At 47.9% G+C, this 70,693-nt stretch overlaps 2 protein-coding genes and 1 long non-coding RNA gene across 4 annotated transcripts in view; 2 read left to right on the top strand and 1 right to left on the bottom strand.

Annotated features, from left to right (window-relative positions):
• Window positions 1-7,431: 7,431 nt before the first annotated feature.
• Window positions 7,432-28,280, bottom strand: EIF4EBP1 (eukaryotic translation initiation factor 4E binding protein 1). The gene is made up of 3 exons (XM_014851371.3): window positions 28,049-28,280; window positions 9,907-10,086; window positions 7,432-7,915 (listed from the first exon to the last, which is right to left on the bottom strand). The coding sequence occupies exons 1-3, from the start codon at window positions 28,191-28,193 to the stop codon at window positions 7,884-7,886; spliced, it is 357 nt and encodes a 118-aa protein (XP_014706857.1). The 5' UTR covers window positions 28,194-28,280; the 3' UTR covers window positions 7,432-7,883.
• A 30,054-nt stretch (window positions 28,281-58,334) lies between these two features.
• Window positions 58,335-68,200, top strand: ADRB3 (adrenoceptor beta 3). 2 transcript variants are annotated; one of them, XM_070499946.1, is made up of 3 exons: window positions 58,335-60,694; window positions 60,802-60,958; window positions 61,616-68,200. In XM_070499946.1, exons 1-3 carry the CDS (start codon window positions 59,765-59,767, stop codon window positions 61,642-61,644), a joined length of 1,116 nt encoding a protein of 371 aa, XP_070356047.1. In that variant the 5' UTR covers window positions 58,335-59,764; the 3' UTR covers window positions 61,645-68,200. The 2 variants fall into 2 exon arrangements, with proteins under 2 accessions (XP_070356047.1, XP_014706867.1); XM_014851381.3 differs by having other exon boundaries at window positions 58,340-60,958.
• Window positions 68,201-69,730: 1,530 nt separating this feature from the next.
• LOC139042283 (uncharacterized) overlaps window positions 69,731-70,693 on the top strand; it is a 5,884-nt gene continuing 4,921 nt past the window's right edge. The window contains exon 1 of the long non-coding RNA XR_011498841.1: window positions 69,731-70,693. This exon is cut by the window's right edge and continues 391 nt beyond it. This is a non-coding gene — a long non-coding RNA (uncharacterized lncRNA).

Genomic DNA, 70,693 nt, shown 5'->3' on the forward strand with positions numbered 1-70,693 from the left:
CTTGGATATACTGCCCCAAATAGAACAAAGTTCAAGAGAGCTTTATGTCAGATTATAAAAAGAAATGTAAAGAGAATAAAAAGAGAAATTATGTCAGTTTATAAATAGATAGCTATATTCCTTGTCAACTTGAGTTGTGGACCAAGATTCACATGCATTGTACTGGCAAAGATTAAAGTGTTAGCCTTTCAGAAATATTGTATTTATACTTTAAGTAGAGGATTCTTGACTACCAGGAGGACTTCGGTACCCTATGGAGAGGATTTGTATAGGAACAAGCATGTCCCATCCCTGTACCAGACCAAAGCCTTCTGGGCCCTTTCCTCGAAAAGAGCAGCAGGTCAGATGCCATGACTCTAGACTCCTAGGGCTCCCCCTGTTCCTCCCACCCCCACCACCAAATACCCCCATGTTTTTTTATCATCTATAAAGCAAAAACACCCCCACTTTGTCTTTGTTGTAACTGTCAAAAAGATGAAGATAATTATTGCGGTGGTTCATCTCAATGGAACATTCTAGTCTCTGCTGAAGCTCCTGGTCCTTAATCTCCAATACTTACAAACTGAGTCGATTAAACACGCTGATTACTTCCAGTAAGCAGATATCTAAACTAAACATATTGAAAAAGAGCTCTAGTCTTCTTTTTATTAGAAAAAGGTAAGCTCCATGTGGGTGGGGATTGTGTCCGTTGTGTTCACTGATGTATTCTTTTTTTTTTTTTTTTAAAGATTTTATTTTTTCCTTTTTCTCCCCAAAGCCCCCCAGTACATAGTTGTATATTCTTCGTTGTGGGTCCTTCTAGTTGTAGCATGTGGGATGCCGCCTCAGCGTGGCTTGATGAGCAGTGCCATGTCCGTGCCCAGGATTCGAACCAACGAAACACTGGGCCGCCTGCAGCGGAGCGTACAGACTTAACCACTCGGCCACGGGGCCAGCCCCCACTGATGTATTCTAAACACCTAGGATAGTGCCTGGCACAGAGAAGTCATTCAAGAAATATTTGTTGAATGAATAGAACTGCATATCTCTCCTGTAAATGAGGCTTGTCCCATTATAAGGCCAAAGGTGCCACCAACCCCACAGGGGAAAGCAACCCAGAGGGTTAGCAAGGGCTTGTCTGGAGCCTGAGGAGTTTGGAAACAAGTTGTCTTTGTCCGCTCAAGGGCACAAGGGCACCAACTGGCTGGTTCTCCCCTCTGGCCCTTGTAAGGGATGTAGCTTGCTGTGATAGGCGTGGAATAGTAGAGCTGATACCCTCAAGTTATGTAGCTCTGCAGTTCTCAAAGTGTGGTTCCAGGGCTAGATGCATCAGAATCATCTGGGAACTTAGAAATGCAAGTTCTCAGCCTCCATTCCAGACCTACTGAATCAGAAACTCTGGGGGGCCACCCAGCAATGTGTATTTTAACCAGCCCTTGGTGTTGCTGATGCTCCCTCAAGTTGAGACTCACTGATATAGCAGGATAATGAGCAGGAGGATGCACTAGAGGAGGGAGAAGTGTTGGAAGCTCAGGGCCCATTTTGAGTGCTAAGAAGTTAGGCATCCAAGCAACGAGCTGCATCCTGCCCTTCGGCGGTTCCTCAGCGAGCTGTGATGGAAGACTGTTTAGAATGCACTGGTTAGGCCATGGTGAGTTTCTCTGGTGAGAGCCCCGATGGAGTGTTAGAGGCTAGAAAGGTGGGCAGGGAGAGAGTGAGGTTATCAAGGTTGTCCAGTTCTGACCAGGATGTGGTAGATGGTTGTTCTGTTGGGATTGAAGGGGTGAGGCATGGTCAGGAGCTCAGAGCATAAACGAAGCTGTGTCATACAAGAAATTCAAATATCCAGGAAAGGTGAAGAGGACAGCAGTTATCAGAGGAGACTGGAAGTAGGGGAGATCTGAGAGTGAGCTTGCCTCATTTAGGGGTAGATGGACTCCCGGGAAGAGATAATGTCATGACCTTCTTTCTTTTCTTCCTTGACAAAAGGAAGGTTCTGACTGAACCATAAACTTTAACGCAGTTACTCACTCAGCGATGTAAGTTTTTGTGATGCAGACCCAAGGGCCAGGGCCCTGGTTACCCACTCCACACTGGATCCAAATACCCATCTGGTCATACACACTTTGTGTAGCACCTATGTGAGTGCTACAAGCGGCAGGCCAGTTGTCTAACAGGTCAGGATCAACAGCTTTGGGCTGCTAATGTCCCCTTGTTTGCGATGGTCCATACTCAACCCTGGAGGAACATGAAGGAAGATGCCAAGTCCAAACTAAGGAAGAAAGACTGGAGTCTCCAGGAGGGAGAGAAGAGGTAGTGGCTGAAGGTTCTGGTTGGAGTTGCTAAATAGGACATTCTGTCAATGGAGGGCCTATCCACTCAGGATTGAATGATATTTCCAATTATATCTTGACTACATCAAAGAATGGTGGTGCCATCTTATTCCTCTGTGGTTTGAGATTTCCCAAACCTAGGGCTGAATAGGTGGAGCTGATGAACCACAGGGCATGCACACTGCAGGGTGCCCACACAAAAAAGTCTTTTGCCTCTGGGCAGTATGATGACCCCTTGCACTGCAAAAGGCTGATCTGGTTTAGCTGCCATCCATGGAGGAAAGGAGAGGAAGTCAGGCTGCTTTTTCTCCAAATCCAACCAGCACCCGTAGCATAATTTGTCAGTGAACTGAGTAAGAGTATGGCAAAGTTCATCAGGCTTACAGATATTTAGGCATCAATGTACTATGAGGGACGTCAGAGCTTTCTAGTACACCGTAAATGTTGCTTGTCTGAGTTAAGAACTCGGGAGCGAGAAACACAGCTGTGGATGGACTTTGTGATGGTTCTTGAAAGGCTCAGAAACTGCAACTGTCCCAGGAGTTGGGGGATTATGTGAGTGACAACTACATTTACATCCATGATGCCAGTGCAAATCTGAACCTATCCTATAGAGGCTAAGCAAGGTGTTTTTAACAGTTCAGAGTCCTGGCTCTCCTTTTGGAAGGCAGTCTTGCTTCTCCCGTTAGGCCGGAGAGACTGGGAAAAAGTTTAAATGCAACCTAACGGCGGAAGCTTGAGTCGAGAAGCCATGCAAAAGGAACCTTTGTTCCTAGGCGGGCAGAGCCACCTGGCTATTGCTGGCGAGTGGGGTGCTGAGGGTCAGAGGGCAGTATGACCTCATGCTTGGCTGTTTGGCTTGAGGAGGGAGGCAGGTTTGTAACTAGCTTGTCCCAAACTGGGTCTGAGCAGCACGGGAGTGTCTACTCTATCACTGGTTCTGCCCCCAACACACCTCTAGTCACCCTGTCTGGAGAACTGCTCCCTCAGTATTCTTCTCAGAGAATGAGGGTCCAGTTGCATCATCTTGAAGGAGAAAACGTGGAGAAGTGTGCTTACGTCTAGAATATATGCGGCACCCATCACTTTTCTTCACTTACCCGACTAGGGTGAAACAGCTGTTTCTGAGATGTATGCTTCCTTCCTTGTTTTAACCAACTCTTCCAGCAGGAGGCAGCAGTAAGCTGAGTATTGTAACTGGAAGCTGAAAAAACTTGAGAACCTCCTGAGGACCTGAGTAAGGAACAAATGACACCTCAAAGGTCTTCCTTTAAAAACCGGCTTCCTGTGCTATGGCCCCTGGACAGCTGGGGGAGGAGGGATTCACCTCCACTTCAGCCACGGGGCCTCCTCGCTTCCACTCTCCCTGCAGGATATATTCAAGTCATACTCTTTGGAAGGTGTAAATTCAAGAAAACCTAATCTTTAGGGGTGGTACTTCTCCCCAGGTAATCTGCAGCTTCGTTACATTCGCCTGCTCATTCAACCTGCTGCAGATGAGGAGGCGGGCTTTGCTCTAGTTACTTCCAGAAACCGAGGTGTCTACTGCCTGTCACTGGGATGCTGGCTCTTCATGCAGGATTGATTGTCCCACAGCAAGGGGCACATGTCCTCTGCTAAGTGGGGGCAGGAAGGGCTGGCCATGCTAAATTCTGAAACTTATTGTGAAGAGGCCAGGTTTGTGATTTCAGCAATGAACGCTGAAAGCACAAAATAGGAATCACTCATGGCCTGAAATCCTTAAAGATATGTTACATATGTTAGGTCAGCTCTCGGAAGGTGGGGCTGTTTTGCCCACTGCTCTATCTCTAGTGCCTAAAACAGCACCTGCACATAGGCACACAGCAGGCACTCGATAAATAGACCTGCATAAATGAGAAAATGCCATCGATCTTCTTTTCCTCCTTTGTTTTTATCCCCTTCCTCCACCCCACTAATTCTAAGCAAACCATCGAGCATCTGATGACTTCCTGGGATTTATTTGAACATAGTCCGTCAACGCCTTGTTCTAATATCTCCAGCCAACATTCTAGTTGCCCAAGCTCAAGTCCGAACAGCTCAGACTTCAGTTCCAACCAATGTGGCATAAAGAACATGGGCTTTGGAGCTGGACAGAGAGAAGCTGGAATCCTAATTCTGACACGCACTTGCCATAGATATGTGTAAATGGGAATAAAAGCACCCACCTTATGTTAGTGGAACAATAAATTAGGTTGTCGTAAAGCTCCAGACATACATAGGGCATTCAACCAATGCTTTTTTCCCTTCCAATAATGGAATCCGATGCTATCTCAATTTACCTCGTGCAACCCAACACTTTAGCCTCACATATCCTTACACACAGTGTGTTCATTCCAGACACCACGCCTTTGCTTGTGCAGTTTCCCCTATAGCCTACATATCCTTCCCATTTTTCAACTGCCTGACCCACTGACCTGTCACCCTCTCACTCCACCTATTGGCACTTAATTATACCTCCCTTGGATTATTTTTTCCTTAGGTGTTTGTCTTGAAATTCTCTTGTATTGCCTCAAGGGCTAGCATCATGGTGGGTGTGGATAAGAGATTTAGCAAAGGCTTGTTAAATGAGAATGACGTTGGATTTAGCTGGAAAAGACCACTTGCTGGGTCTTTTGAGGAATCTCGCTCATCCTGAAGTACTGGTTTTCACGCCATGGAATTTCTGGGTTGGCCAAGTGTCCAAGGGTCTTTCCTTGTTTCAAAGGTGAATGTCACACTAGAGGGTGCCAGTACAAAGATGGCCTCCATTGGCACCTCAGGCTGGCTACCTGGGAGTTGCAGAGATGCCCACAGCTGTGTCAACAGCAATGTGGAGGGTGGAAAATCACAGGTAGCTCAGGTCCTTATACTCTACCTGTGTCACTGGGAACACTCCCTAAGGTTCCGTTTTTGGACTTCTGTATACTCTGTGCAATTTCTAAACCAGCATTCCTTTCTGACCTCTTCTTGGTCACCCAGACAGGAAATCTCCATGACACTTGTTCTTCCACTTCACACGTGCTGTCAAGCCTGTTCCCAGTGTAGCCCATTCTCATCTCCACTGCCCTGGTTCAGCCTCTTCATTCACATATGGAAAGCCCGACAGCTTCAACATTCCTCCTGCTAAATTGCTTTCCTGGCCCCTGTGTCTTAGGCCATTTATGACCCGGGAAGGCCCTCCCTGAACTAAATAAAATCCTACCGGTCCTATCAAGTCCCTTCTTGTCTGTGAAAGCTTCTGAAATTCCCTTAACTCGTGGCATGGACACTGTCTGCACGCATTGGACAGTAACATCAGTATTGCTTTAGGACACTTCTGAGCGTCCTTTTACTATTCATAGTACATCTCATCTCCAGATCAGGTTGCAAGCTCCTTGGGAACACACACCATAGCCTAAACACTTCCTCCTATTTCCTGGTTCATAGCATGTGGCATCTGTCCCACTGTTGTCACTGGGTTCCCCAACTGCAAAAACAGTGCTTTTGGTGATGTCAGAGGGTGGGCAGGTCAAACTGTGATGGTCTCCTCGTGAGTATCTCTACAAAAGTTTTGAGACCCAGTACACTGGGATGTTAAATTGCACCAGAGCAGCCTCAACTCCCTGAGATTTTAACTTCCTCAAGGACAAGGACTGTGCCATAGATCTTTGTTACTCCACAGCACCAGCCAGAATGATGCTCGAAAAATACCTGGGTTTAGCAGGACACTTTTGCTCAGTGGGAAAGGCATACAACTTGTGAACAATTTTCTTATTATGGTCCCCGAACTACCAGAGAAGCCATTTTTTTACTGTCTCTTGGACCCTGAGATGTAGGACCAAGAAGGGGAATGGATCTGCTCATGCAGACTTGTGAGCAAGGCCTCTGGTTGGATGTCAGGAGGGGAGAGAGTGAGAAGCTCTCACTGAAAAGCCAAGGAATTGGGAAGCCTGCTCCGATCTCTCATTTGATCCCAGTGAAAGCTTTAGTTGTCATCTTTGCTCTCGTGGTGGCCCCTCCATAGTCTCTTTCCATTCATACAAAAGGTTATGCTGTATGCCTGGAGTCAACATGCCACCGTGGCTGTGTCCTTCCACACACCATCACCAGGCACAAGGATTCCAGCTGCTGTCACAGTCCTTGTTAGGGGAGGGGACTCCAACTCAGCTATAGGAAAGGCCAAGCAAAGGACTTGGCCACTAAGGTCTGCTGCTCCCCAAATGGCAGATTGACAAGTGCTATGCATCCAGAGTTTGTAAGTCCAAGTCAGCCACCACCACTTGATCAAAAGCCATCCACCCCCCAGCATATCCTGTCAAGAGAAACACCTATTGCTTCTCAACAAAGACTTCTGTCTGACATTCAAGGCTTTTGGAAATCTGGCCCTTTTTTGGCTATTTATAAAAGCCATGGCCACCCACACAAATCGCCTGCTCTGGCCAAAGTGAGCAACTTGGTGTCAGGTCTTTGTACATCCTGGTTCCTCAAGACCACCTGACTTTGGCAACACTGGGCCCCTGCCTCCCCCTAGCCCACTCATTATCAGGACCCAGCTGTAGTGTCACCTCCATGAAGCATCCACTTGCATGGACCACCTGCTGGTAACCACCCTATACAATCTCTTTTTTGCTACCTTTTCTTATGGGCGAATCTTAACGTTTCAATGAAATCCTCAAGGCACAGAGCTTGTCTCATGTTTGTGTCCCCCATGACTGCCCACACAAAGGGATCACTCGACAAACATCAGGGGCCCATGGATTGAAGAGACTCTACATTGGCCAAGGCTCAGGTTCTTCCTTTTGACTCTCACAGGCAATGGGCCCCAGAGTGAAGGTGACTGGGTCACTTGACAGGCTTGGGGTGGGGTGGGGGACAAAGACCAGAAGAGAGGTAGCACACACCCTGAAAAATAAGAGATGGGAACAGCCCAGCTCAAACCCAGCCCCATTTGTCATTCACTAGTGTGCGATTTTAACTTCTCGGAGCCAGTCTTCTGAGCTGTACAATGAGGATAGCACTTGCTCTACTTACCTTGTAGGTTCAGTGTGAGACTCAAATGAGACAATGTATGAGAAAGTGCTTGCTAAGCACCAGAGAGATAGCAGCTGCTGTTAGTTATCCATATAGAGTTGAAAAGAGCTCAGACAGGGGCCAACTCTTGGCCCTAGGGCAAAGGTGGCTTTTATTTCCTCTCTTGGGGAAGGAGGGGGAGGGAGCTTTCCTATGCACATCAACCTAAGGAAGGGGTGGTTGCGCCCCCAGAGGATGGTGCTGGAAGAGCCAGATGATCATTCAGAAGGGCTCCTCCGTGTCCCCATCCTGGCCCTGGGCTGCAGGGTGTGCTCCTGAGAGTCACTCCCCTTGGAGTGGCAGCTTCTGCATGAATGGAGGCACATGGAGGTATCTGCTGGTGTTCACGAAGAGGAAGGGGGAGCAGGTGCCCTGAGTGAGGGAGCAGAGGGCTGGGGTGGCTGACCCCACACCCAGTGCCTGCCCAGGATGATAGATTTCACAAGGCTTGGCTGGTGTGACTCTTCTCCCGAGAAGGGCCAGAGTGGCCCAGAGGCATTGCTCAAACCGATGGCTGGTCCTCTAAATGTCCATCTCAAACTGTGACTCTTCACCTATGGAGAAGGAACAGAGGGCCAGGTGAGCAATGGGCAAATGGTAGGGCTGACATTTAGAGACCAGTGAGAGGCATTAGTTTTTCATTCTATTGTTCCTACAAAAAGAGCAGGGGCCAGGTTTATGCCAAAGAGAATGGAGGGAGGACTACACCAGAAATTCCTGGCAACACAGGCCTGAAGGTTCCATGTTGGCTGTGCTTTCTTCCCTAATCCCAAAGGAAGAGCAGAGACCAGGTCTCCCCATGGGAGAGGGGACAGTCCTGAATTTTGTATAATTTTTAATAAGAGTGAATGGTTGGCTACTTATGATTTGAAATAAATTCAACTTCATAGAAAAATATTCCTTAAACATAAAACTTCTTTGAGCACGTGGTCCAATGTTTGGTTTAGAAAATGGTACCATAACCTTACTAGGCATACATCCGATTGCTCACGGAATAGCCTGACCCTGCGGCAAAGCAGTTATCTGAGTAATTCAGCCACTCACTCCCGTCACCCAACTCTTTCCTCTAAAATTTCCAAGGAATTCATGCTACAGCAGGTGGTTTCTTTTTAATGGAACTGCCTCATTCACGATCTCCTGGACAAGGCTGCTCCAGGGGTCTATAGAAGAAGATGCCTACTCTGGCACCCACAGGGAAACTGCTGGTCCACAGATACGTGGGTTCCAGGGCAGGAGCCTTGGATTCTTATATCCAGATAAGCAAAATGAAAAATTACGTCCCTCCCTCCTCACCACACCCCATCACCACAACTGAGTGCAGCTCCTAGGCCGTTATTGTGGGGTAAGAGCTGTCTACCTGGGGCACCACTGGGCCAACCCTCCATTTGCTATGGGCCAGAGCAGCTCTAGGAACCAGGAGGGAAGAGGGCATGCAAATAGAGGCAAGGGACAGCCTTCAGGTAGTGGTGACTCAACAATTTTAGGTGTTGACTACCTCCATCTTCAACTTCCAGTCTTTGGTTTGAGGCAAAAAGTTAGGGTGGGAGGCACCCACTGTGCAACCAACCATGTGAATCTATCCATCCTTCTCTCCATCCTTTAACAAACAGCAGTTGACCACGCTGCCTATTGCCATCCTTCATATTGCTCTCTGTGTGTGCCTGGATCCAGCTCTCTCCCTCCCACTGCTCTCCAAGTCTGAAAGGCAAGGCAACAGTTGCCTGTCTTGGGCTGTGGGACTCCCCAGGTAATTACGAATCACTGCAGGCCCCAGATATATGGATTCTGCTGCTGTCAACAGAGCCAGGCCAGCCCGAGGTCCTGGTTGCTTCCTGTCTGGGCTTGGTGAACCGCCTTCCGGGTGAAGAGTCAGCAGATCCCAGGCTGACTCAAGTTGCCTGCAAGTGCTTACACTGCATTCTCCTGCAGTGGGAGAGCTCAGATGCTCTGCCCAGCCAGTCACGACGTCACAAAGAATGCATTTACACATCTCTGCTGGGTGGCTGCTCTGATGACTTGGGGGGGAACACACAACACCAGGAAGGACCTAGCTACCCCATGTCAAACATGCAGCAACAAGTGGTTGCATTGTTTCTACCTGTCTCCATCAAGAATCCACTAGTGGACCAACACCCTGACAGAAGGCATCCTGGATGCCTTTCTGATCCCATAGACGCGTAATTTCCTCGAGGGAGGTATACTGTGTCTTTCATAAGTCCTCTCCTGCACGTGAACATCGTAGATGTGTTCCAAGCATTGCAGATACATGGTAATGCTTCGGGACAATTATACAATCTATCACTAATTAGATTACCTGATGAGGCTAAATCACCTTTTCTGGGGTTCTTGGGCTCCTTTCATGGTGAAAGTTGGTACTGATAAAAGTTCCACCCCCATCCCCACCCCCACCCTCTGGACTCTGAGCTGCTCTACAGGGTGGGGCAGTCAGCATCATCCCCCTCCCTGGAACTCCCCTAGTGGATGGGACCCACAGCCTCATACACTCCCTTCCTAAGGGAGAGCCTGGCCAAGCCCGGCCACTCACCGCCCGCTGGCTTATCTTCTGGGCTGTTGCGCAGGTGGTTCTGGCTGGCTTCTGTCGGGGGCTCATCACTGGCAGGGCTGGTGACCCCAGGAATGGTGGGCAGGTCCCTTGGGGGTGTTTTGGTCACAGGTGAATTCCGACACTCCATCAGGAACTTCCGGTCGTAGATGATCCTGGTACCTGGAAGGGGACAGGGGCATTGGTAAAGCCACCCTGAACCCCTACCTCCTCGTTTTCCCGCTTCTTTGAGGTGTGGTTGCAGCAAAGGCAGCAAGTTTTCCTGCAAAAGCTGGACCAAGGAGGGGTGTGGCTTATTCAGGTGCCTGGCTGCAGCCCGGGACTCTGCCGTCTCCAAACTGCCCTGACTCCCCTTCACATCGGGCACTCAGATGGAAGAAGGGGCCTGCTGGCCACCAGACTGCACCCTTGCTCCCCTTAGAGTTCTGCGCATCCTGCTCTCTCTCCTTATGGTTCACCAGTTCACTCACTGACTCGGTGCTCGTGACAATCCTATCAGACAGTGGAGAAAGTGTATTTTTTATTCATTTTTCAATTCCCTTCTTAAAGTATCCTGGTGGGATATTCAGGATCTTTAACTCCATTTTATGAATGAGCAAACAGAAAATTAAGTGATCCCCCCACCTAGTAAAAATGAGATCTTTCCTGCCTGGGCTTTACGGAGAGGAGTCACACACGGACTCCACCTGCCCCGCAAAGGCTCTCCTGCTCAGCCCATCGCCTCTGTGAGCCCTGTGCCTCGGTCTGCCCATCTCCTCTGTGAGCCCTGTGGCCCGGTTTGCCCATCTGCTCTGTGAGCCCTGTGGCCCGGTCTGCCCATCTCCTCTGTGAGCCCTGTGCCCCGGTCTGCCCATCTGCTCTGTGAGCCCTGTGCCCCAGTCTGCCCATCTCCTCTGTGAGCCCTGTGCCCTGGTCTGCCCATCACCTCTGTGAGCCCTGTGCCCCGGTCTGCCCATCTGCTCTGACGTGTCACCGCCCGCCAGAGTTTGCACACGGTCTGCATTTCATTCATTTTCTTTCCCCTCTCCTTCCACAGCTGTCCCTAGAGGGTGAGGACCATGTCTTATGGAATTATTCACGACCTTTAAACCATACCCAGGACTCATCCCATGAGGGCGGTTACCTGAGTGACACCTTAAAAAGCAGTGTTCTCTAAAGTACAGGCCCCAAGATCCTTGCGGGAGACCCACCTGATCCATGACATAAAAGTGAACAGTGAGACGGTTATTTGCGTTGGGTCCGTTTAATCCCGATTACCTCTAAAGCACCGGCAAGGTACTAGTGATGGGTCTGTAACACCCCACAAACATTTCCTTATTGCTCCCTTTGCAACAAAGAGCAGGCCTCAGGCTCAAAGCCTTCAGCAGGCAAAGGACTCTAACTAGAATTTAAAAACTGTCTTGTTGCCATTATATTTCTTTTTATAGCTACCTTCTATTTATGGCAAGTGAATCTGGTTTTCCACATATAGTTGTCATATTGTTTCCTTTTAAAATATAACTTAATATGATAGTATATAATATATAAGTTACATATTATATATGCAATAAAATATAATAAAAACAAGATTTAAAAGGTAAGGTGATGTTAAATATATGTCAAGTAGACTGCAAAGTACAATAAAACTGCCAATGGAATATGAATGACCTGAGTTTAGAAACCATGATTTAAAGACCTCAGGAATGCCCCTCCTTATCAACAACCCTGAAATATCGCCCTCTTTCTTTTTTTTTAAGATTTTATTTTTTTCCTTTTTCTCCCCAAAGCCCCCCAGTACACAGTTGTATATTCTTCGTTGTGGGTCCTTCTAGTTGTGGCATGTGGGACGCTGCCTTAGCGTGGTTTGATGAGCAGTGCCATGTCTGCGCCCAGGATTCGAACCAACGAAACACTGGCCCTCCTGCAGCGGAGCGCGTGAACTTAACCACTCAGCCACGGGGCCAGCCCCTCTCCCTCTCTTAAAGGCTATGAGGAGTGACATTCCAACAGCTGAGATTCGTTTCTTGATGTTAAGCACTGGCCCCTCGGTTAACCCCAAGCGAAGAGAGGAACTCGTCTGCATCTCTGAGCTCTGAGTATGAGATAATGAGATTGGGCTCCTCGCACGGAGGAGCAACTGGGATGCTGAAGGAGAGAGCAATGTTGAGAGACACGTGAGGATGAACTTGGCCTGCTTGCACGTATGGTCGGTCCCAGCCTGAGTGGCCCGATCTGGGCACTCTCTCAGTCTTGCTCTCCTCATCCGAGAGGCAATAATGCTGAGGTTGACAGCCTGCTCCTCATCACTGGCTGGGCTAACGTTCAGGGCTTGCGTTCCCCAAGGGGAGGACATAAAGCAAAGAACACAGAACCGGGCCTGCACTTTGGGTTCTGCTACCAACCAGCTGTGCAATCCTGTGCACATTGCCCTCTGTGCCCACCCCTCCCCAACTTGGGCCTCAGTTTCCTCCTCTGTCACATGAAGGGCTGTGTTACAGCCTGAGCGCCTATGAGCCCAGTGGGTTACACATGGACAACAACTGTGCCCTCTCCTTGAGGGAGGATGTCCGCTTCAGAGATGGGACCACTTGTCTCTATTTCTTAATCCTCAAGGCTTGGCAAGAGACCCCTTCTCCTTGCTTCCCCGCAACTTTGATTTTTTGTTGGTTTGTTCACCAAAGAGTAGCGAACTGACCCCATCGGAGTGGAACTTAAGAGCTGGAGAGTCAATAGCCTCAAAAAGAACTTGGGGGTCAGTAGCTTCTGAGAAGGTTGTTTAAAGGTCACTAGCCTCCAGAGATTTTTAACTGTTATAAAAGAAACATAGCATAAAATTTGCCATCTTAACCATTTAATGTACAGCTCAGTAGTGTTAAGTACATTCATATCGTTGTGCAACCCATCTCCAGAAGTCTTTTCATCTTACAAAGCTGAAACTCTACACCCATTAAACAACTCCCACTCATCCTCCCCAGCCCCCCACAACCACCATTCTACTTTCCGTCTCTGTGAATTGGACTGCTACAGGCACCTCATATCCGTGGAATCATACAGTATTTGTCTTTTTGTGACTGGCTTGTTTCAGTTAGTATAACGTCCTCAAGGTTCATCTATGTTGTTGTACCACATGTCAGAATTTCCTTCCTTTTTAAGGCTGCATAATATTCCATTGCAGGGATAGACCACAATTTGTTTATCCATGGACATTTGGGTTGCTCCCATCTTTCAACTCTTGTGAATAATGCTGCTTTGAGCATGGGTGTGTAAATATCTCTTTGAGACCCTGTTTTCAATTCTTTAGGGTACAAACCCAGAAGTGGCCCCTGGTGATTTTTAAATCATTAATTATGCTTAAAAGAGAAAAAGAAACAGCCTCTGTGCCCTTTGTCCTATGGCTAGGGCACTTAAAAATAAAAATCCTCATTTGAGCTAAGAAAGTCCACAAACTAAATGTTGGCAGAGGCGGCACCTGAGACACCCACCATCAGCGCATTTCAGCTGGGAAGGGAGGCTGCAGGGGGTAGAGAGTGGTGTTCAGAAAGTCGGTTGACAAGGCGCCCTGCCCAGGAGGGGAGGGGACCACAGAGACACCTCCGACTCCTCTGGGGCCAGTGAGCAATAGGAGCTGGCGATCAACACGGTGGAAATGTTTCCTCCAGAAGCTGCTTTTAACGCTTTCTTCTTCTTTTTTTTTTTTAAAGATTTTTAAAAATTTTTCCTTCTCCTCTTCAAAGCCTCTCAGTACATGGTTGTATATTCTAGTTGTGACTGCCTCTGGTTGTGCTATGTGGGACGCCGCCTCAGCAGGACCTGACGAGCGGTGCCAGGTCCGCGACCAGGATTCGAACAGGTGAAACCCTGGGCCGCTGAAGCGGAGCGCGCGCACTTAACCACTCGGCCGCGGGGCCGGCCCTTTAACCCTTTCTTCTTCCATCCCTTCCTGGGATCCACCACTACACAGCTTCAGTTAACAGAGATCTTTGGGAAATTCCCTAAGCCTCCTACATATGACGCAAACAAAACACACGCAGTCCCATATTGTCAAAAATAGGAAGCCTTGGCTGAAAATGCTGCTACGGTTTCCTGGAGCTGGGGACTTGGCCTGCAAACTGGGACAGGAAATGGAAACCAGAGGTGGATGCCAAGGTCCCTGCAGGGTGTCAAATAGCGGCAGCTGGAGGTGCTGGTCAGGTGTGGTCTTCTGAGGTATGTGGATGTCATACCAGGCGGTCTCCACACGACACTCTAGCCGGGGGCCTACTTCCTCTCTCTATGTTAGGGAAGATGACCCACCTCCCCCAGGTTTCACAAACAAGAGCAAGAAGAGCTTTTGAAGATCTAGGCAGCTTCAAGATGGCAGAGCCAAGACATTTTTCCTGTTGCTTCTCTCAAAAGTCATACAAAACTCCAAGAACAGGAAACAGAAGCACCTACTCCAATTTGGATGCAAATGGGGCTCAAACTGTCCCCCAAATCACAATATATGAAGACAGAAAGTGAAGGGAGGAATGGAACCCCAGGAGGGAGAGGAGACAGGGAAATTGAGTTAGCCTTGACCTCTGAATGGTGGGTCTCAGACGCCCTCCCTGCCCTGCTTCGGAACAAGGAGTAAAGACAAAGACCTACATAAAATGATTTTGGAAGGGGGATCCCAATGAAAAAACCAGTTAGCCACCAGATAGAGCCCACCAGTTTCTGGACCTCACAGTTCCACTCAGTTCTTAAGTATCTCACTCTTACATACAGTCATGCGTCGCTTAACAAAAGGGATATGTTCTGAAAAATGTGTCATTATGCGATTTTGTGGTTGCGCAAACATCATACGGTGTACTGAAGGGGAACAAATTTGCCACCCCAAAATGTGTCTTTTTTTAAAGCTCCTGAGGTGATTTTTTTTTTTTTTAATGTATGCTTTTTGGTGAGGAAGAGTGGCCCTGAGCTCACATCTGTTGCCAATCTTCCTCCTTTTTTTTCTCCCCAAAGCCCCAGTACATAGTTGTATATCCTAGTTGTAGGTCATTCCAGTTCTTCCATGTGGGATGCTGTCTCAGCATGGCCTGACGAGTGGTGTGTAGGTCCACACCAGGGTCTGAACTGGCGAACCCTGGGCTGCTGAAGCAGAACGTGCAAACTTGACTACTCGGCCGTGGGGCCAGCCCCCAAAATGGGTCTCTTTAACATGAAGATTATTCTAAGCTGATTATTATTACTATTTTTTTAAGATTTTATTTTTGCTTTTCCTCTCCAAAGCCTCCCGGTATATAGTTGTATATTTGTAGTTGTGGGTCCTTCTAGTTGTGGCATGTGGGACGCCGCCTCAGCGTGGCCTGATGAACGGTGCCACGTCCACGCCCAGGATCCAAACCAGTGAAACCCTGGGCCGCTGAACTGGAGCGTGCGAACTTAACCACTTGGCCATGGGGCCAGCCCCTAGGCTGATTATTTTTAAGAAACGGAAGACTCAGAAAGTTTTTCTTGTTACCTCTCACTTAACTGCCTAAAAACATTCTTTTTTTTTTTCCCTGAGGAAGATTAACCCTGAGCTAAGATCTGCTGCCAATCCTCTTCTTTTTGCTGAGGAAGACGAGCCCTGAGCTAACATCCGTGCCCATCTTCCTCTACTTTATATGTGGCATGCCTGCTACAGCACGGTTTGCCAAGCAGTGCAATGTCCGCACCCGGGATCCAAACCGGTGAACCCCAGGCCACTGAAGCAGAATGGGGGAACTTTGCTGCGCCACCAGGCCGGCCCCCCCAAAAATTCTGATTAAAAAACCTGTCTCAGGAAGCGAGCTATCACCTTTGCATAACGTGAACTAGGTGGTAGACAGGGAGGGACCTAGAAAAGCCTGTTTGTTGGGCTTCCCTCTGTGTTCTTCTGTTTCTGCGTAGCCAAACCCCCATTTTCGAAATGTTTGCTCCTTTTCCCCTACCTGTGAATTGCCTTCCTTCTCTTTGAAGTCCCTGATTCTCGCCACCCCCCTATCTTTTGTCTTTAGCTGAGGAGGGTGTTTAAGGTGAGGGCTTCAGCCATTTTGGTGAGTTACTTGGTTTTCCTGGGTTTCTCCCATGTATACATGTTATTAAACTTTCTTTGGTTTTTCTCCTGTTAATCTGTCTCATGTCAATTTAATTCTTAGACTGGCCAGAAGAACCTAGAAGGGTAGAGGAAAATTTCTTCCTCCCCCACAGTACTTACATGAACCTAGATGGTCTAGCCTATGACACACCTAGGCTATACGGTACTAATCTTATGGGGCCACCATTGTACACGTGGTCTGTTGTCGACTGAAACATCACTATGCAGCACGTGACTGTATAAAAACCCAAATGTCTCCACACATTTCTGAGAAAATCTTACAACATTTAAGAAGAGATCCAAACAAGCCAACAAGAGGAAATATCATGAAGGGAGCAGAAGACTTTAAAGAACAGAAAGACAAAAAGATGGACAAGAGGTAAAAAGATAACAAATTAGATATCAATGTTGGATAATAGGAAGTCAAGAAAGAGAGAAAAGAGGGGCTGGCCTGGTGGTGCAGTGGTTAAGTGCATACATTCTGCTTGCGTGGCCCAGGGTTTGCCACCCGGATCCTGGGTGCGGACGTGGCACTGCTTGGCATGCCATGCTGTGGTAGGCATCCCACATATAAAGTAGAGGAAGATGGGCAGGGATGTTAGCTCAGGGCCAGCCTTCCTCAGCAAAAAGAGGAGGATTGGCAGCAGTTAGCTCAGGGCTAATCTTCCTAAAAAAAGAGAGAAAAAAGAGAAATTGGTAAAAAAAAATTTTGCTTAAATAGGAAAAAGTAAAGAACTTCACTAAATTGAAAGGGATGAGTCTTAAAACACCCTTTGCGCATCCAGTGCAATGAATTAAAACACCAACTCAACATTCATTGTGAAACTTCACAATACTGAAGATACAGAGAAAATCCTAAAATCTTCCAGAAAGGAGGAAAAAGCAACAGGTGCACACGAGGATTAGGAATAAGCATGGAATAAAAATTTTCAACAGCAACGTTGGAAGCCTGACGGCAGTGGGTCAGCACTTTCACAATCCTGAGGGAAAATTCATTTCAACCAAGTTTTATACCCAGCCAAATACTAATCACATAGAAGTAGAATAGAGACATTTTCAAAACCTACAGGAGGACGTATTCTACCAAAATTAGAGAAACACAAGGGGCTTCCGGGAATCCCGTGTTGACATCTGTGTGGTAGGTCTGGAGCAGCCGAACCACATTAGTCCAGGAGAAGGGGAAAAAATGGGCAGATAAATCCAGAAGTATGACTTTGTATGTAAAACCATACTAAGAGGCATTTTATTTTATTTCTTTATTTTTTTTGAGGAAGATTAGCCCTGAGCTAACTGCTGCCAATCCTCCTCTTTTTGCTGAGGAAGACTGGCCCTGAGCTAACATCCGTGCCCATCTTCCTCTACTTTATACATGGGATGCCTACCACAGCATAGCGTGCCAAGTGGTGCCATGTCTGCACCTGGGATCCGAACAGGTGAACCCTGGGCTGCCGAAGCGGAATGTGCACCCTTAACCACTGGCCACCCAGTGACCCTAAGAGGCATTTTAGAGGTGCTGGAGGGTGTGGGAAGACTTGAATGAAAACCAAGCATATTTTTAAATGAGGCTATTAACTCTTTTTTAAAAAAAAGTTGTAAAAAAATGGAAATGCTATTATTGTAAACTACTTGGCTCATCAAGAGTCACAGTAATAAAAATGACGAATTTTAAAAAAATTTGTGATATAATTATATTGGGAGAATGGGAGGAGAGGAAAGGCCATCTATCAAAAGGCCAGTGAATAGATAAAATCAAGAAAGTGAGAAATATGGAGACAAATCCCCAAAGAAAGAGCTGAAAGAAGTTATTAGTTGGTTCTGAAGGGTGAGATGAGGGTGGGAGAGGTGAGAGGTTGCTGTTTTGTTAGAAGACTTTCAGTACTTTTGAGTTTCAACTATTTACATATAATAACTTTTAAATACTTTTATTATGGAAAAATCAAGCATACACAAAAGTAGACAGAATAATAATATATATAAAAAACTTTGATTTTATTTAAATGGAGGGACAGGTTCAGTAAATCATGGATCAGCCCTACAATGCAATGCTCTGCAGCTACTGTACCATCTGAAGTAAGCAGTGTCCATTGTCCACTAAATATTGATGACGGAGTCACAGACTGTCTGCATCTTGTGTTTGGTTACCTCTGGGGGATGAGATAAGGAGCAAGGGGAAGAAAACATTTTTTACACTAAGTATATATACATGTTTTAATACAAAACTCTAATAGGGATATAGGGACATTAAGCAAACATAAATACATAGGATCAGAATCTCCTTTTCTCATAAGTTCAGTCAGAACTGCCTCGGCTGGAACTAGGTAGACCCCCCCCAAAAGCCCCAGGGGCTCTCTGCTGGGCTGGAGAAGCGGAGCGGGGAGCTGATCCCTCCAGCATCTCTCTGGGCTGGGTGTACTGGCCCCTGTCCATGCTAGACTTTCCCTCCCAGGAACGGTATTCAAGGACCCAGGGACAAGTGCTAACCCTCACTTACACACCTGCCAATCTTCCTCAATCCTACGCCCCAAAAGTAGGTGTGCTGGTCTGGCGTATTGCCTCACTGGACCCTTCCTACCAGGACCGGGCTAGGGGCAGGGATGGAAGGAACAGTTACATAGTAACAGATCCCTGACCTCAGACTCTCACAGTTCCGTGGGAGGAGGAAGATCTGTAAATAAACGATTACAGTCATGTGTGAGGTCTAAAAGCAGAGGCATATGTGGCGACCACAGAGGGACAGGGGAGAGATCTATGCTGCATGTACTGGTGGGGACAGACATCAAGCCCCCATCGGCCCTATCTTCCTGCTTCCAGGCAGCCTCACCCTAAACCCCTGAGCCAGAGAGACATCCATGTCACCCCAATTCTGCCCTACCCTCAAGGTCGGGGGTGCATGGGGGAGGTGGGCTGAGGATGACTTAGACTGGAGAAACTGGAGGTGCCTCCCAGCACCGCCACACTTCAAACCACCTGTGTGGCTGGGAGCAGCGTTCAAGATTTGGTCCTGAACTACCTGCGGAGAACGACCGAGGCTGTTTTCTACCTGAAAGCCTTTTTAAATGCATCACCATAAAAACACGTGTCGGGGAACCCTATGTTCTGGGGCTGCAGGACTTGGCTGCCCTCTGGAAAGAGGGGGCGGGCACAACATGCGGGGATGAATACTTGATTCTCTTCCCATAGCCTAGTGGTTCAAAATCCGGCTCTCCCATTTGCTAGCTCTGACGACTCTGGGCAAGAGATTAGTTAATCTCTGTGCCTCAGCTGCTTCTTCTGCAGAATGGGGATGATGATGATGATGATGATGATAGCGCCAACCTCATACGGTTATTGTGTGAATTAGAATGGTGGCTGACACAAAGAAGCTGCACAAACAAATCCCACCTATTACCATGACCAGTATGGCTTCAGGTGACATATTTTACCACTTATTCAGTCCCATCTTGACCAGGGATCCATTATACGGTCATAGCTGGGACAAATCAGAGGGGAAGTAAGTAACCCTGAAAAGAGACGGTGGGGGGGATGGAGGAGGGTAAGAGGCATCGTCCATCCACAGAAACAGGCTTCAAGAACCACCATGAGGCCAGCCCCAGTGGCCTGGGTTCAGTTCCCGGGCATGGACCTACACCACTCATCTGTTAGTGGCCATGCTGTGGCGGGAACTCACATAAAAAGGAAAAAAAGAGGAAGATTGGCAACGGATGTTAGCTCAGGGTGAATCTTCCTCAACAACAACAACAAGAACCACAGTGAGCTTTGGCATGCTTGGTAACCAGTGTCGTTTGGGACTTTAAACTCTGCATGTGCACCAAGTACAAGAGTGCTTTTTCTCAAGGCATGCTCTGTGGTGGCGACGGGTTGCTAGAATGTGTGAAGCGATGCAGACACTCCCCTAGAGTCTGGTTTCCTCACCTATAAACAAGTGCAGTGTACTAGGCTCATTCAATCTATTTTTAAAGCACCAACCATATGCTAGGCTTTATAGGTAATCTCTAGGGTCTGTTCCAGCTCTGATACACTACCATCTATTTTTAGGATCTCCTTGTTGGCAGGTGCTTAACGTGGTACAAATAGCACGGGGCTTGGAGACAGAAGTTCCAGGCTCCAGCCAGGGCTTGCCATGTACCAGCTCCTCGACTCCAAGTCGCAGCTTTGTTCCTCAGCTCTAAGAGGAGGGTACTAACAAAATCCACACCTCACAGGAGTTTGGTGAAGATTAAACCTTCATCTGTCATCACTGCCTGCCTGTGGGCTAGACGCTGCACCCACAGGCTGACATGCTAGGTCTCATTGCCCCCTAAAAACCCCCCATGAGGGAGATCCATCATCCTCCACTTGCAGACAGGAAACTGAGGCTCAGAAAGGCTGTCCCCTCACAGACACTCAGAGAGGCTGACCAAGCCTGTCTTAACTCCAGTCCTAAACACCAACCTCTGTTTAAAATTAACAAGGCAGACCAGGCACCTCAGCCAGCACTGGGAACTGGAAAAGTTCCAGGGTTCTTCTGATTTTTACTATTCTTCTGAGTATCTGGCCAGAACAGTATGTTCCCTGAAAGAGAGAGGGCTGCCTTGATTTCTTCTCCGTCTTCCCACAGTACCCACACTCAAGTTCAAAATGCTGCTGGATGCGACTCCTGTAAATTGAGACGAGCTCGTCCCTCACTTTCCCCTGGGCCTCCCCTGCCAGAAGCATTCTTCCCCTGAGCCGGGACGTGAGGCCTAGCAAGAGTACAAGAACAGAATTCCTACAACTGCTGTTCCCGTTCCAGGGAAGAGGAGAGCATTTCACAACAGGGTCAGGGGGAGGTCTGAATGCCTGTGCTCAGATGCAAGCCAGCAGCCTGTGAACAAAATACTCTGGACAAGTTTAAATTCAGCGCTCGCCAACAGCTCTGTGTCAACCTGGAGGCAGAGACACAGATGTGCCAGGGTCCACCAGGGGCCTCCGTCCCTGATCCCTGCCGCACACCGGGCAGGAATCACACGTGTCTGGGTGGCTTTTCTTGCTGGACAGTCTCTTTAGCAAGCAGAGCCGACTTGTCAGGGAGAAGATCTTGGTGAGAGAAGCAGAGCATGCTCAGTTGAAGATTTTTCTTCACCTCTAGACCCACCAGCTCTGCGAAGAGAACCAAGATCCAGATGCTTCTCAGGGACTAGGAATCCTATGAAGCTCCTTGAATACCAAATGGGGGCGATCAGCAAGCAGCAAAGGGCCCTTCTGGCTAGTCCCTCCCTTGAGGCCTGACATATGGGAACAGGCCAGTTTATTTGAAAATTAAGCAGGAGGGACAAGGCTTTCACAGAGATGTTCAGAACAAAACAGCTGAAGTAATTACTCCAATGGCTGGCCAAGTTCCTTCCCCTTCCTGGACATCCCCCAAACACTTAAAATGCGCCTGTGCAAAGCAGGGTGAGGTCACCCCTGAAGTTCATTACCAACAGGGCTGCACTGCTGAAATGCCTACCGACATACAGCAGTAATTGCTGTCCCGGTTGGAAAAGGGAGGGGCACTGTTATGAGCTGAATTGTGCTGCCCTCCAACTCATGTGTTGAAGCTCCAAGCCCCAGCACCTCAGAAGGTGACTCATTATATTTGGAAAGAAGGTCTTCAAAGAGGTGAGGCCATTAAGTTGAAATGAGGCCGTCCGAGTGGGGCCCTGATCCCATATACCGGTGTCCTTATAAGAAAAGAGAGGGACACCAAGAACACAGAGAGAGACAACCACACGAAGAGGCAGCAAGAGGACGGCCAGCGGCAAACCCAGGACGCAGCCTCAGGAGAAACCAACCCTACCGGCACTTTGATCTTGGACTTCCAGCCTCCAGAACTCTTGAGAAAATAAATTTCTGTTGTTCAAGCCACCCAGTCTGTGTTTTTTTGTTAAGGCTGCCCTAGCAAATCCATACAGGCCCACTTTCCCCTGTTATTCTGAAGAGCAGGAGAGAGAAATCCATTTACACACACTCTCCTTAAGGCAAGAGACCTAGTTCTTAACCTCCACACTGCGTGTGTCACCAGGAAACCAAAGGAACTTCAGAACCCACGTGCACCTCCTGGTGTTCTCGCTCCTGTCTGCTTTGGGACCCAGAAACTCGATTCCATCCATTGCCAGGACTCCATAAAATCAAGGATGTTCAGATGGGAGCTGGGCCAGGCTGGGCAATTGGGCTCCTTGAAGGGGAAGGAGGAGGTAGGTTGGGTGGCAGGCAGTTAAGGGGAGGCAGGATGCAAAGTGGAACGTATTGCCCAGTGGCCTGCCATCATGGCCGTCTGTATGATTCACTTTGTGGAGCTGGGCATAAAGCTTTGCAAATGGGGCACGGGATCTATGACTCAATGTTTTCGGGAAGATGTCCTGTTCTTAAACCATCAAGCAATTCATAGGCTTGTCATTATGGTCTGCTCCTACACCTGGCCTTGGCTCTGCTAACCACACAGCAGGATGGTCCGTTAAGTTCCCTCAAGGACTGTTCCTTGAGGCTTGGCCCTTGTGAAAGATTGTCTGAAAACACAGCCCCCACAACTCCTCCCAGCCCCATTCACCCATGAGCCTTCTCTCATTCAAAGGCAGTTATCTCCCCCTCTCTTTGAATCTGGGTTAGCCCTGTGGCTTGCTTTGACCAATAGAACACTGTGTAAGTGACGTTATGTGACTTGCGAGCCTATGCCTTAAGAGGCCTTGAAAACTGCCATGTAATAAGCTCAGGGTAGAATCCTGAATGGCAAGAGATGAGGAGGACAGAGAGAGCTCCCAGCCTTCCAGGTGATCCCAGCAATGCCCCAGACATGTGGGTAAGGCCAACTTGGACCTTCTAGCCTAGGGGAATCCAGCTGTCAACTCTATATAGCCAGGTGAGTGAGCTCAGACAAGACCATCACAGAATGCCAGCCAGCCCAAAGAATGGAGAGAAACAACAGACTGTTGTTGTTGTTGAAGTTACTAAGTTTTTGGATGGTTTGTTATACAGCAATAGCTAACTGATACAGCCATTTGCATCAAGACAGGTATCTCTGGGAAGCTGGTAAGCCTTGATACTCTGGGCCTAGTATCTGAGCTCTCTCAATGAACTCTCATGGGCATAGACATTGGATTACAAGGCACCTTTTGTGGCCCATGTCCTTGAGCATCCAAATGCCATGGGCAGATGTCACCTACTCCTGCCTAGTGAGCAATGCTGGGTGCCAGCAAGTAAATAAGGAGCATCAATCCCAGTGTCTGAGACCCTGGCCCCAATACTGACTTGTTCAGTATGTGGAAAAGTCATTTTCTTCCACTTGCTGCTCAATACACGTTGGGAAGAGTAATATCAGTAGTGCTGTTATTGGTAATACTGGAATAGGTGGGAAAGTTCAGAGAAAGTCAGTTTCTGTCCTTCGGACATTCCAAGATAAATAATTATACCCTGCAACTGAAAGGACAGAAAAGAAAAATGTAAACGTCATCTTAAGCCAGCTCAGACCCAGGCGTGGTGGGAAAGAAGCTAGGCTACCCGGAGAGTGCTTTCTCTCCAGGATTCTTTTCAACCCTTCACCTTCCCAACCCCAGACCTGGCACTCCGTGGGGGTGATACAGAGATGAGTAAGACTGCTCTGAAAGGACTTCCTGTCTAAGCCAGAGAGCAAACATGTAAACAAACACACGTGATTCATTTGTCATGAATCACAAAAAAAGGAAGAACCTAGGCAGGGATCTAAAAAAAGACCAGAAAGGAACAGGTTTTCTGTTTGTTTGAACACACAAGAATCTACGTGTACAAGAGCACGTTTTTCGTTAAAAACATTCACCTTGGGAAGCAACCCTTTTTTCAATACTGCTGCCCCTTCCTAACTCCTCTTCTGGAAAGACACCAAATAAAGACCCATACAAGAAAATGCTGCACTACTTTATACAACAGATAAATATGGTACCAACCTGTCCACCCTTTCACCAAATCTAGTGATAAACAACTCGTCTGCTTTCAGGGAAAAAAAAAAAAGAAAAATCAAATTTCTCTTTTAAATAATAAGGCCCTGCCACCTTTGAGGATATTGAAAAAGATATGTAAGCCTCTGAGGGCATTTAAAATCTAACAGCTGTGTCCACACTGTTCGAATGTAAGGGCTTCCCGGCTGACTATTCGGAGCAGGCAATTCTTACTGAAGTGTTGTACAAGTTCTACTGGTTATGGGGGGTGAGGGGTATCTGTCTAATTGTTTCATTCTGTAGATACAGCTTTGAAGCTTATAACTCGATTTCAGGTGCGCCTTCATCTTCCTAACTAGCAATCCAAGCCCTTGAGGTCAGGCTGTCTTCCAGTTCTAGATGCGGTGGATGCCTTAAAAAAGGGAGGCTCGTGGGCGTGGGAGGGAGTTTGGGGTGCTCTACTTCGGGGTCCCTGGCAAAGTCTTTAATGAGAGGCCCATTATACTTCCCTCGCTGCCTTACTGTTCCAGTTCTTTTAATCTGTCTTTAATAACGCAGCTTCTCTCCCTCTGTGCCTAAGGCCTCGGGACACTGGCTGTGCTCTGGCTTCAGTGTCCAGGCCACTCCCCCTCTTCCCGGCACTGTCTGTTCCACAGCCAGACTTGGGAGCTGCTCCAAGGTAAGCTTCCTGGGCACAGACTTTGTTTGTCTAACCAAATAGGGTGCCATTAACACCTGTAGCCCTACCTGCTTACCTCCGATTAACCTTCTCGAGGTAGAGGTCTTAGGTATGACTACCACCCAAGCAACCCCTGTAGGCTTTGGGGTCAAACATCCACCATGGAATTGGGAACACAGAGGTTGGTGGGCAGGGTCAGAGGAAGGTTGCTGACCCCTTCAGAGGTTCTGCTGGTTTACGGTGTCACTGGAGACTTTCAAGACTCTACGGGCTCAAATATTCATGAACAACACTCCCTTCGGCAAATTTCTCTTTTGTTCTCCACACACCTAATTCAGATCAGTGGCTCAGCCAGTTGGGGTGGGGAATGACCAGGGAAAGGAAACTGGAGTCAGAGGAATGGAGATGGCTCAAACCAACTACCGCTCGTTTTCTTCCAGGGACAAACACTGCAGGGTCATTCCCAGCAAGAGAGACTGTGGACACTGACTGCAACAGCATCCAGACGGACCCTCTCCAGACCCTCGAATAAAGACTGATGCCAAACCCAACCTCAAGAGAAGTTTACCTGGATAGAAGCATCGCTTTTTGCCAGATCCCAGAGGTCTGAAATGGTGAGAGAAGTCGAGTTCTCCTAATTCCTGAGTATGCAGACCAATCACTGGGAGCTAGTCAGAAACACAGACTCTCAGGCCCTACTCCCGCAACCTACAGAATCAGAATCTAGAATCTGCACCTAACTGAGGTCCCAAGGTAATCCATATGCACACTGAAAACTGAGCAACAGTACTCTAGACTGGAGCAGAAGGGTGCTGGGAATGACCTTTCTCATGAGGTCAAGCATCTCTGCCCTGGCAAAGGGGCAGGTAAATGGCTTTGGAGGAAAATCTCATGCCTTGGCTGAAGCAAGCCACGTTTGCTAACTGAGGCAGAGGCAAGTCAGGATTGTGGACTGCGAGCTGTGCCTGCCCTGGACACCCAGAAAAGAAAGAGCTGGCTTTAGGCTCTTGGCACTGCTCTTTCTTCCCGTTGGCCTCAGACCCCAGGCTTTGCTTCCAATCTGATCCATCCCCGTCTAGCAACAAAGGGTGGGAAGAACGGCTAAGTGAGCATTCAGGCCTGCCTCAGTGCCCACTCTGCACGGATCAAGCAGAGATTCACGCTCCCACCTGGAGGAACCCCAAAATGGCCAGGAAAGGTCCTGGAAGACACAGAATGACACAGAGAAAGCAGAACAGCATGGACCACAAAAGGCCCAGCAGGGAAAGAGAATTTGAGTCAAGAGTGGCAAGAAGAGCTGCTGGGAACTCTTCCTTGGATCATTTTTAATAGCAGAGAGAGCATTTGTCCCCTCAATGCTTGGCTACTTCTTGTTCAATCTGGGAAACCAGTGTAACATTTGACAATGGACACGTGTTTCCAAGCTCTGGGGCCTCCATGCTGTGTTCTGGAGAATAAGGCAGCACAGCCTCATTTGAGGAAAGCATCGAATTTCTTGGAAAACAAAGATTTTTGAGAGGTGCACTAACATTCTGGCTCTAGACTGCCTCCAATCTTTTAAAGCTACAGATCTCAGACTCGAGCTGCGACACCCAGCTGGATCTCCAGCCTCCAGCAGCCCTGCTCTCTTCAGACCGGCCAGCCCCTACCTTCCAAATTGACACGAGCCAATTTCTTAATCTAGCCTGTTGCTACTGTTTCTCCTACTAACAGAGATTTTGTTCAATCCAGGGGAGAGTCTGTCAGCAACCAAGGTCCTCAGTGCAGTTCTGAACAGGTTTTTCCTCCAGTTACAACCCAAAGTTTTACATAATATCTTCCTGTCCCTTTATCATTTACTTGTGCCTCTAAAACATGTAAATGTGTACAGACAGAATTTTACCACCCCTAGATTTTCTAATTGTTATATTCTATGTCTAATATATCTTTACATTTCAAAATTCTCGTCAGGGGCCGGCCTGGTGCTGCAGCGATTTAAGTTCCCACGTTCCGCTTCGGTGGTCCGGGTTTGCGGGTTCGGATCCCGGGTGAGGACATGGCACCACTTGGCAAGCCATGCTGTGGTAGGCGTCCCATATAAAGTAGAGGAAGATGGGCACAGATGTTAGCTCTGGGCCAGTCTTCCTCAGCAAAAAGAGGAGCATTGGCAGCAGACGTTAGCTCAGGGCTAATCTTCCTCAAAAAACAAACAAAAAAATAAAAAAAAAATGTCTGGCCATAAGATCAGCATACACTTAAACTATTTAATGGTGAAATTTAATAAAGTACAATAAAACGTGAAAAACTGCACACTCCCCGCCCCCCCAAAAAGGCAGCATGGTTGGACAAGAACATCTAAGATCCCTAACAGTTCTAACATTCTATGCTTTGGATCAAATAGCCCAAGATCTCGCATCTGGCCGTGCTCGCTGGTGGTGGGACAGCTGCCTGAGAAAATAAGCGTGTGGCCTCCAACGCTGGCAGCAGGAGAGGCTGCGCCCAGACCTCGTCCGCCCGCACCCCTGCGTCTCAGCTGAGCGCCAGGATCCGCGGCGTTTTTCGGGCAGTAGCCTGGGCAAGAGGAGTGGAGGAGGATGGACGGGAGGAGAAAAGGACAAAAGGGGGTGAGGGCAGCGCTAGGATAGGAGGAAGTGGCGAGCCACGAGGGTTTCATCATGCAAACAGGCGGGCAGGTTTCATCAGCGCCTGGGCGCCTGGGCTGGGAGGGAATGCCTGGCTCCCGAGGACAGCCCAAGGCTGGCCCCTACTACGAGTGCCAGCTCAGCTTCCTCTTCCTCGTCCCGTCTCAGGGAGGTCACACGGTCCCCCTCCCCCTGGAGAGAAGAACGTGTTTTCCTGCACAGCGCTGCATGCGGCCCCACGTCCCTCTGTGGAGATCCCATACGCGTAATGGGCAAGCTGCCATAGGAGCCCGTGGGGCGCTGCTGGGGCCAGCGAGCGCGCTCAGCCCCAAACCTGTCAGAGGGTGCGTGCCCAACGCAACACTGGGGGTCGGGAAGGAAAAAGGACTCTGCAAGAGTCATTTATCTCAAGAAAGAATGCCCATCCCATCCCCTAAAAATCCTAGGCCCGGCCTCTCTTTGATCTGTGGGCCACTATGACCCCACCCTATTTCCCCTCAGAACTGTCCCCAACACCCACAAGGGGCAGCACACCTCGGCACGTGGCAGTCCCGGTATCTGTTAGGGTGGAGGGCACCCAGCTGTCTCTCCCAGAAGGAGGAAACGAATGGGGCAGTGTGCAGCCCGGGCTCCGGAGGACGCACTCGGGGTGGGCAACGGGAGGCGGGTCCCCGCTCGCTCCCTGTGGGCACCTCCGTGAGCCTCAGTACCTCCTTGACGCCCCTTCCCAGACACCGCACGCCCAGAGCCTGGTCGCTCCGTCCAATTAGCGATTCCTGATCTCTCCCGCTCTGCCCAGTCGGTCCTCCCCACAGCCCGCAGCCAGAGCCCGCACGCGGCGCCCGGAGCCCGCGCCTACCTCCCGGGGTGGTGCTGAAGAGCGTGCCGCCGGGGGTGGTGCTGTAGTCCCCAGGCGGCAGCTGCACGCCGTCGCCGAGGACCACCCGGCGAGTGGCGGGGATGGCCCGGCTTGGGGTCTGGCTGCAACTGCTGCCCCGGGACATGATCTCCCGCGCGCCGCGCCTGCAGCCGGAGCGTGGCCCAGCCACCGCTCCCGCCCCGCTCCGCCTCGCCCCGTCCCGCCCCTTCCGCCTCTTGGGCTCGATGCCCCCTGGGATTTGTAGTTCCCGCCGTGCCGCCGCCCCACCCACATCCACGCAGCCCTGGGTCGGAGGGCCCCTGCTGAGGGTCTCCTGCGCGCGAGTGCCAGCGCCACCGCCGCATTGCTTGTCCCTTTCGCTCTTGGGTCCCTCCCGGCCACGGTCTTGGGTCCCAGCAGGGACGGGGCGGGGTGGGGGGTCGTCAGGCTTGCCTAGTTTAATGGCTCGCTTGGCTGGGGCGCGTGTCAGGGCTGTGCGGTGATCTTGGCCGACCCGGCCCACCCTGGGAAGACCTAGTTTCTACTTTAGGAGATCAGGCTGGATGGTCCCCTCACCCCTCCCTGTTCCTTTCCTCCCTGTTCATTCCTAGGTGAGAAAGCGGGGATTGGTTGGTCTTTCACCCCTCATCAGTTTATTGAGCACTCACGATGTGGCAGGCGTCGAAGAAGGCATGTTCCAAGCCTCGGAGAGGGTAGAGGAGAAAGACACGTCAACAAGCCACTCAGCTGAGTGATAAGGGCTAAACCTAGAGCCGATATGGGGGTGGGGATCTGGGGAGGGGTAAGATTGGTCAAAGAAGGTTCCTTGCAGCCCTTTGAGTTGGGTCCAACGCCCCCTATGCTGCCTGACATTTAGTACGCACTCGTTGAATGAAGAAATGACCAAGTGAATGAATGAATCTTCAAGGAGATACCTAAGTGGAGAGAGAAAAAAATGCACGGAGAATGGAAAAGCCTCCATGAGAGAACGTTGTGGCCACATCTTGGAAGGGGGAGGAGAGAGAACAATTTAAAAGGGAAATGGGGGCCTGATTGTGAAGGGTATTTTAAATCATGTCAGGGTGTTCAGAATTTGTCCTACGAGGGTAGGAGATATCAGAGAGCTTTTAAGCTGGGGAGTGACCGATTAGAGTTGTTTTTTAGAAAGACGACTCGTGGCTGTGGAGTTTGAGAATGGACCACAGCAGGGTGAGGCCCGAGGTTGGAAGACTGGTTGGGTTCGGTCACTCCTGACTAAACTGCAGGCGTGCACTGTCTAGTACAGTAGCCACTGGCCACATGTGCTTGTTGAGCACTTGGAATGTGGCTAGTCCACATTTACAAGTGTAAAATACACACTAGATTTCAAAGACTTAGTATGAAAAAAATAATGTAAAATATCTCAATAATTTGTTTTATATTGATTACATGTTGAAATAATACTTTGAATATATTGGGTTAAGTAAAATCTATTATTAAAATTAATTTCACCTATTTCTTTTTACTTTTGTTGGTAGGACTATAAGAAATTTATATATATATATATATATATATATGGCTTGTAATATATTTCTATTGGATAGCGTTGCTCTAGAATAAGGTGTTATGAAAGCAATTCTCAAGTTCTTCCCAGAACTTTCCTTTGGAAACTAAGGAATCATCAAATGTTAGCTCTGCCCAGGTATATTATAGGTCATCCAGGGCAATATTCACCTTCATCTTATTTTTAAAAAACCAAAAACTAAAACAGAGGCTCAGAAAGGAGTAGGGGTTTGCCCAAGGTTACACAGCTGTGAAACGCCTGAGGCGGGATAGAACCCAGTCTTGCCTCCCTTCCAGGCCAGCCCTTTTCTCACCACACTAGAAAATAAAGTGGCTCATCCTCATCCCTTGGGAGGAACTGTTTTGAAAGGGGGAAGGAGCCTGCTTAGAAAGTTCAACAGGGGCCGGCCCTGTGGCTGAGCGGTTAGTTCACATGCTCTGCACGGATGGCCCAGGTGTGTCGGCGTTCAGATCCTGAGCTCGACCTAGCACTGCTCATCAGGCCATGCTGCTGCGGGGACCCACATAGCCCAACCAGAAAGACCCACAACTAGGATACACAACTATGTACTGGGGGGTTTTGGGGAGAAGAAGAAGAAAAAAAAAGATTGGCAACAGATGTTAGCTCAGGCCCAATCTTTTTTAAAAAAAAAAGCCGAATACTTGGCATGACTTCTGAATGGAGGGCTGATGAGATTTAAGGGCTGCAGAGGCTGGGGGCTGTCTAGACCTGGGGCCCTTCGTGGACATAGGAGGGATGCTAAAAATAGCTGTTCAGTCTTGGACAAGTGCCATTCCCTTTCTGGATCTCAGTTTCAGCATCCGTCTGATGAAGGGGGTGGATTTGAAGATCTCTGAGGACCCTCACCATTGACATTATATGTCTTTGACCAACTCAGTGCTGAAGTGTTTCCTACCCAGCCATTCCACCTGTATGGTGATTTCCACCTCTTTATAGAGCAGAGACTCCTTCATATCAAGTCTTGTCACCGAGTATCAGCTCCTAGAGGGCAGGGACCATGGGTTCACTCATTCTGATTCTTGACAGCACCTCCCCAGAGAGGCCATTGATGATAGTTTTGGATGCTGCTGCTGCAAAAGCCACACTTGCTTATTTCTATCTTCCTTTCAGGCTCCTTTGAATCTGTTAGCACATGATGTTCCAGCATTCCAGCTGAAGGTCAAAAGAAAAAGCAGGAGCCAAGGAATGTTTTCTAGAAGAAAGATAAGGAGGGGGTTGCAGGGTGGGGAACAGTTTCCATCCCATCTCGCTCTACTTGACCTGTAGGCAGGGAGGGGCAGGGACCGATTTTATCATTTTAAGTAAGTGGAATTTCTCTAGGTAGCCACCCGGCGCACAGGCCCAGTCCTTCCGGTGTGAAATACTTTCTGAGCAAATAATACTAATGGAAATTAAGAACAGCTCTGAGCAGGCACGGGCCCTCCCGGTGTTTGTCTCAACACAGCTCTTCTGACCTGGACCCGTGTGGGGAAGGAGAGCCAAGAGACGGTCCCCGGGTGCGGCCGCCTGGAGAGGTAGCAGAAGCCAAGAGGGAGGAATGCTTCCAGATTCACTGAGTCACCCTGCGGAGAGGCTGACTTCTGAAGCCCCTCAGGCTAGCGAGGGGCTCAGGGAGGCTGGGGAGACAGTTGTGTTTGTTCCGTGTTTGTTCTGGACGTGTGTGTGTGTGTGTGTGTGTGTGTGTGTGTGTGTGTGTTTTAATCCATTCCTAATGTTATTTGATGCTGAAAATGTTCCCCCTTCACCATCGTGAGGGCTTCACATCAGCCAGCACATCCTACTACCATGGCCTTTGCAGGCTCCTGTGGTTTCTTGTACAGTAAGAGATTCTGGCTCCTCTGCTATACTTCCCTCCCCAGATGGAGACCCGGCCTTTCTTCAGGGCCTCTGATTGCCATCCCAGACAGCTTCGCAGCCTCACTGCACACAGTTGTGTTGTCCCTCACTGACTGGCACACAGGCCTGGTCCTTCTGGTGGGCAGTGCTCTGTGAGGTTAATCAGTAATATCAATGGGAATGAGGACTAGCCTTGAGTAGGCCTGGAGGGGCCTGGTGGGCTTGGTGAGTGGCCCCGTGCGTGGCCTTTGTCCGTCCTGATCCTGGTTACTGTGCCTGTCTCCTTGTATACTCTCTCCCCTATTCTGTCTTCTTGGATAGCCCTGCTTGCAAACCCAAGCGTTAGCTGAGGGATACCTCCAGGCCATGTCTTCAGGCTTCCCGTCCTTCAGCTCCTTTGAGCTCATCAGCCGTGACACCATGACTCTGTGGGGACCTGGAATTGGCCACCCCAAGATATGTCTCTTTGGCATGAGGATTATTTGAGGCTGGTTTCTTTGCAGACAGGAAAGCAACTGAAAAGGAGAACTTGCTTACCCTTTTGTTAAGAGACATTTACATTGTAAAGGAAATCTCCATCTGTAAAGATATCTCCCTCTCTCTACCAGGAAGAAGGGGAGATGACCTTGTCTCTAGAAACTCTTAATCAATGGGGAAGGCAAGGACTTAAATCTGCATTTGTTCTTAAATCTGCATTTGTTTATTGTGCTTGTTTGGTAACCTCCTATAACTGACTTCCCTCCCCCTCCCAACGTTGGCATTTCTTTAAGGATTAAGCATCTTTCCTTAGGCTAGGAACTGATGGCTGCGCTCACCTGTGACCACCCAGCTCAAGACAATAGACTTGCCTCCTGCTACGCCTTCCAAGAAGCGCTGTGCGACAGGGCAATCTTGTGACTATTGTGGGAGGGACATTTCAATCATATGTGAAACATCCTGTTTGGGGGTATATAACCACTCTGTGTACCCCACTTCTTCGGTGCCCTTTTCTTCCTGGGAAGAAAGGCCCCGGGACCATGGTCCTCATAAAGCTTTGTTTAATTTTCTCTTGCTATTCTGTCTCATGTGAATTTAATTTGTTCTCCAGCCAGACGAACCCACATTAGGTAGAGGAAATGTCTTCCTCCCCTACAACTCTCAGCTTTGTCTCCACTAAACTCAACAGCAAGGCGATTTCTCCCAGTAAGAGCTGTTTCTTTTCAACGATAGTCTGTTATCCTCTAGTCAGTGGAGAATCTGCCTATTTTCTTTAACATGTTTTCTTTTTCTTTGTGTCTTTTGACCCCTTTCACCCATTTCAGCCTGCCCCCCTGCCCCCACTTGCCCTGCCCGGCAACCACTGGTTCTCTGTGTCTATGAGCTTGGTTTTTGGGTTTTTTTTAAAGATTTTTTATTTTTTTCTTTTTCTCCCCAAAGCCCCTGGTACATAGTTGTATATTCTTTGCTGTGGGTCCTTCTAGTTGTGGTATGTGGGATGCTGCCTCAGCGTGGTTTGATGAGCAGTGCCATGTCCGCACCCACGATTCGAACCAACGAAACACTGGGCTGCCTGCAGTGGAGCGCGTGAACTTAACCACTTGGCCATGGGGCCAGCCCCCTGTTTTTTTTTTTCCAACATACCTTTTTTTAAATGGTTGACTCTCCATCTGAGCCAAGAAGTCTAGGAAGCTCTTATCGTACTAGACCACAGGAGCCTCTAAAGAGCACACAGGCTAGGCCGACAGGATGCTTGAGTTGATGCGGAGGACTTCCAATGGTGGGTTTACTGTTTCAGTATGCTTCCTGGGCTCAAGGGTTTACAGAGTTTTAGTGGCTCAGAGCAGGGTCTGTAGTCTTTACCTGGACGTCAACAGCAGGATTTTAGGCTTAATTCTTCGTGAATCCCCATGAGTTACCTTCTCATTCTGGGGATGACACAGTGGTGCTGGAGAGTGGAGGGAGTGGCTGGGAGGCGATTTTCCCTCCCACAGACCGCCCTGCATGTGTCCACCTGAGATGGGGCTGCTCAGGCTTAGAAGGTATTGTGTGTTGGCCAGGAGCACGGAAACAGCAAGGAGAGCCTTTGGTGGCAACTGAAGAATGGTCGCCAGGGACCAGTGGGAGACCACCTACTTGGACCTAACCAGCCTTCAGGGATGGTCAGGCAGGCTCACTCCAACTGGGTAGGTTTGAGGAAGTTTAACGAAGGGACAATTTACAAAGGTGTGGGCTGGAGGTAGGGAAGCTGTAGTACCTAGGACAGAAATGGGGCCTGAAGGAGCATGAGAGCCCACGAATGCTCTATAGAAGCTGTCATCTTTTGCCCCACCAGGCACAGGGAGGGAGGTAAGAAATAGAAACTGACACCTCACTGGCCTCCTGCCCTCAGCTCTCCTGCCTGGCTCCCTGGTGGCCTCATCCAACTGAGGACAAAGGACAAGGGAGCCCATTGATGCTGCCCTATAGGCCAGCCTCTTGGGGGCATGGAACAGGGTGGAAAAGGGTGGAGGGTGGATCTAAAGGGGCAGCAAAAGATTCCAGCACAGCGGAGTGGAGGAAAAATCGTGAGGGGGGGCTGTGTGGAGCAGATCATAGCAAACCCTGCTTCTGAACACGTGTGTGCGCATGCACAGGAAGTGTGTTGACCTCACAGCACATTCTTCTGGCTTTGAGGTGACCTGTGTCCACAGTCCCCTTTTGCTCAAGGTGAGGAGTCAAGGTCCTCAGTCCACAAGTGCTCTTCCCAACCCCTGAATACCTCTTTCACTCACAGGTCAGTGTCTGAAAGTCTCCCATTTTCACTTTTTTCTTTGAGCTAAAGGTTCTGCTAACTATAAACTGTCCCTGGCATTCGTGACACTACAAGTAAGGAAGAGGGAAAATGAACACCTCCTGAGTTCCCGCTCTGTGCCTGCACTGTGTGCAAAGGTTTCAGGTTGACGAAACCAATAAATCGTACCGCGACCGTATAAGACAAGTATTATTATTGCATTTCACACGGGAGGAAAATGAAGCGTGGGGGGGCAGGTGAGTCTGCTCGTGCTCAAAGCCCACATTTAAATATCTCTATCACGAGCTTAGTCCAAAGCCAGTCCGCTTCACCAACATCCCAGTGATTCCCGAACTTCCAGTGCTTCAGGTTAGCTGAAGAGCTCATGAAATCGGTGGGATCTTGATCAGAGAGCAGGATTTAATGTGAGGAGAGGGGAAAGCCATCCCAAACAAGAGGAAAGGATACAGTGGAGGCAAGGATGCTTGGGCTAGTATGACAAAATCCCACAGGCTGGGCAGCTTCAGCAACAGACATTGATTTCTCAGTTCTGGAGGCTGGGGAGCCCAAGATCAGGGTGCTGGCAGATTCGGTTCTGCTGAGGCCCCTCTTCCTGGCTTGCAGAGGCTGCCTTCTTGCTGGGTCCTCACATAGTAGAGAGAGGGTTCTGGTTTCTCCTTTCTTCTTGTAAGGACAGCAATCCCATCATGGGGGCCCCACCCGCATGACCTTATCTAAACCTAATTACCTTGCAAAGGGCCCACCTCCAAATACCACCCCACTGGGGGTTACCCTCGCTCGTGAATTTGAGGGTGGTCACAAACATTCAGTCCATAACAGAGAGGAGCCTTGAAGACTTGCTTAGGGCAGGTCCACTCTGCTCCTCTGGGTGGGGGCAGTGCCCTCCCTCAAACTCCCAGGAAGGCCTCCAGTGTCACCGTCTTCTCTTTCCCCTCCCCTGACTCCAGCTGAACCCCGATGTTCAGTCTTCTAGCCTCACTAGATCCCACAGAAAGCAGTGCTCTCAGTAATGACATATTTGAACTCAAGGTTGATAGTATCGTGGTATTTTTGTGTATGTGTGAGGAAGATTGGCCCTGAGCTGACATCTGTTGCCAATCTTCCTCTTTTTGCTTGAGGAAGATTGTTCCTGAGCTAACACCCGTGTCAATCTCCCTCTGTGTTTTATATGGGACACCACCACAGCATGGCTTTATGAGCTGTGTGTAGGTCCATGCTGGGGATCCGAACCCCCAAACCCAGGGCCACAAAGAGTGTGTGAACTTAACCACTATGCCATGGGCTGACATCATACAGTGTTAATTCCATGGGTTTTGTAGACAGAACATCCTGGGTTCAAAATCCGCTTATGATCTATGTGACCTTTGCCAGTCACTCTGAAATTCAATTTTCTCATCTGTAAAATGGAGGGAACACTATCCACATATGTCAAACTTACGGCGCCATGTTTGAGACCATGGCAGGCTTACAGTGAATATAAAGAGCTGTCTAGAAGCCCGCCTCCTGATTCCCAGGCCTGGGCTTCTGCCCATGACTCTCCATTTCCTTTATTTGTGGGGCAAAATGTGACATTTATTAAGTGTCCCAGCATGCTGGTGGCCTTGCACTGCCCATAGATAGCCTGCCACCCTAACCTCTGGGTCAGAGGGTTGGCTGGTACACATGAGAACGCATATGGACCAATAAAAAGGAAAGACAGACATGGGGGTGTGATGGGAAGCGGGGTGTCTGGGATTTACTCTATAAAGCCACTCTAGAGCGTGGGAAGTGCCGGGAGAACCGAAGAGTCTCCCACGGGGAGAGCGGTTTAGCCGCGGCTCGTCGCGGCCTGCTGGGCTGGAGCGCCCTCTAGTGGTCTTCCCGCTGAGCCCACAGGTTTTACTTTGTAAATTTTTCTCTTTTAATAAGAACAGTTCCTTTGACAGTTCCTCCGTCCTTTGGGTCACCCAACAAATTTTTACCAAGGGTGTTCTTTGCCAGGCGATATTCTAGGCAATGAGCAAAACAGACAAAATGCCTGCAGTGTTCTTTCTCTAAATGAACTCGATAGTTGGTTAGTAATTTCCATTTAGATCCGTGAAGCCTTTTATTTGTGCCTTTGTGTGTGTTTGTGTGTGTGAGGAACATGAGCCCTGAGCTAACTAACATCTGTGACAGTCTTCCTCTATTTTATGTGGGATGTTGCCACAGTGTGGCCTGACGAGCGGGGCTAGGCCCACGCCCAGATCGAAATCTGTGAACCCCAGGCCACTGAAGTGGAGCCTGTGAACTTAGCCAATACGCCACTGGGCCGGCTCCTTATTTGTGCCTTTTAAAAAAGTTTTTAATTATTTCTATTATTTTTTCTTTTGTATTGCAAAAAGTGAATTTTTAAAAACTAGCATATATAGAGCCCAAATAAAATGAAAGCAGAGCATCGTGTCGTCTTGGTGCAAGTTTGAGGAGTGAGGTTTCAGCTCAGTTTTAAGTCACTCGCCCTTACGTCTTAGTGCTTCCTTCCTTTGTTATAAATGAGGCTTCTCATCTTCACATGCTTTTTAGGTTTGTTCGTGAGTGCATTACAGGGCTTCCTCTAGTTCTGAGCTGTCCAGTACAGTATCCACTAGTCCCATAGGACTATTTAAATTTAAATTAATTAAAATTAAATAAGATTAAAAATGTAGTTCCTTAGTTGCACTGCTTACATTTCTAGTGCTCAATACCCAGGTATGACTGGTGGCTCTCTCGCTGAACAGTGCAGATATATAACACTGCCACTGCAGAAGGCTCTCCTGGACCACATTGTAAGTAAACACTGATGGGGCTCCAGCTGTGGGAATGTCACCTTATGTCACTGTGGGGTGTAATCCATGCAACTCCTTTCTTCTGTCTTCTTACTTGCAGTTTGGAAAGTGGCCTCTGGCTAGTACCATAAGGAACACAGAGGGTTGAGAGCCAGAAGACCTAACTTCCTACTGTGTGCTGACCCTGTTGGGAGGGGTGCCCACCTTCTCTGTTCCTGGCTGGCCCAGTCCCTCATGCAAGTACGCATCAGACCAACAGAGGGAGCTAGTTTCCAGCTTGATCAGCTCTGTGCTTGCTTCCTCCTTGGGAGATTTTGGCTGCCAACGCTTTGCCTCTCTGCCCCCTTGGTCTTGGGTTGCTAGCTCTGCTGTTGACCCCTGACGCTTCTGGATCTAACTTTGGGCTAGAAGGGACCTGGGGAATCTTCTCATTAAGGGCGTATATGTAGGGAAGCATTTGATCTCATGAGAGAGCGAGAAGGCAATGCATGTGAAGGTGTCTAAAAAGTTGAAAGTCTCCACTTCTGAGCCACTACCATTTACTTAGCAGCAAAGAAAGCTGGACCGAGCACCCTGAACCACAGGCTCTTCCTGTTTGTCTGCTGCTAATTAGCTCTGTGGCTTTGGGCCAGTCATTTCTCTCACCTCCAAGCCTCAGTTTCTTCATAAGTGGTGAGGGATGTGGAAGTTGATGATTTCCAACGTCTTCCGCAATTCTAGATTCTGTAACTTGGCCAAAGCCCTGTGACTCCAGTGGACAAAGAGGTTATGATCAAGATAAAATAGATCCTCTTCCCAAGGAGAAATCTGCAGGCTCAGATGGCTTCACTGGAGAATTCTTTCAAGCGCCTAGAGAAGGATAAACACCTGTTTTATACAACCTCTTCTGGAAAATAGAGGAGGAGGGAGCACTTCCCAACTCATTTTGTGAGGCCAGTATTATCTTGATACCAAAACTAGACAAAGACAGTACTAAAAATGAAAAAAAGAAAACTGTAAATCAATCTCTCTCATGAACTTAGATCAATCTCTCTCTCAAAATTCAAGAAAATATTAGCATATTGAATCCATTATTATAAATCAATTACGAATACAAAAAGAATTACATATCATGACCAAGTAGGATTTATTTCAGATGTATAGTCTGATTCAGTATTCAAAAGTCCACCATGTCAAGTCAATAAAGTTTAGACTTCTATTTATTTATTTTTAATTAAATTTTTTTAGGAAGATTAGCCCTGTGCTAACATCTGCTGCCAATCCTCCCCTTCTTTTTTTTGTTGAGGAAGACTGGCCCTGAGCTAACAACTGTGCCCATCTTCCTCCACTTTATATGTGGGACGCCTGCTGCAACATGGCTTGCCAAGCAGTGCCTTGTCTGCACCCGGGATCCAAACCAGTGAACCCTGGGCTGCCGAAGCGGAATGTGTGAACTTAACCCCTGTGCCACCAGGCGGGCCCCAAAGTTTAGATTTTTTTAAAAAAGTGTTCACCATATCAACAGGCTAAAGAAGAAAAATCATGTAATCTTATCAATTGGTGCAGAAAAAGCATTTGACAAAATCCAACACCCATTCATGATAAAAACTCTCAGCAAGTTAGGAATTGGGGAACTATCTCAACTTGATAAAGAGCATCTACAGAAAAGCCTACAGCTAACATCATAGTTGATGGTGAAAGACTGAATGCTTTCTCTGTAAGACTGGGAACAAGGCAAAGATGTCTGCTCTCACCACTTTTGTTCAACATGGCACCAGATGTTCTAGCCACTGCAATAAGGCATGAAAAAGAAATAAAAAGCATATGGAGTGGAAAAGAAGCAATAAAACTGTCTCTATTTGGAGATGACATGATTTTCTATAAAGAAAACCCCAAAGAATCTACCAAAAAACCTCCTCTGACTGCTGTGTGAGTTCTGCAAGGTTGCAGGATACAAGATCAACACACAAAAATTGATCGCATTTCTATATATTAACACACAGGTAGAACTGTAATTTAAAGCACTATACCATTTATAATTGCTCCAAAGAGAATGAAGTACTTAGGTATAAATTTAACAAAACATGCACAGAATCTGTATGATGAAAATTATAAAATGCTGGTGAAATAAATCAAAGCAGCCCTAATGGATTGGAAAACTCAACATAGTAAAGATATCAGTTCTCCCCAAATTCATCCATGGGTTTACTATAATTCCTATCAAAATCCCAGCAAGGTATTTTGGAGACATAGATAAGCTTACTCTAACAATTAGATGGAAAACCACAGGCCCTAGAATAACTAAAACAATCTTGAAAGAAAAAAAAGAATAAAATGAGAGGAATTACTCTACCCCATATGCGATAAAACAGATCTTGTAGGAGACCAGGGTGAAAGAAAGGGAGGCTCAAACCCTGCCCAGCCCTTCCTGAGAGAGTAAGATGGAACCTCATCTGATAGCAAGAGCATCGATGACCACAGAGGCACCAGAAGGCCACAGGGGACACAGGAAGTCCTGTTTCTTAGGGAAAATTCCTTGTCATCTTTGAGCTCCTTCATGAATGGCAGCGAGAGGTGCACATGGCGCTTGGGAGGAGGAATCTGAAGTGCGGCTGTTTCCTGAGGGTGTCCCATGGGGGAGTTGCCTCTTCTGCTTCTCTCAGATACACCCATAATTTGAAGGGAGACTGTATCTTCTTGTTCCTGGTAAGTAGTTGTGCGCTAGACCCGATCCTGACAGTCGTCTCCCTGTGTCCCTGGTTTCACTTTCTGTGGCTTCAGTTACCCGCAGTCAACAGTGATCCAAAAATATTAAATGGAAAATTCCAGAAATAAACAATTCATAAGTTTTGAATTGTGTGCTGTGCTGAGTAGCAGGATGAAATCTTGAGCCCTCCCACTCTGTCCTGCTGGGACGTGAATCATCCCTTTGTCCAGCGGATCCTCTCTGTACACACTACCTGCCCGTTACTCACTTAGTGGATTTGGTTATCAGATCGACTGTTGCAGTATCTCAGTGCTTGTGTTCAAGTAACCCTTATTTTATTTAATATGGCCCCAAAGTGCCAGAGGAGTGATCCTGGCAATTCGGATATGCCATAGAGATGCCTAAAATGCTTCCTTTAAGTGAAAGTTCTTAATTTAATAAGGAAAGAAAAAAATTGTATGCTGGGATTGCTAAAATCTACAGCAACTTTTATTACAGTATATTGTTATAATTGTCCTATTTTATTACTAGCTATTGTTGTTAATCTCTTACTGTGCCTAATTTATCGATAAACTTTATCATAGGTATGTGTGTATAGGAAAAACGGAGTATATATAGGATTCGGTACTGTCTGCAGTTTCAGGCACCCATGGGGGTCTTGGGACATGTCCCCCGGGGATGAAGGGGGGTGACTGTATACCATCTGCTTTTTTGCCTTCTGTGAACTCTCATTTTAACAGGAGAAAGGAGAGGTGTAGAGTCTGCTTCGAATTTAGGTTAAGAGGCAGGATTGAAATTGGGGCTCCTTAGAACAGGTCACACACAAAGGTGAAATCAGGAATTTCAGTGAATGTTAATTTCTAGATATTCTATTTGGCTCTTTCCCATATCCATCTGTCCTTTTCTAAAAATATCCTATTTTGGGGCTGGCCCCGTGGCCGATTGGTTGAGTTTGCAAGCTCTGCTTCAGCGGCCCAGGGTTTCACCGGTTCGAATCCTGGGCGCAGACGTGGCACTGCTCGTCAGGCTATGCTGAGGCAGCATCCCACATGCCACAACTAGAAGGACCCACAACTAAAAAATATACAACTATGTACCAGTGGGCTTTGGGGAGAAAAAGGAAAAATAAAAAATCTAAAAATAAATAAATAAAATAAAATAAAAATGTCCTATTTTTTCATTACAGGCTCTATTCTCTCTTTAATAACTTTAAACTTGCCTGTTTTATAGTCTTTCAGATTATATTCCATTATTTCTAGTTCTTGGGGTTTCAATTCTCCTATGACCTGTGTCTACTTAGTCTTTGTCAGTGGTTCATTTCTTCTTGCGGTTTCTAAATTTTTATGATGTACTCATCTTCAGCTCTGTTTTATATTCTGTATTTTTTCAGTGAGAATGTTCTAGAAGTAGAGCTGTTTTGCATTTCCTTTTGCTGGGACCCTGGGATTAAACAGAGCCTGGATGAACTTTTATGTTAATTTCTTGGCCTAGAATTCTCATATCGTGGGGCAAGTCGTGGAAATTTAGATCCACACAGCGTAGACATGGGTTGGTAATTTCTTATAGGAGAGGTTTTATTCCCTGTCTAGAGCTCTGAGGTACAACAGTCTTGCTTTCTGGTGGGAAGAGTTTTTTGAGTCCCTTTTGGCCAACTTTACAGAAGGGTCTCAGTTCCAGCCCTCACCTCCTCCCTGACTGCCATCTCAGGCTCATGTGACAGCTCTCTCTACCTGTGAGCTCCCTTTTGGTACTGGAACACGGGGATTCCCCTTCTTTTTTTTTTTTTTTTGCCCTGGTTATGTATATATTGAGTGCGTATGTGTGTGTCGTGGTTTATCCAGAATGTTTATATATTTGTAGAGTAAGGGGACCTGTTCCCATTAGCTCAGTCCTACATATTTATTTATAGGAAACTCCCCTCCTCTGAGGAACTGATTTAACAAAATAACTTCCAGGATATCCACAATATGTCTTGGGATAAATATAAAGTCATCCCATGATTCTTCATAGGCATGATATTGTACTTATTGGAGTAAGAAAGAGTTTTTAAACATTCATTGTTAGAAAAAAAGGGTTTTGATTAACTGAACATTCTATCACACGCTGATTAATTATGGTCAACCTTCAATCACCTCACACTTGACATTTCTTGTTGCAAAGAGACATCTTTGGTTTGAAGATTTTTCACTTGCGTTCTTCCTTCTCCAGGTAAAATCCTTTCTCTCTGCAGGGATGTAACCTACACCTCTCGTCAGAAACTTTACATATACACATCTTTGCCCCCTCAACCGTTAGGAAACAGTTCAAAATTCAAAACTCATCTCCTCCAAAAAGGCTTCCTGGATTAGCGCCTATCCTTAACTCACCCCTGCATATACCCTACTTGAATCGCATCAAATTATTTTGCCTTTGATAGCACGAGAGTTGGGGAGTATTTCGATTTTTTAGAAGTGTATTCAGTAATCTACAATAACATGGCACTTGGTGATGGTATTATTGTATCTTCTACCTTTTTGCACATCTCACCAGGCCCAGGAGGTTGTTCTGTGCTCATTGGGCCTTCGGTTGTTTTGCAGACAGAACAGACTGAGATGGGTATTCTTGTCTCGCTCTTCTCAGGCCCTCCTTGTCCCCACTGGGAATCTGGTCTCTAGAGGCCATCAATACCCCAAGATCCCGGCTTGAGACCTCAGAGGCTCGTCTTCTCCCAGCACCAGCTGCCGATCCCATTGCTCAGAGCTGGGCAGGAAGAGCCTCTTGAATAGTGATGACATCAGGAGAGCCCTCCTTCCCCCAGCAAGCTCTGCTTTGGAGCCACTGAGGCGACCAGGCCCCCCATCCTGCTGGCATTTCCTCTTCTGGTACTCAGTGGCTCATTAGGGCTTGGGTGGGGGCCAGGAGAAATGGGACCAGTGGCTGGAATGAAAGGCGGGCGCCAGAGACTTTTTGTTCTCCAGGGTGGAGGCATTTATGGAGATGTCGCATTTCATTTTTATATTGCGGAGGTGGAAGGGGTCATGGCAGGATTACATTGGAGGGTAATCTTCTTTCTTGAAGCCTATAGAGAGGACCCCAGACATAGAAGTGGCTAAAAAGACAATTCCCTAGTCTATGGAGTACGGGGTTCCCCATTCTATGGGCCCCATTGTATTTCCCTGGTGATCATCGATGGTGTCTGAGTACTCTCCCTTCAAGCCCAGGAATTCCTTACTCCCACCACACTATCCTGGAATGCCTTTCTGGTTACTGCGGCTGCTGCCTCTGGTCTTAAATGGCATCGTGACGTTGGAATCACTTTCTATTCTGGGGGTAGATGTGAGCCTGGGCATGTGACTGGAAAGTAAGGTAAGCTAAGCCAATCAAAGAAGCTCAAGTAGGAAATGAGCCCTAAATGATGCTTAATTGGTCGAGCAAGACCTGGGTGGATCTGGTTGTTGCTGTGGACCAGCACAGCATGGTCTTCCCTCTGCCTGTGTTTTCCACGGCTCTCACTCCCAGTTGCCCTACCAGGTCCCTGGTCTGCGCCTCCGGAGTACCTCCACACCCCCCACAGTTTGGGCAACCTGACCTGAGGTGACTAGAGAAGCCTCCTCGTCAATGTCCGAGCAGTTGCTGGCATTCAAGTTGGCTTCCCTTCTACTCTTCACTTGCCTGCTTTCTCACAGCCCTCACATAGGGCTCCAGAAGAGGCAGGGGACCAGCTCATACCTTGATTTCCCACTGCCTTTCCCCTCCCAGGCCTCCTCCTTCATACTCGAGGGAGCTGAGGGAAGAGAGAGGAGGGGATGGTCCTTGGAGAAGACCTCCCCAGTAGGACAGAGGTTGGACACACTTGTCTGTGGACATGAAGTTTGGGAAGTAGTGGGGACAGGCAGTGGGGCTGTCAGGAGGGAGGTTTCTGCTTTTTGCCCTCTTTTTTTTTTTTTTTTTTAATGTTCTTAGGACGCTGGGGAAGATGGGGGGAAGAGTGCAGACAAGAAGGAGGGGGTTTGAAAGCAAGCCAGAAAATAGCAACTACCCATTTGATTTGCTGCATTCCTAAGCTTGGACTCATTCTAGTCTGTTCCCAATGGCAGACCACAGATGCAGGGCATCAAAGTCTGCAGATAGACTGTTCAGATATGGGGTTTTCAGAGGTCCTGTCTTCAATGGCCCTAAGGAACTTGGGCAAACTTGACTCATTACACAGAACCCGGAAACTCCCCAAGAGGCCCCCAATTCACCTAGATTTCCTTGGAGAGCGGGTCAACCCCAAACAGGTCCCCCACTGGTCTACAGTGAATTTGGCATATAAACACCAATGTAGCTGTAAAAGGTCTAACATTCTGTAAACAACCCTGGTTGAATTGGCAGGTTAGTCTTGTGGGTTCAGATGAGTCGGGAACCTCTGAGCCTTACAAGGCTGTTTGGTGGCAAACTTTGCCTTTCCCCAGTTTTCTAGTTTGCTTTGCCCTGAGCAAGGGCAGCCAGCTTTGAAGATTCTGTTTCAGGATTAACAACCAAGGAGCAAGGACAATGAAGTCTGTGCTTTGTGAACCCGAGGGCCCCTAGAGAAGAATCCCAATCATTTCTGTTATTTCTCTGTCTGTCAATAAACCTCAATTTTTGGGTTCCACATAAAAAGTCAATGAAGTTTCACTTCTGTTTTGGATAAGAAAACAGTATAAGTGTACCAACAAATTTATTACAGGCAGAGCAGCACCAAGACAACAGACACTGGGAACCAACAGCCTTGAAGCTGTTCAAGGATAGAGTGAGGGTCCTCTCACTTTGCAGAATGCAGTTTCTCAATCTGTCATGGTGCTCACTGAGGCAGGCAGAGGGGTCCTTGTTCAGGAAGGGGACCTGCATCTTGGTCTTCATACCTCTGCCAGGTCTTTAGGAAGGTATAGAATTTGGAGGACTTCTCTTGTATACTCAGTCCCATCGCATGTGCCCCATACAGGCCCTGGTGGTTTCCAATATGGCGCCATGAGCCTTCAGCTTCCTTTTGGTGCACATGTTTCCCGATCTTAGCTCCTTGATTCCTTTTCTTTTTTCTTCAGGGAGATAGTCCATCTGTCACTGTCAGAGAAGCAGATTTGAAATGGAAGTCTCTATCTGTTCTATCATAATCTGATGGCTTCTCATCTCCCACTGGTTTCAGGGGGCTGGAATCCTCAAAACAGACCAACTAAGCTGGTCAGTGCCTTGAGCAGATCTGCATTCTTGGGTTAAGTTCCACATCAAAGATAACATTAGGAGTCTCTTTGGAAATGGTTGGCTGGTCACCACTCAGCCTCTTGAATCTCCAGCATTTTCCTGGATACTGAGCATCGCTCCCGTACCCATGCAGAGAATCCTAGCTGGTAGCAAGGTGGGATTGTGCCCATGAGTGCCAGGGGCCTGAGCTCCCGGCAACCCCTTTATTAGATACTCTTCCACATTGAGGAACAGGTGATCTTGTGGTCAGGAGCCTCGTATCTCAGTTCAGTTTGTTTTTTCTTTAAGGTTTTTCCAGGCAAGCCCAGAACAACTCTAATACAATTCCCCCTAAAAAAAAAATAAATAAAAACAAAAAAACCTCTTCAGATCTTCTTCGCCATCTTTACACTCAGCAACAGTAAACAAATAGTTCTCTGAGTCCACCAACTGCTTCATGCCTCTGGATCTCGGCTTATGCTGTTCCAGGCTGTTCCCTCTGCCTAGAATGCCCTCCTTTCTTTCATCTGGCTAACAGCATCACTTCACAAAGAAATCCTTCGCTTTACCCCGTCCCCTCTCTCAGCCCAGTTAATGCCCTCCTCTCTGCTCCCACTGCACATCTCAGTGTGTGCTTCTCCCATGCCCAGCACAAGCCCTTCATCAGCCACATTACAAGGTAAAAACTCACTTTAATCTAGTCATAGCTGACTTAAATCTGGACAGAAACGGCCGGAATGATTAAGAAGAGCACTGTGGGGCCGGCACTGTGGAGAGTGGTGAAGTTCTCGCGCTCCGCTTCGGTGGCCTGCGTTTTCGCAGGTTGGGATCCTGGGCGCGGACATGGCACCACTCATCAGGCCATGCTGAGGCGGCGTCCCACATGCCACAACCAGAAGGACCCACAACAAAAAATTATACAACTATGTACCGGGGGGCTTTGGGGAGAAGAAGAAGAAGGAAAAAAAAGAAGATTGGCAACAGATGTTAGCTCAGGTGACCATATTTTAAAAAAAAAGTACTTGAAATAGGTTTTCCATCCTCTAGCCTCAATGAAGAACTTCTCTGCAGGTGTACGGTGGGCCTTAAAGGAGTAACTACAAATACTTTGAGGCACTATGATCAGAATGACCTTTAAAGCCCTAGCTTCCTTACCATTTTAGTTATAATATCTTGTTAGCAGGTAAAAAATAATTTTTGAATTATTAATAGATAAAATTATGTTAAAATATTGTTTGTACGTATCTCCTTCTAAGATCTCAATTTTTGTGCCTGTCTTGTAATGAAGAAATATACGTGGAGCGCTTAGTGCTTAGCAAATAGTAAGCAGTCAGTAAACGGGAGCTATTTAAAAATGTAAATCACCTTCTACAGACCAACACCCATGACATTTTCACTTTTTATCTCTCCTCTCATATCTTTTTTTTTCTTTTGAGGAAGATTAGCCCTGAGCTAAAATCTGCTGCCAATCCTCCTCTTTTTGCTGAGGAAGACTGGCCCTGAGCTAACATCCATGCCCATTTTCCTCTAGTTTGTGTGTGGGATGCCTACCACACATGGCTTGACAAGCGGTGAGGTAGGTCCACACCCAGGATCCCAACCGGCGAACCCGGGCTCAAAGCGGAACGTGTGAACTTAACTGCTGCGCCACCAGGATGGCCCCCTTCATTCCTTTTTAAGGCTGACTAATGCTCCATTGTGTGTATATATTACATTCTGTTTACCCGTTCCTCTGGTGATGGACACTTGGGTTGTTTCCTCCTTTTGGCTATTGTGAATCCGCTGCAGTGAACGTTGGCGTACAAGCATCTGAGTCCCTGACCTCAGTTCTTTTGGGTGCACACCTGGGAGCAGAATTGCTGGGTCATTTGGTAATGCTATGTTTAACTTTTTGAGGAACGGCCAAACTCTTTTCCACCGTGACTGCATCATTTTACATTCCCACCAGCAATGTAGAAGGGTCCCAATTTCTCCACACTTGTTATTTTCCATTTTTAAAAATTACAGTCATGCTAGTAGGTGTGAAGTTGTATTTCACTGTGGCATTGATTTACATTTCCCAGATAACTTATGATGTTAAGCATCTTTTCGTGTGCTTATTGGCTATTTGTATATCTTCTTTGGAGAAATGTCTATTCAAATCCTTTGCCCGTTTTTAAGTTGGGCTGGTTGTCTTTTTGTTGTTGAGTTGCAGGAGTTCTTTATATATTCCGGATAGTAAATCCTTATTAGATACAGATTTACAAATATTTTCTCCCATACTGAGTGTTGTCATTTCACTCTCTTGATAGTGTTCTTTGATGCACAAAAGTTTTTAATTTTAATGAAGTCCAATTTATCTATTTTTCCTTTTGATGCCTGTGCTTTTGGTGTCATATTTAAGAAACTATTGCCAAATCTTAGGTCATGAATATTTGCTCCTATGTTTTCTTTTAAGAGTTTTACTTAAATTTGGGTCATTGATCCATTTTTAGTTAATTTTTGTATTTGTATTTATAATTTTAGTTAAAATTTTGTAAAAAAAGGTTTTTTTGTAAAAAGTTAATTTTTGTGTCAAAAGTTTAGAAATAGCAGAAGTAAAACTAATGAAACACTGAAGTAGTAATTAGTAAAAGTTTATTGTGCACACACCAAAAAGACAGTTCATGAACTGGGAGCGCTCCACCGAAGCATGGAGTGAGGTTCAGAGGTATATTGTTATAAAGCAGCTTCTATAGTGAGGAGGCAGTGACTTATTCTTCACACTGATTGGTTAGAATATTAGAATTTTCTTATGACAGGGAATTGGTTAGTGGTTACCTTATATCAATTTTGGGGAACAGTTTAAATTTCACTTATGATTTTCAGAGGCATAAGCAAGAAGTGGTCCAGGTCAAATTAGTCTTGTCTATCTTACAGAATAAGCTAAATTAAAATTTGCTTTGTATGACCAAAGTGGTTTTGTCTGCAATACCTTGAGATTTCACAAGAATTTTAAGATAGGTTTTTCCATCTCTGCACAAAACACCGTTGGGATTTTGATATGGATTGCACTGAATCTGTATATTGCTTTGGGTAGTATTGTCATCGTAACAACATTAAATCTTCCAATCCAGGAACACTGGATGCTTTTCCCATTTATTTAGGGCTTCCTTAGTTTCTTTCAGCAATGTTTTATAGTTTTCAATGTACTTTTGCCTCCTTGGTTAAATTTATGCCTAAATTTTTAATTTTTTTTGTTGCTATTGTGGATGGAATTATTTTCTCAATTTCCTTTTTGGGTTATTCAGTGGTAGTGTATAGAAATGCAACTGATTTTTAAAAAAAATTTTTTTTAAAGATTTTATTTTTCCTTTTTCTCCCCAAAGCCCCCTGGTACATAGTCGTATATTTTTAGTTGTGGGTCCTTCTAGTTGTGGCATGTGGGATGCCGCCTCAGCATGGCCTGATGAGCGGTGCCATGTCTGCACCCAGGATCTGAACCAGTGAAACCCTGGGCCACTGAAGCAGAGCACGAGAACTTAAACACTTGGCCACAGGGCCGGCCCCGCAACTGATGTTTGTGTGTTGATTTTTGTATCCTACAACTTTGCTGAATTTGTTTATTAGCTCTAATGATTTTTTTGGTGGCTTCTTTAGGGTTTTCTACATGTAAGATCATGCCATCTGTGAATAGAGATAGTTTTACCTTTCAACTTTGGATGCCTTTTGTTTCTTTTTCTTGTCTAATTGCTCTGGCTAGGACTTCTAGTAATATGTTGAATAGAAATGGCAAAAATGGGCATCCTACTCTTGTTCCTGATCTTAGAGGAAGGGCTTGGAGTCTTTTACCATTGAGTATGATGTTTTTAATGTATGACCTTTATCATGTTGAGGAAGTTCCCTTCTATTTCTAGCTTACTGAGTGTTTTTATTATGAAAAGATGTTGGATTTTGTCAATATCAAACTTTTTCTGCATCAGTTGAGATGATCATGTGTGGGGTTATTTTTTCCCCTTCATTCTATTAATGTCACATATTACATTGATTTCATATCTTGCATTCCCAAGCTTTGTCATGGCATATAATATTTTTAATATGCTTTTAAATTTGGTTTTCTAGTATTTTGTTGAGGAGGGTTTTTTTTTTTTTACTTTTATTAAGATTATGATAGTTTACAACCTTGTGAAATTTCAGTTGTACATTATTGCTTGTTGAGGAGGTTTTTTTTTTTTGTGAGGAAGATCGGCCTAAGCTAACATCTGCTGCCAATCTTCCTCTTTTTGCTTGAGGAAGATTGTGCCTGAGCTAACATCTGTGCCAATCTTCCTCTATGTTATATGTGGACACCACCACAGCATGAGTTAAGTGGTGTGTAGGTCTGCACCCAGGATCTGAACCTGCAAACCCCAGGGCACCCAAGTGAAGCATGTGGATGTAACCTGCGCCACCAGGCCGGCCCCTGATGAGGATTTTCGCATCTACATTCACAACAAACATTGGTCTATAGTTTTCTTTCCTTGTAGTATCTTTGTCTGGCTTTGGCATCAGGGTAATGCTGGCCTCATAGGATGAATTAAGAACTGTTCCTTCCTCTTCAATTTTTTGTAAGAGTTCGAGAAGGATTGGGATTAATTCTTCTTTAAATGTTTGGTAGAATTCACTGGTGAAGCCATGCGGTTTTTTTTCTTTGTTGGGAGGTTTTGATTACTGATTGCTTATTATACGTGTATTCAGATTTTCTATTTCTTCTTGAGTCAGTTTTGGTAGGAATCTGTGTTTCTAGGAATTTGCTCATTTCATCTAGGTTATCCATCTTGTTGGTGTACAGCTGTTTATATCATTCTTTTGTAATCCTTTTTATTTCTGTAAAGTTGGGAGTGATGTCCCTTCTTTCATTTCTGATTTTAGTAATTTGAGTCTTCTCTTCTTTTTTCTTAGTCAAGGTGCCATGCAGTTTTATTGCATTACATTGGGAGGTGTGTAAAGTCTGGCTGGCTGTCTTTTGGTGATACTAAAGCTGATCAGTAGGGTATTGGTGTTGTCAGCCTGATCTGTTCTTTCTAAAGTTCTCCTTCAACTTGCACCTAATGGTCTTAGTAGCTTTTGACGATCATTGCCTACATCCATTACTTCATGGGGCGATGCTGAGATTTTAAAGAAGAATGTATTTTAATGAACTCAAATATGCCAAGACAGAATGAAAGGAGCATTTTCAATGTCCAGCTTTCTATTTCTGAAGCTCGTGTGGTAGAAAAGAAACACATCCAAGAGTCAAGAGCCTGAGGACCAGCCACATGCTGTGAGATCTTAGACAAATCACTTGCTCTTTAAGCTTCAATCTGCAAAAGCAGAGGATGCAACAAGATGATCTGTCGAAGCCCCCAACAGCTCTGACTCTCCGGAGGTCTATTGTTTTAATTTAATGTGTAGTCACAGTTACGACTGGTCAGCCCGGTTTTCAAGACACCTAGTCTTTAGTTCCTCTCCCTCATTTTACCAGAAATGTTCCTTGTTTCAGAGTTTCATGCAAGAATCCAAGTCCAATCCATTGCATTCAATAGTTATGCTTATCATGTGAGACGTCACCTGTGACAAGCTGCTCAAAGGGACCATCCCTCCCCTTTATCAAAGGGCTCGTTCTTCCAAACACTGCCCGTACTGGTGCCGTGCAGGAAGAAATTTCTCCCGTTGTCTCTATCTCTAAGAGTATCTAGTGTCCTCACATGCTCCACCCCCTGGCAAACTCTTCTCAGGAAAGGATCTTATAAATTCTTTCACCCTAAGGAGTAACTGACCAAGAGAATTTCCCTTTCAGAGGTCTTTTCATATTAATAAGAGAGAAAACCTTTAGTAAAAAGCATGCTTTTAGGGGCCAGCCCTGTTGCCCAGTGGTTAAGTTCACGTGCTCCACTGCAGGCAGTCCAATGTTTTGTCGTGTTCGAATCCTGGGCGCGGACATGGCACCACTCATCCAGCCACGCTGAGGCGGCGTCCCACATGCCACAACTAGAAGGACCCACAACTAAGAATATACAACTATGTACTGGGGGGCTTTGGGGAGAAGAAGGAAAAAAAATGAAATCTTTAAAAAAAAAAGCATGCATTTATAATAATGGAATTTTAAGGAGAATTATTTTTTTCTTGGGGGAATGTATCTTTCTATCTCCCTCAAATCACATGTTACATCATCCTTAAAACAGCAGGCTGGACAATGGTTCTAACAACATCTCTTGATCCATTGTTCCTCCTGGTGTGCTACAGCCTCTGAAGCTTCACTGGAAAAAGACTCCCGTGGGAATGTTTCCAGAAGGGGCTCCTCAAGGTCCTTTTAGGCTGGTGAATTAGGTGAGAAAGCTACCCTTGGAAGAGGTGGTAGTGGATGAGTGAGGGGCAAGTCACTAGGGGAAACAGTGTACAGAGAAGACGTGGTGGGATTTCTGGCCTGGGAGTGAGAAACCATTTCAGCAGGAAGGTATTATCTTTTGTTAAATTCAAAATGAGAGGTGAGAACCACAGTGTAATGAGTATCCAAGTAAGCTTGACTGCAACTAGGAGTGAATGGATGAAGGTAAGGCATCCAGGATTTAGGCTGAGATTGGTGAGTAAATGCCAGTGGGCCCCCTTTCCAAGGTGCCAGGCATATTAAACGAGGCAGGCAAGGCAGCTTAAAGAATCCTTGAGAATCTGGGACCTCTACACTTTTGTTTATACCAGTCCTGCCATCTGGGATGCCATTCTTCCTTTTCTATGCCTTTCTGAGTACTAATCATTTGGTAACACTCAACTCCAATTCCCATCTTCATTAATTTTTTTCTGATCATCCTCACCTGGAAGTGATTTCTTTTTCCTCAGAATCCAGCTGTCACTGATGCTCATGTCCCTCCTTCTGCCCTTATCACTTGGCGGCTCTTTTCTCGTGTTTAAGGCTTGCCTTCTAGAGTGGAATCGGTTTGAAGGGAGTTAGATGTCTGATAGTTTGGTATCTCCCAGCAACTAGCCTGGTGCCTGGCACACGGTTGTGTGCACTTAGTGCTGAAAGATGAATGAGTAATTGGTGCAATAGGGCAAGCATTCTTTCTCAGCCATCCTCATCCAAAAAAAGGACTCGCCTGAGGAATTTCCCTGGGATGAATGACAATGAGATGTGGAGAACTGGCTAGCCAGTGACTTGCTCCCTCTGAGCAAGCAAGGCTGGTGCTGGGTTTAATTTAGGCTGCTCTGCCTTTCATTCTTTAAAAGGACTTTCCCACGACAGACTCGGGACCTGAAGTTCTGTGCCATTAGCACCACTACTGGGAGACGAGTGGTGAGAGATGCAGCCTAGTGTGCGGGCCTCTGAGCTGGTTCTGCTTCTGCGCTGGCAGTGGAGCTTTCTGCAGCCCTGGGTTTGACGTTTTATTCTCAGCTCAACAGATGGAGCGTGCCCCTGTAGACTGCAAACTCTGGGCTTTGTTATGGAGGTGTGAGTTTGCATCTACGAGTGAGTGGACTCAGGCTGGGTGCGTGTGACTAGCCACATGTATGTGGTGACTCTCTTTGGGGGAAGGGTAGACATCTGAGTCTCTGAGTTGCCGCTGCTTGTGTGTGCGCATCTCTGAGTTTGTGTGACTCTGATGGTGGGGCGTACTTATCTGCATGTGTGTGTGTGTGTCGTGTACGCATTACGCTTGGTCCGTCTGTGTGTGTGCCTATATGTGAGGGCTCTCCTATCTGAGTTTCTGCCCTGCTGGGCATGTGTATCAGGGTTTCTCAGCTTTGAGTATGTCTGGCCATCCAAAGTAAATGTAAGCAGCTCTCCATCTGGTTCCCAAGAACCATGGCTCCTTCTTGTCCACAGACCCTAACCTTGGCACCGCATGAAACACATTCCAATTAGTTGATTGGCTTCTCTTTCTCCTTCCTGAGAGAGGGATGAAGGAACGGAGGAGGCCCACACTGCTCCTCGTAAGGACTCTTTGCCTTCAAAATGCCATTTCTTCTTGGTACTCTGTGGTCCTCATAGGGCCCTGGGAGCCACAAGAGCCCTGGGCCTTAAGTGTCCATGGCATCATTTGGAATATTTTAATGGGGTCCAGAAATCAAAAAAGGAAGACCCTTTTTAGAAATCCAGGGCTGTCTCCTACTGCCCTCACCTCCCAGGAGAGAGCTGACATTCTCAGCGCTGTTTACATTCTTTTCCTCCTTGCTTCCTGTTCCCCACCCCTTCCTGGACCTCCTCATTTTGGGCTTGCAGATAAACTATGCCCTATGTACAAAGCCGTCCTTCCTGCTCTGGGGGAGCCCAGCCACATCCAGACTCGCCACAGCTCAGAATTCTACCCTCCTTCACCATTCTACTTCTATACCCTCCTTCACTACGGGATTAACCCTTTTATCTCCTTCAGGGGGTCAGGGAGAAATCTACTACTTTCCAGGAAGCAGAGGAGATCAACGTTAATGACCTGTTCCAGTCTCCAGCCCTCCCTGCACCTCCATCTCCCTACTCTCCACCCCCAAACCCTTCTCCAGCAGAGAAGGTAGAAGCTGCCAGACGAGGCCAGAGGAGAACATCTCCAGCCTGGAGACCAGGAGCACTGGCCTCTCTTCCCAGCTTATCACTCCGTTTCCTTTGTCATCCGGAACAGTCTCCTCACTAAAGCTTGACAGCATGATTTTTTTTTTTTATTGAGTTATTGATAGGTTACAATCTTGTGAAATTTCAGTTGTACATTAATGTTTGTCAGTCATGTTGTAGGTGCACCACTTCACCCTTTGTGCCCACCCCCCACCCCACCTTTCCCCTGGTATCCACTAAACTGTTCTTAGTCCATAATTTTAAATCCATCATATGAGTGGAGTCATACACAGATTATCTTTCTCTCCTTGGCTTATTTCACTTAACATAATTCTCTCAAGGCCCATCCATGTTATTGCAAATGGAATGATTTTGTTCTGTTTTGCAGCTGAGTAGTATTCCATTGTATATATGTACCACATCTCTTCTTTATCCATTCGCTTGACAGCATGATTTGTATAAGAGACATGATCATCCCAGCCTCCTTTTGCTGCCAGTATCTTGCAGAGCACCCGTGAAGCAACATTTTCACAGCACCCCAGGATTGCTGGGAACAAACTCAGGCCTGAGAAAGGCGGGATGTGTGACCCAGGATTGGGAGGACAGAGGATAAAATTGTGACTATCTTACTACTGGTGGGAAAGGGCCTATCTGCTCATGGGAGCTGGGTAAAAGGTACAGCAGGCTCTCATCAAAGATGTCACCTTGGTGTCCCCAAGAAATGCCCTTCCTTGCTTTCTTTCCCTTCTCCATCGTGAGATAGCCACCCTACCCAGTGTCTCTGTCCGAAGCTGCCTGCTACAGCACTGGCAGGACTGCTTTGGGAGAACAAAGTGAAACCCAGCTCCCTCTGTGGGGCTGGGAGCCCCCCACTCGCAGGGTCCTAGTCATCTCTCTATCAGCATGCCCAGTGTGGGCACTGGCACAGAGAAAAGTGTGCTGGGTGGTGACCGCAAGGCTGGAAGCCCCAGGGTGCCACACCACCACCAAAAAGGTCCTCCTGCGATGGCGGGCTGAATGGCAGCCCTGAGGATGTCTCCTCCTCCTCCTCATGTTTCCCGTTGATCATGAAAGGGGAAGACAGTCCCATCCCGCCCAGAAGCAAAATGCCTTGCCTTCTCTTGGGATTAAAAAAAGGCATTTTTCCCATCCATGACTTCTCCAAAAACAGGAAACACTTCCCTTTCCCCCTGCCACAGCCTCTCTGCCGGCATCTGGATCTTAACCACTCCCAGACTTGATTCTATCCTGATGGGCTTTTGGCCACCCAAAAGAGACAGTGGGGCTTGACTTCCTTCCTCTTCCCAGGCAGAACAGCTCCTTGCTCCCATCTAATCATGCTAAGCATTGGCTTCCCCGTTGGAGGAGAAACTGTCCTCATTGTTTTGCTCTCTTCCTTTCCAAGCACCAACCACCCTTCCCTCAGAACCTGCTTCCCCGGGGCAAGTGTGAGTTCCTGTGAGAGAAGGGACCCGAGCATGCTTAGCTTGAGTACCAGCCTCTTTTTGAGCCAGGTAGGCTCCAGCCTTGCTTGAGCTTTCCTCCCAGGGAAGAGTGGGGGAGGAGACCACAGATCCAATGGCGGATCTGCCTCTTCCGTGCTGCCTCCTTCTCCCAATAAAAGGGAGGGGTTGCAAGGATATCACCCAAAGCAGTCTCCAGGGGGGACACAGAAGGCAACCAGAGAGACTTATCTGTGGGTTGGTGAGCACACTCTCTTCCTCTCTCCTTCCCCCACTGGCTTGATCTCTCCCCGACCTCCCTGGGAAAAGGTGACTTACTGAATCCCAAGAAATTCTTGTCTGGGCTCTGGGTGGGGTGTGTGACCTTTCCGAGCCTCTGGGGAGCAGCTTCTCCAATAGTCAAGGATTTTAATGATCATTCAAAGAGCCTAGAACAAGGATTTCTCTTCCTACTTCAGGAGTGAAAGAAACATTTCCTGGTCCCTTCTTCCATTGATAACTGCGCACTAAGAGAAAAGGCACTGCTATAAAACCCTAACTGTTCCCCGTTCTTTGCCCGGATAAGGTTCTTGTCCTCAGCCATTCCGTAGGCACCAGAGGACCTTTTATTTCCCAAGAATGGAGGCCCCTTCTCTGCCTCCCCTTAAAGCTCCTTTCTTTGGGAAACATCAGATGTGTAGACAGTTGGCCAGGCTGTGGTAGAGAAGACAGGCAAAGCCTTAGGTCGAGGGCTCCTTTTCAGTTCTGGGGGTGGGGCAGTGGTCCATTCTGGGACCCCCGACAGGACAGACTGGAAGGTGGCACTGGCCACATCCTGGCAGGGAATGAGGAGAGGTGCTCTGGAAAGGCAGCCAGCTTCAGGGGTGCCCACGCACGTGTTAGGAACGGGCCTTTACCGTGTGATCATGGCCAAGCCTCCGATTCCTCTCTGGGCCTCAGTTTTTTAATTCAGTAAAATGTTGGTGTTGGATTTGATCTTTAAGACCCCTTTTAGCTCTTATTCTGTGCTACCACTATCTTATCCCTCTGGCTAATTGTGACAAAAGGAGAAACAGCAAACACCAAACCAGATGTTCAGAAGCCACACATACGCATGACATTTCAAAAATGGAATGGATGATCACAGAAGGCTCTGGAGAAGAGAGTCAGGGTATAGAGAGGGGAAAACTTCCACCTAAGTTTTGCTCCCTTCCAAGAACTTTAAAGCAAGAGGGAAAGATTATGAACTGTAAACTGTAACACCTCTCACGCATGTAGTCTTGGGTGAGGTACAAGCCTCAGACACCTGAACTCCCCTGAGCTCCTTCCTACCCTGTCGCATAAACACACGCACAGACACACACCTACATGCACCCAGGTGTGATGCGCAGAGGACCGACCACAAGCTACGACTCCCCTGGAATTAGAACTTCTGCACACCAGGCAGCCGCTGCCTCTGCTGGTTCTTCTGACCACATATTCTGAGGCACAGACCATCACAGACTGCTGTGCCCTCTGACACAAGAGGACAACTTGCATCTTGGGGGCCCCCACCACACAAACAGCAGTCTGGGGGCCTGAACTCAGTTGATTCAGAGGCCCACATTCACCACCTGCTTCCAAGGGCCAAGAATAAAGGTCACATGGGGGCCCAGGGCCAGAGTAATGCTCTTGGGGCAACATATGCTTCTATCCAGAGTTGGATGACCTCTACAGACCAGGCAGCACTGGTTCCCCTGGGGCCAGTCATTAGGACAACTTCCCAGAGCAGCAGGTCACTTGCCTCCAACCCCTGGCTGGTCATCAAAAATGATGGCAAGAGAGTAAATGGGCACATCGTCTGGGGAGAGCAATTTGGCAATATGTTTTAAATTTGCAAATGTATATGCCTTATGATAAAGCGATTCTATTTGCAGTAACTTATTCTATACATATACTTAGATACATGTGAAATGACACGTGTGCAAGTTATTTATTGCCACATGTATTAGTGAGGTTTGGAAATAAATTAGGTGTCCATTAGTGGCCAACTGGTTTCATAGATTATGGTATATCCATACAATGGAATACTAAAAAATGGGACGCTTTTGTGCTTCGGTATGGAAGGATCACAGATACGTATTGTGAAGTTAAAATAAGCAACGTGCAGAACAGTGAGTATATTTTACTACTATTTGTGTAGAAAACAAAGGACAAAAACATATATTTGCATTGACTTTTTTATATATAAAATATTACTGGAGGAAAAACAAGAGACTAATGGAGGTTACTTTGGGGAGTCGAAGAATGGGATGAAGGCAACTTTCTACTACACGTATTTTGTATATTTTGATGGTTGAGTAATGTGAATGCATTACTCAAAAGATTAAGCTAAAAAACACAAAAGTATGCAAAAAAGAGAATAATCCCACAGACCAAAGTGGCAAAAGAAGGAGCCGGTCTCCCTGCCCGCCCTTGGGAGGGGAGGCCACACTGAGCAGGAGAGGAGGGAGGGGCCCGCGCAGGGAGCAAGCGCAGCAGGTGCCTCGCGAGCTCTGCTCGCGGCTCATAAAAGCCTTCACTAACAGGGCCTGGACTTCCTCTGCTCACAGTCTCCTTTGGTTATTGGCCTAACCATTTTCCAAACTCGTGTGGTTTGGGAAATCTTGTCTTTTTGAAAATGTAAACATTTTTACACACTTCCTCAGAGTAGTGAGGTCACCCCTTAAAGCAACGACATCCTTTGAAGTTGCTTGACTCTCTGGTACCCATTTCCCTTCCCCCACTGATTCTGATGTCCTGGAAAAAAATTGCTGAATGGCATATATTTGTTTCAGAGATTATTCTTGCAGAATCTTATGACATTCCTTTGAGATAATGGCAACACTCTGGGGTGTTACAAAACCCAGCTTGAGAGTGACAGCCATGATGATCAGCAAGAGGCTGCAGCCAAGATCAAGGCCAAGTGGGGCCTGCACCACTCAGCATGATGAGGGGTGAGGGGAAAGGCCAGGCCTCTTCACCTCCACCCACTAGACATTTCCGTGGATCCAAAGGCCTGCTTGGGATACTGCATGGGCATGGAAGGCATTCAGTTGGGAGCCACTGACAAACTGCTCATGAGTGAGCTGCTGGGTCCCTGGGAGATGAAACTGGTTCTTTCTCCTCAGGGATAATTTTAGGTCCTCACTTCCCCTCCAGTCATTCTAACTCCCAACCCCTGGCTCAGCCTCCCAGAGGGATTGCTTAGACCAGTGACTATACAGCGTTCTTTTGAAATATAGAGCTGTTCGAAAGAGATGTGCTGGGGCATGGCCCTGGAGGCATTTTCCATGATAATTTTTTCCTCTTTTGTCCCATTGTTTCAAGGGAGGAAGCAAGGCAGCTCAAGGATCAGGTTCTGATAAGACTCAATAAAGGTATCATATCTTCCTGACCCTCAATGTGAACCCAGCCTCACCGCCCACCTGCCCCCCCCCCCCCCCCAATTCGAGAGGAACTGGCTGAGAGATTGGGAGAGCTTGGCTGACAGCACCAGCCTCAAGTCTGGGCGAGGGCAGGGTAAGGTGGCTCTGGGCTTCTTCAGGTGAAGGGAACTTCTGATGGGACTGAGTGAGAGACTTCAGGAGGCGTGAAAATACCAGGCCTATCATCCCACGGACTTGAAGATGCGACATGCAAATTCCCCAACTCAATGTCTTTTCATTTTTAAAAGTTCATGAACGAAATCTTCGAGGAAGTAGAGAGAACATTGTACCATCGGGAGGGTGATGGGATATTTGTGGATAGCTGGAGGAGATGGTGGACGGGCCTCAACCTCAAACGCGTTCATTCATTTTTTTTTTTTTTATTTTTTGAGGAAGACTGGCCCTGAGCTAACATCCATGCCCCTCTTCCTCTCCTTTATATATGGGACGCCTGCCACAGCATGGCTTGATGAACAGCGTGTAGGTCTGCACCCGGGATCTGAACCAGCGAACCCCAGCCGACAAAGCAGAGTGCGAGAACTTAACTACTATGCCACGAGGCCACCCCCATTTCATTCATTTCTAATATGTCTTTACAACAGAAGAATTTTAAGAGAAGGGTCCTATCTAGAAATTTTCTAGGTGGAAAGGTGTGTGGAAGGGACAATATGAAGTGGGGAAGATGGAGAAATTGAAATGCTCAGCATCCCGGGCTACATGAGCCAAATTGAAATTCAAATAAGCAGGTAATGATAAAGACTCCTGAAAATGGGAAATTTCTCTAGTAGCTGAAAAGAAAATTTAAAAAAGATCAGAAAACTGGAGGGGCAGGGAGGGTAAGTGAAACAGAAGAAGGGCAAGTGGACAAATGTCATTGGAATGAGGTCTTGGGAGAAGAGAGGAGACTGGCTGCCCTCTGTTACTTAACCTACAGTATCTTAGGGGCCACGCTCAAGCAGTAGGGGCCAGGAGGGTCGTTTTGCTTGGGAGGGGTGCCTTTTTCTCTGTCAGGTAAGGGGTGCAGGTCTTCCATTACCCTTCCCCTAGCGTTGCTGCTGGACCTCCCATGGAATATGGTGCAGAGTTACAGGAAAGCAGTGCCAACCGAGCGCTGTGCTGAGTGTGGAGCTGGTCACAGCAGGAGGGGGCACATTGTGGCTGAGAAGTTGGGGCGTCCGTTACTCCAGATTTGGCTAAAGGAAAAGTCAGACATTCGTCTCACTTCCCTCCCTATGCTCCAATCCCCCTTTTGACGCCAAGGCGAGACTATCGGCCGCTGCCCCTTTAAGGGCAGTCACTCCTCCCCCCCACCCCAAGCGGTGGCACCCAGAGGGTGGGGGGGAGGCTTAGCGTTCTCGCCGGCGCCCGGTCAACTCGAGAAGATGGCCCAGGCCCGGGGAATCGCTCCCACGCCCCACTACCTCCTCCCCTGAGCCGGGTGAGCTGGGAGACCCCCTTCCCTCTTTCTCTCCCGCCCCACGCGCGACGTGGGAATGGCTCCGTGGCCTCACGGAAACAGCTCTCTGGCCTCGTGGCCGGGTGCCCCCACCCTGGCGCCCAATACCGCCAACACCAGTGGGCTGCCAGGGATGCCGGGGGCGGCGGCACTGGCGGGGGCGCTGTTGGTGCTGGCCACTGTGGGAGGCAACCTGCTGGTAATCGTGGCCATCGCCCGGACGCCGAGACTCCAGACCATGACCAACGTGTTCGTGACTTCGCTGGCCGCGGCCGACCTGGTGGTAGGACTCCTGGTAGTGCCGCCGGGGGCCACCTTGGCGCTGACCGGCCACTGGCCCCTGGGCGCCACTGGTTGCGAGCTGTGGACTTCGGTGGACGTGCTGTGCGTGACGGCCAGCATCGAAACCCTGTGCGCCTTGGCGGTGGACCGCTACCTGGCCGTGACCAACCCGCTGCGCTACGGCTCACTGGTCACCAAACGCCGCGCCCGGGCAGCCGTGGTCCTGGTGTGGGTCGTGTCCGCCGCGGTGTCGTTTGCGCCCATCATGAGCAAGTGGTGGCGCGTGGGGGCCGACGCCGAGGCGCAGCGTTGCCACTCCAATCCGCGCTGCTGCGCCTTCGCCTCCAACATCCCCTACGCGCTGCTCTCCTCCTCCGTCTCCTTCTACCTTCCGCTTCTTGTGATGCTCTTCGTCTACGCGCGCGTTTTCGTCGTGGCTACGCGCCAGCTGCGCTTGCTGCGCCGGGAGCTGGGCCGCTTCCCGCCAGAGGAGTCTCCGCCGGCTCCGTCTCGCTCTCTGTCCCTCGTCCCGGCGGGGCCGTGCGCCGCGCCCGCGGGGGTGCCCTTCTACGGCCGGCGGCCCGCGCGCCTTCTGCCTCTCCGGGAACACCGGGCCCTGCGCACCCTGGGTCTCATCATGGGCACCTTCACTCTCTGCTGGCTGCCCTTCTTTGTGGCCAACGTGGTGCGCGCCCTCGGGGGCCCCTCCCTAGTTCCCAACCCGGCCTTCCTCGCCCTTAACTGGCTAGGCTATGCCAACTCTGCCTTCAACCCGCTCATCTATTGCCGCAGCCCGGATTTCCGCAGCGCCTTCCGCCGCCTGCTGTGCCGCTGCGGCCGCTGCCCGCCCGAGGAGCACCTCGCCGCCGCCTCCGGCCCCGCGACCCCTCCGGCGCCCCTGCAGCCCTGACCAGCCCTGCGGAGTCCGGGCAGCGCCGCCGCTTGACGGGTAGGTAACCGAGGCGAAGGAGCCGGCGCTCGGGGTCAGGAAGCATTCGGCATCTCCTGTGTCAAGTTTTTGAGCTTGGGGTTCGGGGGGAGAAGATGGGGATGGGGAGAGTTTCTGCACTGGGAGAAGCGGGGCCGCGAAGGAAAGAAGCAAAATGGGACCCACGGCCCTTTCCTTGCCCGCATCCGACCCGCTCTGCCCCAGGTGGAAGCGAAAGAGGCGGCGGCAATGGCTGCTGTGCCCCTGCCCAGCCCGCCCGGCTGGTGAGCGCGAGTTTTGGTTTTTGAGCCCAGTGCTTTGGCCGCCCGGATTTCTTGCCGCCCCTTGGCCTGGTTTTGACTTGCCCACAAGCCTAGAGGCCCTCCCGAGCCCTCGGCCTCGGCTCTGGGTTCTTTGAAGGGTTTGATAGCTGTAAAGGTGAGAATCCGTTCCGGTACGAAGGAAAGCGGGAGCGAGGAACTGCGAGCGGCCGTGCTTCTCCGGCAGGAACAGAGCTGTTGCGGTTGGGAGTGGGTTTTTTTTGGCTGCGTGGAGCCCGAATACTTTTGTGTAATTTCTTATGCTTTTCAGGGTCCCTGACCTCCACCCCTGCCCTGCAGTGCCCCTGTTCCCACCCTGTGCCCCCTCACCCCAAGATATGTTATCTCCGTTTTTCAGGGCTTCCTGGGGAATTTCTTAGACCTTGAAGGACAAGAAACAACACTCCGTTGATCCAGAACCTTCGGAAAGCCTCTGGCCTCTGTTCAGAATGAGCCCTGTGGCGTTTCCCAGCTGGAAAACTCTGCCCTCCAGAACCTGATGACTGGGCCATGGGATGGGGTGGGGGAGTCCTTCCCAAGTGGGTTTTCACCATCCCCTCTCTCTCTCTTTCTGGGAGAAGTTTTCTAAACCCCACCCCTGAACTTCACCACTACCTCAGCAGCGGAGCATCTGAGGATCTGGCTGTGCTCAGCTGCCCCCGAGAGCAGCCCGGCTTGCTTCGGCGGGGCACCCATCACTTTGCTCACTGGTGTGCTGTGTGCTTAGGATGAAGAGAGCACCTCTCGGCCCCTTCCTTCTGTCGCCCAGACCTGATGAACCCCGGATGCTCTCTGGGCTTGGCGGCCCAGGCTGAGAGCAGAAAGCTAGAGAAGGTCAAGGTTTGGGGTTTTGTCCCTGGCCCCCTCACTTAGGCTCTCTAAGCACCAGCCTCCCTCACTTTACGCGCAGAACAGCTCTGATCTACCTCACAGCAGTGGCAGAAGGACTTCTTCAGGGTTCGGGGGCCTCTGGGGTTCATAGGAAGATGAACCATTAGAACGGATCCCTTCTTTTCCTTTTAAAATCAAATTAATAAATATTACTGAATGCAGTTCATCCATTGCCCTCTTTTCTCTCCATTTGTTTTCTTTTCATAATCCACTTACTCCCTTCATAGACCTGGCTTTTGACAGAGGCAATAAATTAGGACTAATCCTTGTCCCTTTCTTCCTAATCCTCTTGAAACGAAAAATGAAAAGTCTGTTTGTGCGAAGGGGAGGGAGCTTGAGTATTTCACACTCCTGCCTCCCCACCCTTTCCAAAACTTCTGGAACCCAGTTGCAAAGACATGCTACCCGTAGGATTTAAGCAGAGCCCCCGCGGGAGGATTGGGTTTGCTGTGGCCAAGATCAGGGCACGGAGAGCGTATGTCAGCTCCCATGCTATAAGCCAGGGGTGGATTTGTAAGATCCTGTTACCATCAGGAACCAGTTTTGCTCATTGCTGTACGCGTGTGTGTCTGGAGGCACAGACCATTGTTTGTGTTGGGCAAATGTCTTGGGTTATAAATATATTCTGATGTTTCCCATCCTTTCCATAGCCTCTACGGTCCCACTTTCTTTCCTGGGCTTCATAAATCTATATTATCCTCTTGAAGTAAAACTGGAGTTACAAGATTGAGCCAGTTGATCGTTTTTTTCCATATTCCAATTTTTATGAAACTTATCAGGCAGTTTCCTATGGAAAGAAAATTTCTATGGAAATCACTGGGTCATTTTGCGAGTTCTTATTTAAACTCCATGAGCCGCGAGCATTGTCCAGGCTGATTTACAGGAGAGCCAGTAAATCACAAAAGTTTAATGTACGGTGTGACAGCAGTATACAATGCATTGGCTAGGTTCAGGGGCTCCAGAGTTATAAAACTGCGTTCTGCCCTGAGGATAAGCTCGGTGGATTTCCACATATGGGTGTTCCCTGTGAGTTGGACCTGGCCTACACTGCACTCTTTTCTCCAGGAGCCCAGGTTTTATTTCTTAGGATGTTTGCATACCAAAGATGGCTTTCTCCTTTTCAGTCCAGAGCAGTGTGAGATCTCTAGTGTCTGAGGTGCGGAAGGTTTCTCGGCAAGGAGTCAACTTTTGAACCCTTAGTGGAGAAGGAAGTCTTGCTTTCGCCTGGGTATGAGGGCCTCCTCTCCCTATCTCCGGATATTTTCCCAACATCACTGAGGAAAGTTGCCTAGTCAGTCCTAGGCAGGAGAGAAGGATGATTTTTCGGGGGGGCAGGGGGACTGGCTTGTAGAATTGTCCTTGAACATTATCCAGGAGCTCATACTGCTCGACACACTCCCATGTGTCAGCTGTCAGACTCCTTCGGAGTGTTTAGACTTGCTCTGCGGCTGTGGACTCCATCTGCAAATTGTCATCGGTGCATCTGACAGATGGAGAGGCAGCCACTCTGGTCGTTTCTCCAGCAACTTGTGGCCAGGTGTCAGGCTGAGGGAGATTTACATCCTTGGATGGGGAGCAGGCTGCTTTTGCTAGCACGAGGCCTGAGCGCTTGAACTCTGGAAGACAAACAACCATCCTCTGAACCTAGAGATGTGAAGACTTACAGACCAATGAGAACAAAAGAGCCTGTGGGACCCCTGGCCTTGCCAGAGTCTGTTAGCAGGAGCTGGGCATGGGGCAGAAATGGCAGGGAGAAGGGGGCTGGGTTGGAGGAGAGAAAATGAGGAGTGACTGAGAATTCCAGAGGTGGCTTACCTTCTGCATCAGGTGGACCTGCTAGGGAGGAGGCAGAATTAGGACAAGGAGGAGGTCGATAACAGACTTTCTTTGGACCCTCCCCATGGTAGATTCTTCTGGGGAATGGTGGTAAGTGCAGGCTGTGGTCCTCATGGCAGTCATGGGGCTAGAACTCCATACCAGCTTCATTCTGGAACCCTCGTAGAGTAGAGGCAGCTTCTCCCTCTCTTCCGGGGGGCACAGGTGAAGGCCATGGAAATGGTATTCCTTTATGTTCTATCCTAAAAGCCAAAGATCCAGGCTCCCCTCAGGCCTCTTGGGGGAGCATGTCCGTGTTTGTGTGTCTGTCCAGAGGAGAAGTGGGAGCCTGCAATGAGGAGTACTGCTAATACTCTCCCCCACCCCCATGCAGAAAGCCCTGGATAGTCTGCCTCAGGCCAATTAGGGGGCAGCATCATGCGTAGCTCAGTGTAATTAGCAGAAACTCCAGACGGCCATCTGATCTTTCATAGCTCGTCCTCTTATGAGATTGAGGAAGATCGAAATGCTTTCCTTAGTTCTCTCGTCTATAAAGTAAATGGAGAATACACTTTTCTCTCCTCTCTCACTTTTAGAAGGGGAATGAAGGTGACCAGGATAGCTGGCTCTCAGAAAGCCCCGTGAAGTCCTAGACAGTTTGGCAGCTTCAGCGTTTGCTCCACGCAAGGCATAAATGGTGCTTGGCGCCCCCTGATGGCGATGTGAGGTACAACAGTTGTGGACCTGTTGGTCTGTTGACTAGACACCGGCTGCGAAAACTTCAGTTTTCACAAGGCCACGGACTATGGGAGCTGAAAGAGACCCTAGAAATGATTCAGTCTAATCCTTTGATAAGATAGATGAAGAAACTGACTTCTAGAGAGGGGACTTGTGAGTAGCCAAGATTACTTTAGTAAGTGAAAAGCAACACTATGGTCGGTAGTATAAGGATCACAGAATTCAGAGCCGGAAAAACAATAAGAAAGGGAGAAAGGAAGGAGATGACCATTTATTGAGCGCCAATAAATATGACTATTAGCAAATATTTTGTTGTAGTGACAGCAAGTAAAAAATAAGAGCCTTGTACAATTCAAATATGTGTTGCTTGTGTTGATTCTAACTCAGTCTACCAGACCCCAAATTTTGTTTTCTTTTCTCTACACACACTGCTAGTAATCAGTTACGTGACATTGAGCAAGTTACGTCGCATCTCTGATAAATTGTCTGTGAAACAAATGGAGATTCTATTATCGCTCTACTCAGCTCATGCAGACAGGGTTTGAAGAACAAATAAGAGATTGCATGTAAAACTGGTTTGGAAATTGAAAGGTCTCCTCCAGTAAGTGGCGTCGTTAGAGTGTGGAGCTAGGAGAAGTCCACGTCTTCTGGTTTTGATCCTTGGGTAGCCCTGCTTCTATCGACAGCCTGGATCTTGAACCACTTGTCTTTGGTCATGGAGGGCAAGCCCTGTCTGGTCTTCCTTCTGCAAGTTCATACCCACCTCAGACTAACTCCCCTGGTTTCATATCTGTGTCACTGTCCATCTTCCCCTCTGGCTCTGTTTTCACATTTAGACCCTGGTCTGGTCTGTGCCTGACATTTCAGTACTGGTTTGGATCACCCTGTCATTGCCCAAGCAGCATTTATAATGAGCTAAATTTGAATGGTGGACAGAAGGTTTAGGACTGAGGGTACTTCTAGATGTAAGGGCTTTATGGTACGTTATGGTAGCGGTTCATGAGAATGGGGCCCTAAGGAATCAGAAGAAAGAGATGGTGTAGCAGTGGCTACAGCTGCCGTAACAAATTACCACAAACAGAAACTCATTCTCTCACAATTCTAGAGGCTGGAAGTCCAAAATCAAGGCGTTGGCAAGATCATGCTTGCTCTTGCCATGCGTGAGCTCTAGGGGAGGAATCCCTCTTTGCCTCTGGTAGCTTCTGGTGGTTGCTGATAATCCTGGGCGTTGCTTGGCTTGTAGCTGCATCACTCAAACTTCTGCCTCCATCTTCCCATGTGTCCAAATTTCCCTCTTCTTATAAGGACACCAGTCATTGGACCAGGGCCCAACTTAATTCAGTAGGCCGTTGTCTCCTGCAGGCAGAAGTTGCATCCATCCTCCATACTTCCCCTCTCCTTTTAGTAATAGAATCTGTAAGTTTTAGCTGGGCACAAGGCCTCGCTAAAGACATACAGCAGCCTCTCTTGTAGCTAGGTGTGACTGTGTGACTGGGTTCTAGCCAACTGAAGTGTGCAGCTTCGAGGTCGGCCATCAAAGGGAAAGGGCAGACCCTCCATGTCTACTTCTCCCCTTCCTACTGGCTGGAATGCAGGCGTGATGGTAAGAACTGACCCAGCCACCTTAGGTCATCAGATGGCAACCATGTGTTGCAGATGGCGGAAGAACCAGACAGCAGGAGGCTGGCTGGCTGACAGTGTGGAGGCGCCATTTCAGCCCTGGGCTGCTTATGCTGAAGACGCTTATATGAAAGAGAAATAAACTTCTATCTTTAAGCCACAGTTATTTTAGCCTTTTTTTTTTTTTAAACAGCAGGTGAATCAAACAAATACATCAATGAAGGGATGATAAAGAAGATATTATTGGATGGGCACCTGCCTCCATTCTGTGATGAATGTAGGTTGGGCTATGAAGCTGCCTTGCTCCGGTACGGCTCAGGGCACCTCTGATCTCTGGGAACTGGCATCTCTGTAGAGTCTGAGTTCATGTTGCCCCTGAGACCACCAACTCCATCTCTGACACTGGTTTGTGTGGGCACAACGATCTGTGAGTGTGTTAGTTTCCCAAGGCTGCCACAACAAATTCTTACAACCTTAGTGGCTTAAAACGACAGAAATGTATTCTCTCAAAGTTCTGGAGGCAGAAGTCTGAAATCAAGGCATTGGCACGGCTGGCTCCCTCCTGAGGCTCTGAGGGAGAGGCTGTTCCACGGCTCTTTCCTAGCCCTGGCGGCTCCAGCCCTTCTCGGTGCTCCTGGGCTTATAGACGTATTCCTCCAGTCTCTACCCCGGTCTTCACTTTCTCCCTGTGTCCCCATGTGTCTTCTCCTTCTCTATCTCCTTTAAGGACACATGCCATTGGATTTGGGGCCTGTCCTAATCCGAGATGATCTCATCTCAAGATCCTTCCCTTAATTATATCTGCAAAGACCCTTGTTCCAAATAAGGCCACATTCTGAGGTTCCGGCGGACATATCCCACTACAGTGAGAAACACTTGTGAATCCTTCAACTGAGAGTTCTGGTCTCATAAGATTATCATCCATTCCAGGCAACCCTCAGGGCAGGGCTGTTCTCTCTAGAAGTTCTCAGACTCTGTGGTAGGCAGAATTTTGAGATGACCCCCCAATGACCCATGTCTTGTACAATCCCCTCCCCTTGAATGTGAGTGGGACCTGTAATTTGCTTCTAACCAGTAGCACATGGCAAAGGTGATGGGATGTTACTTCTGCGATTATGTTGTTGTATTGGCAGAGGTAAAGGGATTTGGAAGATGTAATTAAAGTTCCTAATCAACTGACTTGAGTTAATCAAAAGGGAGATTATCCTGGGTGGGCCTGACCTAATCAGGTGAGCCCCTAAAAAGAAAGTCAGAGGTTGAGACAGAAGAGGAAGAGAGACACTCTTGCTGGCCTTGAGGAAGCTACTCACCCTGAGTTCTACAAACGGCAAGGAAATGGGTCCTGCCAATAACTGTGTGAGTTGGAAAAGGCCTTTGAACCTCAGATAAGACTGGGGCCCTGGCGGGACATCTTCATGGCAGCCTGGTGAGCCCCGGAGCAGAAGACCCAGCTAACCCCTACCCAGACTCCTGACACGTGGAAACTACGAGATAATAAATGTGTGTTGTTCTAAGCTCTTAAGTTTGTGGTAATTTGTTGCACAACAATAGGAACTGAATACAGACTCACCACACAGATCTACCTCAGGCTGCTCTTTCTAACAGGTCTTTTCTGCTGGTGTTTTTAAAGGTTTCCAATCAGAAACCAACTACAATAGGACCTGATCTGCCCTGATCTACTGCTCTCTCCAGAGGCCCACCGGAGACTCTTGCTTGGGGGTCCCGGGAAGAGAGTGCCCTGGGGCTCCATCTCCCTCACCCCTGAGGGGATGACCACTCATTCTAGGTTTCCTTGGCCCACACACACCTTCTAAGGAAATTAGGAGGTTCCGGTTCAGAAGCCATTTGCTACGGTTTTCATTTCTGAGCTGCCAGTGAGGCACCCCACCGTATGACACAGAGGCACAGCAAGCATAGTTCCCAAAACCTCTTTAGCAAGAAACAAGACGGGAGATTCTTGCGTCTGCTGTGGGGCCTCCCGGAGGGGAGAAGGGATGGGCGGAGAGCAGTGGGAATGGGGAGCTTTGCATCAGCTCCGCGCCCCGCGGGATCTCTGGTTGCTCTTCCAGTCAGTGGATCATGTGAGTGAGTCCTTCCTCTACGGCCTCCCCTTGGGCCAAGTCTGAATCTAACTGGTGCTGGAACACTCTCCCAGAACCACAGGGAGGGAAGCGGGGGGGATAAGGGAGGCACAGGCAGCTGCTTTTCCAATGGAGGAATTCCTACCATTTCTGAGGAAGGAGAAACATATGGGGCCAATGGCGAACTTCGCTGCTCTAGCAACGTCAAGACTCAGAGCCCAGCTGTGCGATGGCTTCCCCCTATTTTCTGAGGGAAGAACTAGTCTTAAGAGCAAACTACTTCTTACCTTTGACCCACTTTCATGCCCATCCCTTTCGCAGGTTTGCTAGCTACCTGGTGCTCTGGCGTTGGGCTTCTGAACTTGCAGAATGAAAACTCTTTAAAAACCCTGCCTTCGGTTTCCTTTAACATTTCTTGCAAGCTGTTGTATTGAAAAATATCTGTTTCTTTAAAAAACAATACAGAGGTAGACAATTTACAAAAATAAGTGGAAATTATTATTGATACATAAGGTATTGTTTAAATTAAGCAGATATTTTTCGAACCACTCCTGCCTAGTAACATCTCCCCCCAGGGTTGGTGTGGTGCTGGTATTTTCTTTTTTCTTCATCTTCTTTTTTCTTTTTACGAAGACTAGCCCTGAGCTAACATCCACTGCCAATCCTCCTCTTTTTGCTGAGGAAGACTGGCCCTGAGCTAACATCCGTGCCCATCTTCCTCTACTTTATATGTGGGACGCCTACCACAGCATGGCTTGCCAAGCAGTGCCATGTCTGCACCGGGGATCAGAACCAGCGAACCCTGGGCCACCAAAGCAGAACGTGCGCACTTAACCGCTGCACCACCAGGCCGGCCCCAGGTGCTGGTATTTTCATGGAGGACCTCTGGGGAGCCCACCCGTTAGTCACTGCTGTAGTCAGGCCTCCTCACTTCTTAACCGGATTAACTAAAATAGTCTCCCCTTGGCCTTCCCACCTAATCCTGGCTCCCCTCCAATTCATCTTTTTCTAAAACATAAATCTGACCATGTCATTCCCTTTCTTAAAATCATTCAATGGCTTTCTAAAGCATTTTGGGGTAAGACTCAGACCCCTCAGCATAAAGGCCTGCCTACCTTCCTAACCTGATTTCCCATCACTCTCCTCCCCCATACACTGTTATTCCAGCCACACTTAAATTCACTAAAGAACTCATTTTTTCTTTGTCTCTGTACCTTCACACAGACTGTACCCTCTGTCATCCATCCAAACACAGATTGTACTCTCTGCTCATCCAACCATCCATCAATCTATCCACCCACCCATCCATCCACCCATCCATCCGTCCATCCATCTATCCCTTCATCCATCTATCCATCCATCCCAGCAATAAGTTTTTATCGAGTGAACAGACTTGATATGTCACAAGGTAAAACTGACAGGGTTTGCCAGTGGCTTGGATGTGGGTATAAGAAAGAAAGGGAGAAGTCAGGGATGAGAGCAAGATTTTTGGCCTGAGCACTTGGCAGAATGGACTTGCCATTTACTGAAAGGGGGGAAAATGGTGGAGGGATATGAAACTATGAGTTAGTTTTTGGACATAGTAAATTCAAAGTCTATTATTTTGGACGTAGTAAATTCAAAGCCTCATTATGACGTTTCAGGAAACAAAGGACCACGTATACTAGAGTGGTCCCATAAGATTAGTACCATATAGCCTAGGTGTGTAGTAGGCTATAACATCTAGGTTTGTGTAAATGCACTCTATGATGTTCGCACAACAACGAAACCGTCTAACGATGCATTTCTCAGACCCTATCCCTGTGGTTAAGTGACACATGACAATAGTTATTTATTGGACTATCAAGTAGGCATTTGGACTTCCAAGTCTGTATGTCAGGAGAGAAGTTGGAGCTGGATATATAAATTTGACAGATGGATATTTAAGCTCATGGAAGTGGATGAGCTCACCTACATGGTGACCATAGATGGAGAAGAGAAGAATTCAGAGTATATCAAATCAACACATTGTACACCTTAAACTTACACAATGTTATGTCAATTATATCTTAATAAAGCTGGAAAAAATAAAATTAAATATCAGTAGGCATGGGGAAAAAAAAGAATTCAGAAAACGGCGCCCTGGAACATTCTAACATTTAGAGGTCGGAAATAGAAGGAACCAGCAAAGCCAGCTGAGCAGCAGCGGCAGTGAGGTGAAAAGAGACGCAAAGCAGGCAGCGTCCTGGACGCCGTGGGAAGAAAGCGTCTCAAGGAGGAAGCCATTAGCTGCGTCACGTGCTGCTGAAACA

The sequence above is a fragment of the Equus asinus genome, chromosome 27 (genome assembly GCF_041296235.1).
Source record: "Equus asinus isolate D_3611 breed Donkey chromosome 27, EquAss-T2T_v2, whole genome shotgun sequence".
Lineage (NCBI taxonomy): Eukaryota > Metazoa > Chordata > Mammalia > Perissodactyla > Equidae > Equus > Equus asinus.

Coding starts and splice junctions, on each gene's coding strand:
- EIF4EBP1 (XM_014851371.3), bottom strand. CDS start 28,193: ATGTCCCGGGGCAGCAGTTGCAGCCAGACCCCAAGCCGGGCCATCCCC. Junction 10,087..28,048: donor CTTCAGCACCACCCCGGGAG/GTAGGCGCGGGC, acceptor GTCCCCTTCCAG/GTACCAGGATCATCTACGAC. Junction 7,916..9,906: donor AGAAGATAAGCCAGCGGGCG/GTGAGTGGCCGG, acceptor CCTTCTCCATAG/GTGAAGAGTCACAGTTTGAG.
- ADRB3 (XM_014851381.3), top strand. CDS start 59,765: ATGGCTCCGTGGCCTCACGGAAACAGCTCTCTGGCCTCGTGGCCGGGT.